Genomic DNA, 72,089 nt, shown 5'->3' with positions numbered 1-72,089 from the left:
GTGTTTCCTTCCCTAACTTATCTCACCCTTCCATCACCACTTCAGCTGCCCCAATGGTGAACTTTCTATTGAAGACCAGTTCTCCTGTTCTTGTTTCTATTGCATTTAGATTTTTGAAATTTCACTAGCAAGTTTCTTTATATCCCACACATGAGAGAGATCATTCTGAGTCTGGTTCTCTCCCTCTGACTGATTTCACTCAACATTATACTCTCCAGATCCACTTACATAGCAGCAAATTCTATCACTTCATTTTTCTTATATGAAGTGAGAGAGAAAATGAGACCCAAACTATAACAAACAAACTTTAAATGTTACATGTTGAGGCTAGAGCAATAATATAGCAGGTAGGACATTAGCCTTTCATGTTGCTGACCCAGGATCAATCCCTAGCACCCCAAATGCTCCCATCAGTCTGCCAGAAGTGATCCCTGAGAGCAGAACCAGGACTAAGCCCTGAGCGCTGTCAGGTGTAGCCCAGAAGTCAATAAAATAAAATAAAATTTGTCAAGGATCAGGCTGGGGCTGCAGTGCAACCAGGAGACACTGGTAAAGACAAATTGACACTGGTATTGAGATTTGTGTTAAAACATGTCTGAAACTCAAGTATGAATAACTTGCTAAATCATAGAGTCTTAAAAAATAAATTTGAAAAACTAGTATTCCACTTGATGGATGCCATTACAAAGCAGCTTTAAAAACTCAACAGATGGTATACAGCAATTGTGTTTTACTGAGAGTTATAACAAATGCTATTAAATTAAAAGTCCCACTTAGTAGATGCCTTCAGCAGTTGTTTCCTCTCAAAAGCTAATCTTTTAAAAAAGAGATTGTTTGTTTGTTTTGGTGTCTGTTATGTGTTTTGATCTTTAAGTTGGAAAATTTGTACAAAATATTATATTGGTATTTTGGTGGCAGTTTATTTCAGAAAAATGAAGGGAATAGGAGGATGTGGGGGGATGAAGAATATTTCCATCTCTGACAAACCCAGTGTAAAGTGGGTTATTAGTGAGCTAGTAAATATTTTAAATAAGACACTTGTGTCCAAGCTTCTCTATCCAATATCTGTTTTATTATAATATATTAATATATATTTAAATGAAAATTAAATACAAGTCTAAGGAAAGGTGAAATTAGATAAGATGCCTTTGCATCTTAGTGAGACAGGCATAACAGGAGTAATTCTACTTTCATAAACCTGCTGTTCAAGACCATGTTCTCCCTTTAATACACATTTTACTTGTTTGTCTTTACATTTCTTTGTTTGCCAATCTCTACTTGGAAGAATCCTGTGTTCTCTCTTGAAGGCATACTTCTTGCTTTCTCTCTCCTCACATCTTTTTAAATAACTTCCAAAAAAATGTCTTGCTTCACACACACACAAAAAGAAAACAATTAAAAGTTAAATATAAAATGTTCTTGACTTTATTAGGCCATAGCATCTCTGTTAGAACTACAGTCTCTGTTATTATTAAACAAAATAATCCTCAACAACTAAAGAGAAATAAACAGTGCTGTATTCCAATAATTCATAAACATCTGCAGTGGGGAAGATTGGTTTGCTGTGTCTCCTCTAGATTAAAAAGAATTATAGAGGTAAATGGTATGGGTGATCCTAATCATGAAGAAAACATGTAGTCAGAATCCTCACTTTGTACACATTTAGTAAGTCATTATTTCAGGTGTTGAGGGACTTTGGAAGGGACATGAGACTCAATTTTGGCGAGTAATAAGAATAAGAATTTTGGTAGTAATAAGAGAATAATGAAGGCCACCTGGGAACATCCCCCCACTCCTGCCATTCTGAATTTGTCTTAGTTCAGCTTTGGTCTTTTATATACTTTATCTGGGTATGTTAAGTATGCCTGATCCCCCCACAAAAATATTAATTTTGCTATATTGCAAGTATGGCAGTGACTTGTTTCCATTATTTTCTTTCTAATTGATTCATTTATTTTTTCTAGAATATTTTTAAAGTAACAAGTATAGTACTAAACATCAAGGTAGGGAATTTCTTATCTCTTAAAGAGAAAGTATTTTATCAGAGGTTGAGAAGCCATATCAAATTGGATGGGAAATGGGAAGGAGAGATTAGCATCATCTAATGCTTCATTAGCATTTATTCTCTTTCCTCCAGGCATTAGGGTTGCTTTCACAGCTGGTTCCCTTTAGGCTCTTCCCTTGACTTAATATAATACAAGATATTGCTGACCACCCACCTTGCAGCTAGCTTTTCCACTCACTTATCTTCCTGTGATCAGAACTTTGATTTTGTTCAAGTGCCAGGAGACTGTACCCTTTAGAAAAAGCTGGACCTTTCCCTAGCCCTTCTAAGGAAAATCACCATCTTAGAGGATCATGGAACTTCTATTTTCCTTGCCAATAAATGAATTAAGGATGGGCATGACTACAATTCTGAGCTGTGAGTGGGAATGTGTTTTTCAGCTTGAAAAGGCAATGCAAATGATCCTTTATGATGTGAAGAATATAAAGCTGCTGCAGCTATCTTACAAGCCTGGATTCAAAAGCCAAGTTTATAAGCAAAGAATCTGGGATGGCAATGAGCCATTGACTTAACCAGCCTGGAATCATGGTACCTCAAACTTTTTAAGTTGTTGATACCAGTAGACTTAATCTTTTGGAAGATGCTGCTGAAACAGTACCATTTGAAACACTCACTAAAAAGTTGATTGGACAGATTGTATCTGAGTACTTCCACTTGTCTAAACAGGTTAAGAAGAAATAGCACATTTCTTCAGCACTGATGTCTCTGTAAGATAGTATTATGACATGCTTGGCAATCTATTTGCAGAATCTAGGAAAACTGTATGACTACAGACTTGCTAAAAATATTAGACAACCTTGCATGTGATTTGAACCCTCAGGACCACATATGGTTCCTGAAGCATTATCAGGAGTGATTACTTAGGACAAAGCCAAAGTAAGCCCTGAGTACTACCATATGTGTTTTTCAAACAAAGCAAAATATAAAACATGTCATAATTTGAGTTTTTGTCATTCTTTTACACATATTTTCAGAAATTTTATTTTATTTAACTTAGCTTTATTTAATGATCAAAGCATAACATGAGAATTATTTGGCCCCTAAGACTCTATTATCATCACAGAAAACATTTGGTTTTAAAACAATATCTTCAGGGTGTAAGGTCCCATTGCACTACGAGATTTGTGTGTTCCAATCTCTAATAGATAAGAACTTACTTGTATGTATAGTATTTTCCCATTTTAATGTGCCTATGCAAACAAGGAACAATGCCACGTGGCGTTATTGGCGCATATGGGGGCCATAAGAACAAGTCCACCAATCCCCATGACATGGTTCAATCATAAGCATTAAACTGAGGAACTCTTCCACCAAAGTTCCTTATTGAAAATCTCACAAAGAGAACAAGATAAACAGTGGATAGAATCGTCACGGTAAAAGAATATTTAGAAAGAGTTATCCTCCAAATCTAGAAAATTCCATTTTTTTCCCAAAAACTGTCGAGAAATAAGAATATTTGGGTGTTGTTAAAAAGTATATATGTCGCGCCTGAACATTGATATAATGACCTGGCACAGGCCTCAGAAGAATGGACATCCTCCATTCACCCCTGAACCAGGGCAGGTATCTACAAAACATCCAATGTTTTTTATAACAACACCTGAAAGCAATCCTCTACCAGGAAGACACTACCGCGGCTCTGACATCGACCTTCTCAAAAGAGACTTCCCTTAACACTAAGACTTGACAACAGCAACGATCTGCTTACAGGACAAGGCTCTCTGCATTGCCCTTTAATTGTGAGGTGAAACAAGAGGACGCTCTGCACCATCCTGACTGCAATATAGGATATGCAGATTCCAGGATCTTTAATACAGAAACATGATACCAACAACAGAGACTGTAAAAAATAAAAGTGTATTGGCACTATAGACAATGACCTGAATTGGAGAAACTAGTTTTCCTGGAGTCTAGAGTTGGTCTTATGCCAGAAAACTTCAGGGATAGGGTCCCCTTGTATTTTAGCCAAAGCTTTTCCATTCCATGTCCCTCATATTTTGGTGGGCCTATGCAAACAATAATTGCCACTCTAACACCATTTTTGCTGTGCTCCTCTGACTCTAATTCTTAAGAGAAACAAACCACTAAAACTTTTGAGGTTAACTTAAACTAATATGCATGTGCATTGAAATGTAAAAAAGTACTTTGCCTTCAATGTTTAAGGAGTTACATAAGTGTTATGTCTTTAGATTGCTTTGTGTGCTGCGAAGAAACATTACAATCTGGGGACTTGAGGGACAAAGTAATTGTACGTAGGTTCTGTTTATTTTTCTTAATGTTCTTTGGCTGAAAAAGATATCAGCATTAGGACTACTGAGAATTCTGTTTATGGGTGATTGTCCTTCCACTGTAACTTTATCTTGTCCTCTTTCTTTGCATCTTTGTTCTCATAATTAAAAATAAAAATTAATAAAAAATAAATAAAACAATATCTTTTCAGAGCCAGAGTGATAGTTCAGTAGGTAAAGCTCTTGCCTTGCATATAATGGACCCAGGTTCAATTCCCAGCATCCCATATAGTTCCCTGAGCCCACCATCTGTGATTCATGAACGTAAGAGCCAGAAATAATCCCTGAACACTGCCAGGTGTGCCCCCACCAAACCCAAAATCAAAAGTATCTTTTCTAATACTAAAAAGTCTCAAATATTTGCTTTACTCTTTTATTTAGACACATTTTAGTGGGTCATGAGTACTATATATTTTATTGTCACAGACTAAATAAACATTACTAGTATAAAAATTACTGAAAATATGCATTGAATTCAATAAATGATAAATAAATTAGCACATTTCTTTTAGTGCTAATTAATAGAAAATTAACATATAGAAATTACATTTTAAATATTTATTTAGTTTAATTCCTAAGTAAAACTTTCAGTAGAATGAACAAATACAATTATATATTTGTAAATTAAATAAAATGATTTACTATAATCACAGAGATACAAATGTAGCAGTTTTCTTCCCCTTTTTAGTTTTTAGTTTCTTCATCTTTTTAGTTTTTTTAATGATCAGCATAATGAAAAGAGGAAGGACTTACCTATCATCTTCCTAATGAAGTTGATATTCAGTTTCAAATAAAAATAATAGCTATACTAATTTTCTTTGAAGTTCGTTGTCATTGCAACATGTGGGAGAAAGATGAATTTACCCTCATTCTTCCACTGGTTCCATTTATATAAGCATATAGTCTTTTGTCTATTGTGTTAGGAAAATTCACATCAAATTTTTAGATAGGAATGAAAAGAAATGAAAAGCCTTTCTCTAATATTTCATTTACCTCAAAACCCGCAAACTGAAAATAATGCAAAAGTGCCATAATGAGCTAGTTACCTCTTTTCTTCTAGTTCTTTGTCCATTCAAAACCCTAGAGGAAAAATAATACCCCTTAATAATACATAATCAACATTTATGTAACTGTCTTCAAGAACTTTTACATCATTAATCATTTGGATTCTCCTAATAGGTGTGTGGATGTGCCTGTATGCGTTCACACACAGGTGTATTTGGTGAGGGGCCCACATCTGGCTTTGCTCAGGGGTTACTTCTGGCTCTGAACTCAGGGTCCATTCCAGGAGGTGCTTTAGAGGACCATATTTGGTGCTAGAAATTGAACCCCAGTATGCAAGACAAATATCCTACCTGCTATACTATCAGTCGACTGCAGAACCCTCTTGACTTCCTTCTAACATCAACACTGGTGTGAGAGGGATGGATGGATGGATGGATGGATGGACGGACGGACGGACGGACGGACGGACGGATGGACGGACAGATGGTTGAGTGAGTGGTTAGGTGGTTGGATGTGTGGGTGGGTAGATGGATGGATGTATTGGTGGGTGGGTGGATGAATGGGTAGATGAATGGGTGGATGGGTGGGTGGGTGGATGGATGGATAACTCCATGAACAAAATTAACATAAGATTAAAAGGTTGATGAACTTTGTGGTGGGGGAAACTGCAGCAGTAATTGTGACCTTCCTGGAACCTGAGAGAGTTAGAGTAAGAGATGAGAATGGATTATAGAAGTTTAATTGGCAGGGACTTTTTATTTCCCATACTGCAAGAAATTAGGGAGGGAGGAGTTCAAAGAAATAAGATCAAGGCAAGAGCTTTCCTACAGAAATTTATTAGTCATACTGGTAGAAAGAATTTATTAAAGTATTTTTGTAACTCTAAATGATGATGCATTGTAAACTCTAAATGCAATGATCCCACAATACTCACAACAAAGTCAAAGTATAATTGAATATTGGTATTCAGATGGTCGTAACATAATTTGGAGATGGTGAAATAGAAAATGCCAAATTCTTGCTAAAGTTTTTAACTTGGGGTAATGGGTGGGTAGATTCAGAGGCTGACACTTAAATTTAGATTGAGAAAAAACAGCTTAGTCATATTTTGCAATAACTACTAGGCATTAAAACTTGAATCTGTAACTTTAAGACTATTAGAAAAGAATTTTAACTATCCAGTGGTAGTTAGAATTTTTTTTAAAAAGAACAGTACAACAAAAACAGCATGATCAAAGCAAAATAAAGCATGGCAAGGCAGAACCAAGAATCAAAATAAACAAGTCTCAATAGTATATTGTTTGCTATTTATAGCAAATGTAGGTTCTCATAAATAGCAAAAATTTTTAGCAGTAAATTAGTAAGCATATTAAAAATAAATACATTAAAGCAGCTAAAGATAAGAAAATGTAACAAAACAATAAAACAAAAAAGTAAATCTTTGTCTCAATCAACCAAAAATTGTATCAATCAACAACAAAAAAAAAAAGACTGGCATCAATCTTACCAAACAAGATGTAAATAATAGCCTAAATAATGTACTGGATAAAGGAACAGAGATCAAGGAGGTTTAGAATGTTCACATACTTTTAAAATTGAAGTGACATTTACACACATATCTTTGAGTATTTATAAAATGTAATTATACAATCGTACATAAAATATGCATCAATAAATTTAAAATAATCGAAATATTTGTGTTCAGTATAATTTATAACTCAATATCAATATTCCATCTGCTTCAACTGAATAAATCTACACCTCTCAATTTCAAGAATAAATCGTAAGGCAAGATAGATGAAATTTGGGAGTCACTCAAAAAGAATATGCAAAATGTAAAATAAAAATCAAAGAATAGGTTAAATTTTTCAAAATTGAATTGTCCTTTTAGAAATGAAATAATAAAAATATATTTTATCTTATAAATATAAATAAATAAAAATAAAGATGAGAACCCAAGGCTATAACTTAGGATAGTCTTCAAAAACACTTTTCTTATCTTTGTTCTATGTCTCCTAACCCGCTGCTCTCCCAAAGCATCATACCCATGACACATGTGTGTTAGGTCCTAAGTTTGAGTCCTGACATTTAAAAAAATTATAAATACAAGTAAGTATATCTCCATTTGGAAAGAAAAAATAAGCTAAGTTTTTAGTTCAAGAAAAGACATTATAGCAAAAAATCAAAAGAGACAAATATATGTAAGGGAAGAAACAATAATAATAAATAAGGTAAGTAGAATGACTTGTAAGTAAAACTAGTCTTGCTTCGTAAAAATGACTAATAAACTGTATAAACCTGTGCCAAAACAGAATAGCTTAAGTGCCTCACAGGAGGACTATGTTAGATAAAAGCCTATTATGAACAGAGTTATTTGGGTAAGTAGTAGCTGTCTGTATCCAGAGTTACAGGCTTAGGATGATAAGGATTTTGAACTGAGATAAATTGTCTTGTATGACCAAGAATTGTTGCTGAATATGTCAGTTGATCAAGAACAAATTAGTGACTTACTTAAAAGTTACTCTGCTTGGTTACTAGTCCAGACTTTCTCCATGATATTGCTAGTGTCCTGAAGGAAAATATTTTCTTTTTGTTTGTTTTTTTGGGTCACACCTGGCAGCTCTCAGAATTTACTCCTGGCTTCACGTTCAGAAATCACTCCTGACAGGCTCGGGGGACCATATGGGATGCCGGGATTTGAACTGCTGGCTTCTGCATGCAAGGCAAATGCATATGAGATGCTGGGATTCAAACTGCCGGCCTTCTGCATGCAAGGCAAATGCCTTACCGCCATGCTATCTCTCTGGCCCCAGGAAAATATTTTCATGGAAAACGGCTACTACCAGAATTTTAGCAAGATTAGAGAGGAAAAGAAACTTTCAGAGAAGCTATGGAGGTGGAGTCCTATATCTGAAATTTAGTATATAATATAATATGAGTGGACCTACTTATTTGTGGGCAATGTGAAAGTAGATCATGCCATATGTCTGATGAGTAATTTATTTATTTACTTATTGAGGAGGCTCACTTAGCTGACTCCTAGTTCTGCATTCCTGGTGGGCTCAGGGAACCAACCACATGGGATGCTGGGGATCAGACTTGGGTCGGATTTGTGCAACAAGTGTCCTACCTGCTGTACTATCACTCCTGCTCCCTAAACTATTTTTAAATGATAGTTTGAAAATATTCTATTTTTTTTTGTTTTGTTTTGGGGCTACATTTGGTGACACTCAGGGGTTATTCCTGGCTATGTGCTCAGAAATCACTCCTGGCATAGGGGACCATATGGGATGCGGGGAGATTGAACTTTGGTCCGTTCTAGGCTAGCTCGGGCAAGGTAGACACTTTACAGCTTGCGCCACCATTCTGGCCCCCCAAATATTCTATTTTTGACTTCTCCCTTTTCTTATCGTTTCAACGTCATCTTTGATACATATTCCAACAAGGGTCAGAAAAAGATAGAACTGAAAATGGACATATCATCAAAGTGGTAAACTTTCTCAGGAGAAACTAGAAGAGATAGAATTAAAGGGTGTTTGTGGGAAAATAATTCAAGTTTTTAATGCATTGGGAATGGGTCCAATGTTTTAGGAGAGCAATGGGTTAGGAGACATAGAACAAAAAAACAGGAAAAGTGTTTTAAGAGCTGAGTTTGAAGCCAGCTTTTACAGACTATACTATATAATGAATTTAAAGGTTGAACCATTTTTGCTTTCTTTGGCCTATTGGGTTGTGCTTATTTAGACATGAAAGTAAGATAGAGACTAATTTAGTCACAGGGCCCCTGAGGTAAATTTGGGGAACACTTATAAACTAATTTAATCCTTACAAAAATTCTAAGGATATAATTATTGTTCTCTACTTACAGTGAGGAAATAAAAATTCAGATTATAGGGTATTTTCTCCAAATAATGCTGATTTCAAATATCGAAGATTCTGGGACTGTATTTTAAAGGAACAAAAGCATTGACTCAAAAAGAGATTTACATATAACCACTCCTATTTTTGTCACAGCATTGTTTACAAATTCCAAGTTATCAAAACAACCTATGTGTCTATCTTAATGGGTAAAGAAATTGCAGTATATAAATATAATGGAATATTACTAAGTCATAAAGATAGGAAATTAAGACTCTGTGCTCATGTTTTCTGTGGGGATCAGACGACAAAGCAATCTTCCCCCATGGCATTAGGAGGAAGATGCTGGTGGGATCATGAGCTATTCAGGAGGAGATTAAGAAAGAACCAAAGAAGTGGATCCACTGGGGAGATATATGATTCTCTTCTATGTCTTCAACACTATAGGCTGCCATCACTGCATGGCCTAGTTGTCCTATCACCTGTAGGGATATGACACTTGAAAGGTTGCTTTAGAAGTTGACTAGTTTAGTAAAGGAAGTTTACCCAGAAGCTAGAAAGAAGGGTACACACTTTAACTGTGCAATCGTTTTTATGTATCTTAAAAGACCCTGACTATGGAGTAAAGGAGATAAAGAGCACCATGTCTGGGAGGAAGAGGACAGATGAGGCTATGACATTGCACATAGAGATTAGCTGAACATAGCCCTCACCTTGCCAAATCACCATCAGGCACATGAGACCATATTTTTGCTATTTCTTGGAATCGTTTTTGCTCCATATGTAAAAATAAATTCACTCTTTCCTACATTATTACCACTAAGCTTTTAAACTTTCAACAAATTGTAATTATCTTTTTAAGAATTAGTTTTGGTTGTGCTCTGGCATGGCTATCAATTGAAACTCCATGTTTTAAGTCTTTCTGTGCAATATGAAAATTGATATTAGCATTTGCTAATATTGTTAATATATGTGTGCAATTAAAAATAGAAAATTTTTCTGTTTGTTAAAACATGGCTATGTCTGGAAGGAATTATACTAAGTGAAGTAAACTAAAGAAAGATAAATGCTATATGCTCTTATCTGAATGTATAAATCTAATTTAAAACAAAAAGTCCTTCCTGGCAAAAGCTGGCTTCCTGTGTGTGACACCAGGCGGGGAAAATCCGCGAAAGTACACCGGCCCAGTGGGGCTCAGCTGTGAAAGACTGTGAGTGTGACCTGTCTATGTCTGTCTACTGTCCTCTTGCGTGAAACTCTTGCGAGTGGGGCAAAAAGAGCCTCCAGAAACCTCGCTCGCCCAGACGCCATTTTCAGGGAGGGACTTCAGAGCATAAAAACCGGCTAACCTTTGCAAAAGCTGGCTCCCTGTGTGTGACACCAGGCGGGGAAAATCCGCGAAAGTACACCGGCCCAGTGGGGCTCAGCTGTGAAAGACTGTGAGTGTGACCTGTCTATGTCTGTCTACTGTCCTCTTGCGTGAAACTCTTGCGAGTGGGGCAAAAAGAGCCTCCAGAAACCTCGCTCGCCCAGACGCCATTTTCAGGGAGGGACTTCAGAGCATAAAAACCGGCTATCCTTTGCAAAAGCTGGCTCCCTGTGTGTGACACCAGGCGGGGAAAATCCGCGAAAGTACACCGGCCCAGTGGGGCTCAGCTGTGAAAGACTGTGAGTGTGACCTGTCTATGTCTGTCTACTGTCCTCTTGCGTGAAACTCTTGCGAGTGGGGCAAAAAGAGCCTCCAGAAACCTCGCTCGCCCAGACGCCATTTTCAGGGAGGGACTTCAGAGCATAAAAACCGGCTAACCTTTGCAAAAGCTGGCTCCCTGTGTGTGACACCAGGCGGGGAAAATCCGCGAAAGTACACCGGCCCAGTGGGGCTCAGCTGTGAAAGACTGTGAGTGTGACCTGTCTATGTCTGTCTACTGTCCTCTTGCGTGAAACTCTTGCGAGTGGGGCAAAAAGAGGCTCAGAGGAGCACGGCCGCTCCACTTCGCTACGCGGCCGTGCACTCTTTCTAAGGAAAGAACTCCATTGCAACAAGAAGGAAAAATCACACTAAGAACGGCGCTATATCACAGAAGCAAACATTTCTCTCTGGACTGTCTTCTCTGTTGCATGCTCGGGCCTAAGATTTGACCCAGTGTGAGGCTTCATCCACGGAGGACTCCCCTCCCTTAGAGGCAAGTCAGCCCATCCAGAAAGGGAGGAGCCAGAGGAGTGTGCTGCCTACATCATATAGACAATGAATACCACTACAACACGTAGAAAAACCCACAATACAAGTGTGACAATGGGGAAACAACGCAGGCCAGCATCAGACATAGAGAATGAAGATGACAATTCTGAGGACCAGATAATGACTGAACAACTAATCAACCTCTCAGATAAGGACTTTAGACTAGCAATATGGAAGGTGCTCAACAGACTCCAAGAAACCATGGATCGAGTTGAACAGAACACTAATAAGAACCAAGAAAATATGAAGGCAGAAATGACAAAACTCCAAACTGAAATAACATGTCAACTAACAGGACTGAAAAAGTCAGTAAACGAAGTGAATGACAAAATGGATAAGCTCTGGGACAGGGTATCAGAAGCTGAGAATAGACTTGGTGCTGTGGAAGATGAGATACATAACAATTCCATACAGCAGGAGAGATTGGACAAAAAACTTAAAGCAAATGAGCAGACAATGGAAAAATTAGTCAAAGAATGGGAACAGACGAAAATAGAAGTCTATGATAAGATCAACAGAAACAACTTAAGAATCATTGGAGTCCCAGAGACCCAGGAAGAAAATTTCCAGGAAGAATCAATGGTCAAGAACATCATTAAAGAGAAACTCCCAGAGCTAAAGAATATATGTGATCAAATCCTGCATGCCCGAAGAGTACCAACCAAAAGAGACCCCAGAAAAACCACCCCAAGACACATCCTAGTCACAATGACAAATCCCACAGATAGAGACAGAATTCTGAAAACAGCAAGATCAAAAGGGGAAATCATGTTCAAGCAAGCTTCCCTGAGATTTACAGCAGACCTGTCACCAGAAACGCTCAATGCCAGAAAGCAATGGTGGGATATTGTGACAAGACTGAATGAAATGAATGCTTCACCCAGAATACTATACCCAGCAAAACTCACTTTCCGGTTTGATGGAAGAATACATGGTTTCACAGACAAAAAACAGCTCAGAAACTTCACAGACACAAAACCAGTCTTAAGAGAAAAACTGAAAGACCTAATCTAAGACAAGACTACCCAAAAGACACACCAAATTTTGAAATAAAGATGGCGTTAAATCCCAGGACAATTCTTTCTCTCAACGTCAATGGACTAAATGCACCAGTTAAGAGACACAGAGTGGCTAAATGGATCAAAAAACTCAATCCAACCTTCTGCTGCCTACAAGAAACGCACCTGAATAGTCAGAACAAACATAGACTCAAAATAAAAGGCTGGAGAAAAGTTATCCAAGCAAACAACACCCATAAAAAAGCTGGAGTGGCCATACTAATATCAGATAATGCAAACTTTATACTCAGGAAGGTGGTAAGGGACAAAGACGGACATTTTATATTAATCAAGGGGTACGTAGAGCAGGAAGAATTCACTCTCCTAAACATATATGCACCGAATGAGGGGCCAGCAAAATATTTAATACAACTGTTGACAAATCTGAAAAATAATATCAACAACAACACAATAATTGTGGGGGACCTTAACACGGCTTTGTCAACACTGGATAGGTCAACCAGACTGAAACCCAACAAGAATATACTAGACCTGAGGAGAGAAATGGAAGAAAGAGGCCTAGTGGATATATATAGGACACTCCATCCCCAGAAACCTGGATACACATTCTTCTCCAATGTACATGGGACATTCTCCAGGATAGACTACATGCTGGCACATAAAACATACCTCCATAAGATCAAGAGGATAGAAATTTTGCAGACTACCTTCGCTGACCACAAGGCTCTGAAATTATTTGTGAACTCCAAAGGGACTCAGAAGAAACACTTTAACACCTGGAAGTTAAACAGCCTCATGCTCAATAACCAGTGGGTCCGAGATGAAATCAAGGAGGAAATAAAAAGGTTCCTGGAAACAAATGACAATAAAGACACAAACTATCAGAACTTATGGGACACAGCAAAAGCAGTACTGAGAGGAAAATTTATAGCTTTGCAAGCACACATCAGGAAGGAAGAAGGAGCTTACCTGAGTAGCTTAATGACACAGCTAATAGAACTAGAAAATGCTCAACAAAAGGACCCAAGAATAGGAAGACAGAAGGAAATAACAAAGCTGAGAGCAGAAATCAACGAAGTGGAAACTCAAAAAACAATCCGAAAGATCAACGAAAGCAGAAGTTGGTTCTTTGAAAAAATAAACAAGATTGATAGACCACTGGCAAACCTAACAAAGAAAGAGAGAGAGAAACTTGATAACTCGTATCAGGAATGAAAAAGGAGAGATCACTACTGATATGACAGAGATTCAAAGGGTAATCAGAAACTACTTTGAAAAACTCTACGCCACTAAAAATGAGAACCTGGAAGAAATGGATAAATTCTTGGACTCTTATAATCTTCCACGGTTGAAGGAAGAGGATGTAGCATATCTAAACACCCCCATCACCATTGATGAAATTAAAACAGTAATCAAATGTCTGCCGAAAAACAAAAGCCCAGGTCCAGATGGATTCACTAATGAATTCTATCAAACTTTCCAAGAGAAACTACTGCCAATCTTGGCAAGACTCTTTCATGAAATTGAACAAACAGAAACACTTCCAAATAGCTTTTATGAAGCCAACATCACCTTGATACCTAAACCAGACAGAGACGCTACCAAAAAAGAAAATTACAGACCAATATCACTGATGAATGCAGATGCAAAGATCCTCAACAAAATCCTGGCAAATAGGATTCAATGCCTCGTTAAGAAGATCATCCACTACGATCAAGTAGGTTTCATCCCAGGAATGCAAGGCTGGTTTAACATCCGTAAATCTATCAACATAATACACAACATCAATAACAAGAAAAATAAAAACCACATGATCATATCAGTAGATGCAGAGAAAGCATTTGATAAGGTCCAACACCCATTCTTGATCAAAACTCTCAGCAAGATGGGAATGGAGGGAACCTTTCTCAATATAGTGAAGGCCATCTACCACAAGCCAGTGGCAAATATTATCCTCAATGGAGAAAAACTGAAAGCCTTCCCTCTAAATTCTGGCACAAGACAAGGCTGTCCTCTCTCACCACTCCTATTCAACATAGCACTGGAAGTACTTGCTATAGCAATTAGGCAGGAAAAGGATATCAAGGGAATCCAGATAGGAAAGGAAGAAGTCAAGCTCTCACTGTTTGCAGATGACATGATACTCTACTTAGAAAACCCTAAAGACTCTATCAAAAAGCTTCTAGAAACAATAGACTCATATAGCAAGGTGGCAGGCTACAAAATTAACACACAAAAATCAATGGCCTTTCTATATACCAATAGTAATAAGGATGAAATGGACATTAAGAAAACAACCCCATTCACAATAGTACCATACAAACTCAAATATCTTGGAATCAACTTGACTAAATATGTGAAGGACCTATACAAAGAAAACTATAAAACTCTGCTCCAAGAAATAAGAGAGGACACACGGAAATGGAAACACATACCCTGCTCATGGATTGGCAGGATTAACATCATCAAAATGTCAATACTCCCCAAGGCATTATACAGATTTAATGCCATCCCTCTAAAGATACCCATGACATTCTTCAAAGAAGTGGATCAGACACTTTTGAAATTCATTTGGAACAATAAACACCCTCGAATAGCTAAAGCAATCATTGGGAAAAAGAATATGGGAGGAATTACTTTTCCCAACTTTAAACTGTACTACAAAGCAACAGTTATCAAAACAGCATGGTATTGGAATAAGGATAGGTCCTCAGATCAGTGGAATAGGCTTGAATACTCAGAAAATGTTCCCCAGAGATACAACCATCTAATTTTTGATAAAGGAGCAGGAAATCCTAAATGGAGCAGGGAAAGCCTCTTCAACAAGTGGTGTTGGCACAATTGGATAGCCACTTGCAAAAAATTAAACTTAGACCCCCAGCTAACATCATGTACAAAGGTAAAATCCAAATGGATTAAAGACCTCGATATCAGCCCCAAAACCATAAGATATATAGAACAGCACATAGGCAAAACACTACAGGACATTACAGGCATCTTCAAGGAGGAAACTGCACTCTCCAAGCAAGTGAAAGCAGAGATTAACAGATGGGAATATATTAAGCTGAGAAGCTTCTGCACCTCAAAGGAAATAGTGCCCAGGATACAAGAGCCACCCACTGAGTGGGAGAAACTATTCACCCAATACCCATCAGATAAGGGGCTAATCTCCAAAATATACAAGGCACTGACAGAACTTTACAAGAAAAAAACATCTAACCCCATCAAAAAATGGGGAGAAGAAATGAACAGACACTTTGACAAAGAAGAAATACGCATGGCCAAAAGACACATGAAAAAATGTTCCACATCACTAATCATCAGGGAGATGCAAATCAAAACAACGATGAGATACCACCTCACACCCCAGAGAATGGCACACATCACAAAGAATGAGAATAAACAGTGTTGGCGGGGATGTGGAGAGAAAGGAACTCTTATCCACTGCTGGTGGGAATGCTGTCTAGTTCAACCTTTATGGAAAGCGATATGGAGATTCCTCCAAAAACTGGAAACTGAGCTCCCATACGATCCAGCTATACCACTCCTAGGAATATACCCTAGGAACACAAAAATACAATACAAAAACCCCTTCCTTACACCTATATTCATTGCAGCTCTATTTACCATAGCAAGACTCTGGAAACAACCAAGATGCCCTTCAACAGACGAATGGCTAAAGAAACTGTGGTACATATACACAATGGAATATTATGCAGCTGTCAGGAGAGATGAAGTCATGAAATTTTCCTATACATGGATGTACATGGAATCTATTATGCTGAGTGAAATAAGTCAGAGAGAGAGAGAAAAACGCAGAATGGTCTCACTCATCTATGGGTTTTAAGAAAAATGAAAGACACCCTTGCAATAATAATTTTCAGACACAAAAGAGAAAAGAGCTGGAAGTTCCAGCTCACCTCAGGAAGCTCACCACAAAGAGTGATGAGTTTAGTTAGAGAAATAACTACATTTTGAACTGTCCTAATATTGAGAATGTATGAGGGAAATGTAGAGCCTGTTTAGGGTACAGGCGGGGGTTGGGTGGGGAGGAGGGAGATTTGGGACTTGGGTGATGGGAATGTTGCACTGGTGATGGGTGGTGTTCCTTTTATGACTGAAACCCAAACACAATCATGTATGTAATCAAGGTGTTTAAATAAAAAAAAATTATGCATTAAAAAAAATAAATAAATAAAACAAAAAGTCTTAGATATACAAAAGATTTATGATTAGATAAATGGCAATGGGTGAGATTGAGCAGAAAATAGTCAAAATGGACAAAATTTCAGTCACACAAATAGTTTAGAGATACAATGCACAGTCATAATCATCACCAACATCAACATATGATATCTAGGAAAATTGTTATTAAATCTAACAGTTTTTATCACTTATTCTTTCAAGAAGTTTTTTTTTATTTCCTAGTATCTATATAAAATGGTGGATGTAATAATTCATAATATGTTTCAAGCTATTGTGCTGTCCCTCTATATATCACTATATACATATATATCACATATACATAGTAATATATGCCAATTGTACCTTCATAAATCTTAATCAGAGGGACCAGAAGGCTCCACTCTTCACCTATTGCTTTTACTCCTTTCACAGCCGAATACAGATCCTGATAAGCTGCAGGCAGATAGTCTAAGAAACTTGCAGGGAAGAGGAACACGTGCAGAGGGAAAAAGAGGAGGCAGTAGTCAAACTTTTGACTTCAGGTTTTAGCCTAAGGATACTTTAATCTCTCTTCAGAGCAGTCAGGAGCAGTTGAATTTAACAAGCTGTTCTTCTGATCCCCACAGGAAACATGAGCACAGAATCTTAATTTCCTAACTTTATGACTTGGTAATATTCCATTATATTTAATAAATAAAAAGATCATTTTATATGTAATCATTTATTAACATTTAATAAATATGATATTTAATAATATTATATTATTTATATTGTATAATATTTTATATGTATTTAATAAATAAAATATTTATTATTTAAGCAGAGACCTCCTCATCAATGTGATTCTGATGGCTCCTCACTCAGGCTGGGCATCGTATTGGTACTTAGCAATGCTGAACACCTCTGAAACTGTACCCAGTGCTGCTGAGATAGCAGGGCTCAAACTTGGGGCTTCCCACACACAAGGCATATAACTCACCTATCTGTCCCTTTCTCTGGTACTGAATTGAAATCTTGAAGCAAAAATAAAACTTCCTCTTCAGACGATCTGTAATGCAGCTTTTTTACTGTGTTTGTTTTGTTTTGGGGTCACGCTCGATGGTGCTCAAAGTTTACTAATGGCTTTGCATTGAGGAACTGTTCCTGTCAGAGCTTAGGATCATATATGATGCCGGAATTGAACTCAGGTCAGGAAAGTACCCTTCCCTCTGTACTATCACACTAATCCCAAAGGCATCTCTTTTAAAATAAAGATTCTTCTGGGCAAGAGTCATAGTCCAGTGGGTAGGATGCTTGCCTTGCACTCAGTTGACTCATATTTAATCCCTGGCTCTAACTACAGTTCCCCAACCATATCAGGAGTGATCCTTGTTCAGAGACAGTACTGAGCTGGAACACTTTGAACATTCTTAGGTGTGCTCTCTCCAAAACATTTTAAAAATAAAACTTTAAAAAGTTAAATAATAATAAAATATGCTTCTGCAAACTTCTTGAACATATCTATTTTGCAAACTAGAGGCTTTTGTAATAAGATTTTTTTTTCAAAATAGGAAGCGCTTGAATCTATTTTCTACTCATATATATCTATTTCCTTGTATCTTTTCTAGTTTAATAGAGGTATGCCCTTTCAGAGGATTTAAGAATCAGAAATCAGAAGTGGAACTCTGAATAAGAGCATTAAAATAAGATTGTAATATGGGGTGTTTTGTACTTTAAGTTTTTCTTTCCTTTATTCTCTGTCATTCCTCCCCTCTTTTTTTGGCTTTCTCTTTCTTCCTTCCACCCTCCCTCCATCCCTCTTTCACTTCTGCCCTTACTTGCTTTTCTTTCTTTCTCTCTTTCTTTCTTTCTTTTTCTTTCTTTCTTTCTTTCTTTCTTTCTTTCTTTCTTTCTTTCTTTCTTTCTTTCTTTCTTTCTTTCTTTCTTTCTTTCTTTCTTTCTTTCTTTCTTTCTTTCTTTCTTTCTTTCTTTCTTTCTTTCTTTCTTTCTTTCTTTCTTTTTCTTTTTCTTCCGTCCTTCCTTATTTCTTCCTTCTTTCTCCTTTTGTTTCTTTCTTTCTCTTTTTTCTTTCTTTCTTCTCTTCCCTCTCCTCTCCTCTCCTCTCCTCTCCTCCCTTCCCTCCTCCCTCCCTCCTCTCCTCTCCTCTCTCTCTTCTTTCTCTTCTCTTTCTCTCTTCTCTTCTCTTCTCTCTTTTATTGTCCTCAGATTATTCCAGGCAGTTCTCAGAGGACCAAATGTGGAGCCAGGAACTGGGGTCAGCTGCATGCAAGCACACCTATATGCTTTAATTTCTTTTGCCCTAACTTCATTTTTGTTCAATAAGAAGCTTATTAAAGTTTTTAGAATTTTTAAGTCTGTATCCTAGTCTTTGGCACATATTAAACATTTCCTCACACTCCTTGCAAAATGGTTGAATATCAGGAAACATTTCATTTTATACAAGGCTCTGGTCATCTTATATATTCACCCTTAGTTATTATGTTGCAGATACAAACTATTTTCCTCCAGTTTTTGTTTTGTCTAGATGAAGAATTCTAAATTATCAATTCTATTCTACCCTATAGCACTTTGGACTTGGGAGAAAAATAAAGGGAACTTCGCCACCTAGTGGTTTCTCATGGTGTCTGACAAATAGTTGGCCTCTGGAGTCTGCTGGGGAGTTAAGAATGACTGCTCTTGAACAACAGGTCATTCCTTAAGGGCCAACATTTACAAAAATTATTTGCTCTGCTCAGCTACACCCTAATAAAAACATAAATAGTTTTTTAATCCTTTATACAGACAAAGAAGCTCTATGTTATATGTTCAGCAGGAAATGGGGTAGAATACCCCTAATCTGATTCCATTAAAAAATATCACCAAATTTATTGGTCATTAAATTATCATTATAAAATAACCATGATTGGACAGAACTTATCCTGGGACCAATAAAAAAGACCCCAGTCTATGTCTTGGCCTATGATCTGTACAACAACCAAGATCTCTAATTCCAGAGGTCTGACTGAGACAACTGCAACAGAACAGATCTTCTGAAACGTAATGGAAAACTCTACCTACCCTATGCTTCATCGTAGGATTGGGGCAAAAACCAAGACCACCAACTACAGAAGACTGATTAAAACAACAGTGATGGAACAGAACTCTTAGTAAAGAAAGACTTCATCCTAGGCTCCATCTTTGACCTATGCAAATACCAAGATCTCTAGCTACAGAGGCATGATTTTATCATCCACAATGGAGTGGAAAGTTTCCAGACACCACGAAAGGACCTAGGGGAGAGTAAAAGAACATGTACGGAGCCTGTAGTTATTCCCACGACAGTATACTTCAAGGGCGGGGAAACCCTGTAACTCTTAGTTCAAGGGAATTCCCTTTCTAAACTCCCCAATACATACTGTGCCTAAGCAAGAAAAAAGAAATATAAAGAGAAGAAAAATAAAAAAATTTTTTGGTTTTGTTATTTTGTTGTTTGTTGTTTTTTCCCGTGTGTGTTTTTTTATTTTGTTTTGTTTTGTTTTTATTTGTTTGTTATTGTGTGGTTGGTATTTTTATTGCTGTGGTGCTTTTCCAGTTTTTTGTTTGATTTTTTTAAAAAAAATGTTTAGTTTCCCCTCAAATAGAGGGGAAACAAGGGAGGGTACCAGGACCAAACAGATATATGATCACTAATAGTAAGCTAGACAAAGAGGGGACCACCTACTCTAGCAGCCCGGGGGGTGATGGTGGGGGATATAGTTGCAGGAAGGGAACGGGGATGGGGGGAGGACAAATTTGGTGATGGGTATTCCCCTGATTCAATGTTAATATGTACCTAAAATACTACTGTGAAAGATATGTAAGCCAATATGATAAAAATAAAAATTAAAAAAAATTTAGTATTGTTGTTATGTTTTTCTTCCTTTTTCCCTTTCTTCTCTTAAATTGATATTTATAGCCTCTAGAAGGACTTCTCCCATTTTTTGCTTGTTTGATTTTTGCCCCATTTTATTTTTTTTTTTCTTTCCTTCAAACAGAACCACATAAATTGAACCATCTTGTTCTGCCTCACAAATTGAGGGGGGAAATAATGGAGGGTACCAAGACCAAATAGTCATATGAACATTAAGTAGAAATAGAAAATGATCAGACTTAAGCACCAAATCCAAAACCAACGACAACAGGATCGATACCCAATCTACAATAAGCTAGACACAGAGGGGACCACTTATATTAGCAGCCCAGGGGGGTAAATGAGGAGGATATGGGATGCATGCTGGGAACAGGGGTGGAGGGAGGACAACATTGGTGGTGGGAATGCCCCTGATTCAATGTCACTATGTACCTAAAATGTTACTGTGAAAGATTTGTAATCCACTTTGGTCAAAATAAAAATTAAAAAATAAATAAATAAAATGAAAAGAAAGAATAAACAAACCAAAACATATACTTATAAATGCCTCAAGGTTTTATAACCAAACCAAATGATGACTAACCACAGTCAACTAGGTTGTTACTAAATGTTCTGCTTTGTTTTTTTGTTTTTTTGTTTTTTTTGGGGGGGGTCACACCCAGTGGTGCTCAGGGCTTACTCCTGGCTGTCTGCTCAGAAATAGCTCCTGGCAGGCACGGGGGACCATATGGGACACCGGGATTCGAACCAACCACCTTTGGTCCTGGATTGGCTGCTTGCAAGGCAAACACCACTGTGCTATCTCTCCGGGCCCAATGTTCTGCTTTGTTTCAACTTTTCCTCCAAAGTGGTTAGCCTTACTAATCTCTTCTCACTTTGGTGCTATACTAAAGGTATTTTTGCTTAAATTTAAAAAATGATCATTATAAAATATCTACTTTATAGTTGCCTCCTGAATTTTCTTTATCGTTAATTCATAGAAAAGAACATACAGACATCTCTTGTTTTAAACTATTCATGAACTTAAAAGTTGCATGGAAGTTGGGACAGAGTGATAGCACAATGGGCAGGGAGTTTGCCTTGCACGCAGCTAACCAGGCATCCATATGGTTCTCTGAGCTTGTCAGGAGTAATTTCTGAGCACAGAGCCAGAAGTAATGCCTGAGCTCCCCCAGGTGTAGGCCAAAAAAAAAAAAAACCAAGCAAGCAACAAAACAAAACCATTGCATGTAACCCCCAAATTTTAACATTTAATTATAAGATGATCTTGGTACATTATAGTCTTAAATAATAAAATCACAACTTTTGGGGTCCCCTGTTTGTGACATCAGGCTGGGAAAATCCACGAAATTACGCCTGCCCAGTGGGGCCCAACTGTGAAAAACTGTGAGTGCTACCTGTGTATGTCTGTCTACTGTCCTCTTGGGAGTGGGGCGAAAAAAGGCTCCAGAAAACTCCCTCTCCCAGAGGCCATTTTCTTTCTAAGAAAAGAACACCATCGCAACAAGAAGAAAAAAATCACACTAAGAACTGTGCTATATCACAGAAGCAAGCATTTCTCTCGGAACTGTCTTCTCTGTTGCATGCTCGGGCCTAAGATTTGATCCAGTGTGAGGCTTCATCCACGGAGGACTCCCCTCCCTTAGAGGCAAGTCAGCCCATCCAGAAAGGGCGGAGCTGCCTGCATCATATAGCCAATGAATACCACCACAACAGGTAGAAAAACCCACAATACAAGTGTGACAATGGGGAAACAACGCAGGCCAGCATCAGACATAGAGAATGAAGATGACAATTCTGATGACCAGATAATGACCACCCAACTAATCAACCTCTCAGATAAAGACTTTACACTAGCAACAACAAAGGTAACCATACAGAAGCAGAAGAAAAGAAATAATAAAAACCAGAGCAGAGTGCTCACTTTGGCAGCACATATACTAAAAATGAAACAATACAGAGTTAAGATAACCCAATCTACCACAACTTTTACACAAAGGGGACCTGTTACACTAGCAGTCCAGGGGGCAAGAAAGGTGGTATGTGATGCATACTGGAAACAGGGGTGGAGGGAGAGCAACACTGGTGGTGGGAATGGCCCTAATTTACTGACACTATGTACCTTAAATATAGCTGTGAAAGACTTGTAATTCACATTAGTCACAATAAAAATTATTTTAAAAAAACAGCATAAATCAACAATATAGAAATAAGTAAAATACTACAAAGAATTAGAAACAAGGAGGTTGATTTTTAAAAGAATAAACAAGACAGAAAAACCATTGGCAAGACTCACAAAGAAAAAAAAGGAGAAATTCTTAAATAGGATCAGACATGAAAAGAGAGAAATTGCAACAGAATCCCCAGAAATATAACACATCATGAAAGCTTTTTATGAACAACTGTACTCCGTTAAGCTAGAAAACCTAGAAGAAAAATGGAGAGATTTCTAGAAACAAATTGCCTCCTCAGCACAGTAGGCAGCGTGTCAGTCTTGTAATCTAAAGGTCCTGAGTTCTGGAAACACAATCTCCAGAAACCGAATGAGGCCAATCACAAGTAAGGACATTAAATATAATTAAAAATAAAAGTATAGGGCCAACAGATTAACAGGTGAGTTTTTTCAAACTTTCATAGAAGAGTTACTACCATTGATCCTTATACTTTTCCAAAATATCAAAGAGATGAGAGTCCTCCTGCAATTCTAGAATGAAGCCTAGCATTATGCTCATTCCCAAAGCTGACAGAGATACTTCCATGAAAGAAAACTAGAGACCAATTTCACTGATGAACATTGATGCAAAAATCCTTTTAAAAATCTTAGCAAACCAAATCCAACAGGGATGGTTCAATTTATGCAAAAGAGTCCACATTAAGTACCACATCAGTAAAAGGAAGGATAAAAATCACATGATCATATCAGTCGATGCAGAGAAACCATTTGACAAGATTCAATACTCATTTATGATTAAAACCCTCACCAAATGGGTGTGGAAGGAACTTACCTCATGGGGGTGGGCAATGGTGGTGGTATAAAAAGCACTCTGAGAACATTGGTGGAGGGAGGTCGACACTGGTGTTGGTGTTGGCCCTGATTCATATGTCTAAAACCCAATTATGAAGGTCTCAACGATTACTAAGATTTATAAACACACTGTACAAAGAACATTTGCATAGATTTAAGCATTTTCTACTTAGTCTTACAGAATAATTACTACTCTCGAATCTAACTTTGCTGTTAGCCTACATGCAATCATTTCAGGGGTTAATATTTCAAGTCCCAATTCAGAGTGTATAAACTGGAATAAGGCCAAAACAATATTAGTCACTGGGAACTGACCTTGCTGGCTAGGAACCTGAGGTAACAAAAGCAGCTCAAAAGAGAAACTGTGCTGCATCAGAATATGCCTTGAACAATTTGACATTGTGCCTTTTTGGTAAATTAGTTTTGTCTAAAAATTACGACTTGTCAAGAAATTGAGTATAAATATTCTGTCTTTTGCTTTGAGTAAATGGAAAATAGCTTAAACCCAACTTGACTCCTTTGTCTCTCTATCTCCCTTAGCTGAATTCTGTGCACCCACCTTTCCAAGGGACCCCAGAAGATTCCTTAGTGTCAGGACTAATCAGTCCATGACAAAATACAAGAAAAGAAAGAAAGAAATACAGTACAAGGCACATTTGTAAAAATCATAATATTTTCAATGAAGTGATTAATATGGTGTCAAAGCGTGTAATAAGCTCTTGTTAGCTGTTCATTATGTTAAATTGGTTCCTATAGGGATTCAGCATCAAATAAATGAGGATGTTCAAACATTCAAAGGTTATTACTGATATTGTGGCTCTTATGGGTATTTTCTTAGCTGACAGGCCTCCTGGAAGAAGAAATATATGGAGAATGTGTGCCCGCACTTGCTCCAAAAAGCTCTGATGATATCAGCCAAATACCAGCATACCTGAAGATTGGTCAGATTGATGTCTCTGAAGAAAATTATAGAGAAGTGGTAAGCAAGAATCATTGGTGAGTGAGAGTGTAGTATCTTCTTCAGAATCTCTGGTTTGGTATCATTACTATAACACTCAGATAAAATTTGTTATAAAGTAGTAGTGATTATGTGTAGGGCATAAAAATGTTATTAAAGAAAACCAACACTGTGAACTCACCTCCTGGCTAATAAACAAAACATTATTACAAACTGTAATTCTCACTTGAGAACCTCAACAATCTTATTGTACTATGGGGTTTTTAGGAGGTAGAAGTCATAACTGGAGATGCTCAGGGTTTATTCCTGGCTCTATGCCCAGGAAACTCACCCAATGTCTGGGAGTTCATATCCAGTGCCCAGGACTCATCTGGAGTGTGCCATATAAAAGACAAGCAACTTACCACTGTACTTTTTATTCAGTTTCTATCCTATGGGTTTTATGAATACATACAAGCAAAATATATCTGACTGAATACTATTCTATTGTAGGCATTTAACACATGTTTTCCATTTATCTGGATAAAAGGATTTTTGCATTGTTCCTACCTCCTACCTAGTGTGAAGAGTGTATATACAGTATGTGTTGTTGACTATCTGGTATTCTCTGAGAAATGTGTCATTAGGTAATTTTTGTGTTCGTGTTGTATAAAAATAAATTTACATGAACCTAAATGAAACAGCCTACTACATACCTATGCTATTTAGAGGAACCACTGTTGTCTATATGATTTGCTTTGACTGAAACATTAATAGGTTGCCACCTAACTATATTTGTATAACTATGCAAGCATGTGTGTGAATATTTGTTGCTCAAATGTCCATTATCTTTTTGAATTAAGATTTATTCAAATCTTCATTATCTTGAAGATTCATTACACCTAGGAGTATAATTATTGGGTCATGGTGATTTTGTGCTTTCTTCTTTTAACTTAGTCATGGTGATTTTGTGCTTTCCTCTTTTAACTTAGCAAAGATTTCTTTTCAACATCCTTTTTTTTTTTAAATCTATAGTTTGCTTAAAATGAAGTTGGCTCTAAAAACACACAAAAACTAAACACAAAGGATGAGAAGAAATTCAGCAATTTAGTTCTAGCCCACAAGAAACTCAGACAAAAGACTACTTGTCAGGGTGCTTTCGCAGTTATGAGCTCAAAGTCATAAAGAAGCAAGTAGATTAGTGGCTGAACAGTTGGAGTTTGGAGTCTATTCATTTAGGAGGAACAACGAGCATTGATTAATATAATGTTTAGTAAAATACTCTGTGTCTACTTAAATGCAAAATGTTTTCTGCAGTTACATGGATGTAAAGTCACGGTATTTACATAGAATAAAACCCTTCTGTAGTCATTTATATCAAATAAGAGATAATAAAAACAATCCCATTTTGTTTATCTGAGTGTGTTAACTTGTCTTTCATTTTATTGCTTTCCTTTGTTTGGTGTTACTGTCATTATAATTTTATAATATCTATGGTTGCATGCTTAATTGTGATGCTTGCATATTACTTATGGTGTACATACTTTAGTAACCAGACTTATTATGGATATTACCACTTTCATGGCACAAGGAATCCCATTCAGCAATGTGGAGTGATACTGAGTACTGAATTTTCAGTCTAAAACCTTCAAGGCAAGCTCTTTACAAATGTGCCACATTCAAAAACTAGTTTCTTCATTTATAAGAATGGATGGATATATTTTTAAGCATTTACTGTTTTCTGGCCTCCCAAATTTCTGCTAACAAGTACCATGATAACGTTAATGAGTGAGAGAAGTAGAATGCCTGTTTCAATATAGGCAGGGAGTGTGAGTGGAGATTTATGGGGTGTATTGGTGATGGGAATGTTGCACTGGTGAAAGGGGGTGCTCTTTTTGTGATTAAAACCCAACTACAGTCATGTTTGTAATCACGATGTTTAAATAAAGATACAAAATATCTAAAAAAAGACTTCACTTAAAATGTTTTATTAGTAAAAATATAGATTTTTGTTAAATTTAGTAAATACATTAGCATTTATATTGAATTACATATCTTTAATATAAATATCAGTGCTTATTAAATGTTTAATCTATTTTCTAAAGTGATTGTGATTGCATATTTTTGCCTGTAGAAATTGAGAATTTTATTTTATCAACTTTTATTCTCTGTATTTTCATAATGAATGACAAGCCTATTTATTTTACATTTTTGCATAACAAATGAAACATGTAACATATCAACAATTTTAATTTGCATTTAATTAGTGACTAGTAATATGATGCATATTTCCACGTACTTATTTGTCCTGATATGTGGTGAAGAGTATATTAAAATATATTAACCATTTACAAAAAAAATATTAACCACTTACAAAAAAAAAAGAGTCTAGACTCTTGTCTTCTAGATTTTTTTGAATAGTCACTCTGTAGCTGCTTCACCCCATTTTTGCTGCTATTGTCATATACAATTCTCCTTATGTCTCTGTGTTAAAGGTTTTTTTTGTTTGTTTTTTGTTTTATTTTTGGGTCACACCCGGCAGCGCCCAGGGGTTACTCCTGGCTCTACGCTCAGAAATCGCTCCTGGCAGGCTCGGGGAACCATATGGGATGCAGGGATTTGAACCGACCTTCTGCATGAAAGGCAAATGCCTTACCTCCCTATCTCTCTGGCCCCTAAATTTCATTTTTTAATATGCACACTGATCATATTATTTAAAGAGCCTATACTATTCCATTATTTTAACTAACTATAAACTATATATACAATAGCACTAACTACAAGTAAGATTTGGAGGTACTGAGAGCACATTCTGAAGTGCTAGAGAGTAAGGACTCAACTTTTGTTTGTTTGTTTGTTTGCCACACCCAAAATTACTCCTTGTTCTATGCTCAGAAATTACTGCTGGTAGGCTTGGGGGACTATATGAGATACCAGGGATCAGACCCTGGGTCCGTCCTAGATCAGCCTCAAGCACGGCAATGCCTTACCATTATACTTTTGCTCTGGCTCCCTTAAACATATCTTTTAGGAGAATTTAAATCAACTGAATATAAAAAATTCACCATAAAGAAAAATAATAATATTTTTAGCATATTTAATAAAAATAAAGAAATTTTAGTCAGTTTAAAACTTATTACAAAAGCCATCTAAGGGTCTAAGAACAGTATAGAACAGTAAGAACTAGTATAAAAACTATGGTAATAAAATTATAATAATACAAATATATGCTATAATTTCATAATTATTTACAGAATATATTTGATCCCCAGGCATCCCATATGGTCCCCCCAAGCCAGGAGTGATTTCTAAACACATAGCCAAGAGTAACCACTGAGCTCACTGGGTGTGGCCCATAAAACCAAACAAACAAAAAACAAAACAAATTCTCTGATTTCTGATACTTCATTATAGTTTTTTTTTATCAGAAACACCTCCAATGCTTTAGTTAACTTAGTTTTCAATAGTAAAAACATCAGTCATTCAGAAATAAAATTATGTATGTTCCAATAGTTCAGTGAATATAATTTGTTTAATTGTTTTGTCTTGTTTTTTTTAATGATACTATTTTTACAGAAATTTTAAAAGTGGACTTTACTTTGTTGAATATATTATTTTCACACTATATCAACCTGAAAAGTAAAAGGTTATTTTGAAGTCATTGTTTGGGTTGGCTTGGTTTTGATCTTTGAACCACACCTAGTGGTATGTTGGGCTTACTCCCTGCACATTGGAGAGGTGAGGGGCGGGGGGGACAGACACTGGGGTATCACTATACTGGGGTATAATAAAATATCAGAAGTCAGAAATCAGAGAATTTGTTCTTAGTGAAACTCAGGGGACCATTAAATTGAATCTGGGCTTCCTGCATGCATTTTTGTCTTTTGTTTTGGTTGTTTTTGTTTTGTTTTGTTTTGTTTGGGGGTCAAACCTGTTGACGCTCAGGGTTACTCCTGGCTATGCACTCAGAAATCGCGCCTGGCTTTGGGGGGCCATATGGGACACCGGAAGATCGAACCCTGGTCTGTCCTAGGCTAGCACTTGCAAGGCAGACGCCTTACCTCTAGTGCCACCGCTCTGGCCCCCACTTTTGTCTTTTGAACGAAGTCCATAGTCCAAGGCATTTCCTCCCCGCGCCAAATCAGATCATCTAGCCAATTAAAAAGGCCCCAAAGAAACTGGCCTCTTGGTCCATATTAATCAAGTGTTCATTAGTCACAGAGACAAAAATTCTATCATTTTCCTTAAGCTCAAACATTCCACCTTGATAGATGGAATAGAGTCCATATTCTGTATCTTTAGACCAACAACTATTTCTTGCACTTTTTGTCAGCAGTATAGGAACAGAATAGCTGGTGTATTTGTAAATATATTGGACCAATTGTTTGCTTCTCCTTTGATTAGTTTCCTTAGTTTCCCCAAATCGAAAGTATATCTGGGAATAGATGTAATAAAGTCCCGTTTCATGGATGACCAATTCTCCATTCTTCAAGTGCAAATTGTTGAAGAATGAAAGTCCTGCTATTGATGACTCCCAGGAGTTTATCTTATGGCCTAATATATTTTCATCTGTGGAACCTGGATAAATTTTAAAGAGAAAGACATTTAATGAAAGGAACTCATAACAAAGAGTTTTCCCCAAACTGTAGCCAACCTCTTTTTCAGTTGAAATTGTAAAGACTGTGGATAAAAATGGAAAAAAAATTTGCTATACTAAATGATGTTTTAATGAACATTGGGGTAGACATGTTTTTTAAAATAAGTTTTTATTTAAATAATAAAAAGTCAGGGATTAAATACTGGATCAGATAGAAGCTCTATTTTTATTTTTTGAGGAAATAACATCCTGCTGCAACCATTATAGTTCCTACTTATATGTATTAGTTTCTCTCCAACATTTATAATCTTTTGCCCTTTTGATACGTCAGATTTGATAAATGTCTATTTTGAGTTTCTACCCATCTTAAAATCAGATTGATTCATTTTTTTGGCTACTATTAAATTGTATAAATTTGCTCTATAGCTTGGATATTAATTATTGCATTGCATATATATGATATGCAAATATATTCCCCCCATTTTGTGTAAAACCTTTTCGTTTTGTCTTTATTTGGGGGCAATAAAGAAAAAAAGAAAGAAAGAAAGATGTAGGTGCTCAGAGATATGGAGATTTCTTTATGATGACAACCTGTTGGGATAGTGACTTTTCTCTGCCTTGACCATCATTTAAAGCCACTTCTGTCACACTAATGTTTGAATGGCAGCACTGGGCATGATTCGCTCTGAAGGAATTCTTTACCTAGTCCAAACTTTTGTCCTAAACTGAGACTCCCTTCCTGTGCTTAATAAATTCAAATGAACAATGTGGAATTCAAATGAACAATGTAAATTGGGGAACAAAGCACGGGGGATCATATGGGACACCAGGATTCGAACCAACCACCTTTGGTCCTGGATCGGCTGCTTGCAAGGCAAATATCACTGTGCTATCTCTCCGGGCCCAGGAGGCTTCTTTATTCCACAACTAAGAGAGCTCTGGTTTCTTGACTAACAGGTACTAAAATCTGTAATTCCTAAAAGATTTCAAGTGTAAAAGTACTAAAGAAAATATAATATCCCTTTAAACTCTGAGATAATTCTCATGCTTGATATAAAATTAGCTTGAATTGTTTTCAGGAGCTTAAAATGATAATATTTGCTGTTGAATTATAAGCAGAATTATAATATTGATTCCAGTCAAATGCATGACAAATAGGTTAATTTATAAAACTTGGATTTAAGAATGCCTGGAAATCAACTGCCCCCAATAAAAAAATAAAAGATATTTTTGTCATGAAGGAATATGTGGTTGGAGTGGAAAACAGGGGGTTTGGTCCACATGTGACTTTATTTAGGGTTATTCTTTGGAGGTGCTTGTGGGATGTTCCCAGAAGTAATGGGAGACAAACTGGGGCCAGCCACACACAAAGCAAGTGCCTTGACCATTCTGCACTGTCTCTCTAGAAACCAAAAACATTTATATCCAACAACTGACACTTGAAATCTCTTTGAATTGAAATACTATATTTTCTAACAAAAAAAAAAAAGCAATTATTCCTATTTAAAATACACCAAATAGAGACCAGAGTGATAGCACAGCTGGTAGAGAGTTTGCCTTGTATGTGGTCGATCTGGGTTCAATCCCCAAAATTCTATATGGGCTCCTAAGCCTGCCAGGCATAAATTCTGAGTGCAGATCCAAGAATAACACCTGAGCTTCACGGAATGTGACCCCCCAAAAAACCCACCCCAAAATACAAACCAAAAAAACCCACCAACTATTTACATGTGCTCATCTTTACTATTTATGTGTTAAAGATGGTCTCTGTTTTAAGTAATTTTCTCAAAATATATTATCTAAGTAAGCAGAAGCTGGGCTTCTTAAATTAAAACTCTGATGCTTAATAAAACACTATGTTTTTATACATACAAGGCAAGTGACTTAACTATGTGAAAACCTGTTTTGCATTTTTAAATTAGACTTTACACATTTGTAAGTAATATGAAATAGACATATCTACAAGTGATAATAGTTATATATTGGCAACTTCATATAACCTAATCTAATACAAATGCTTCTTGGGTTGTGAGGACTTGTAGGAACCTGTGAAGACAAGGATGATTTTGATGAAAGTATGGTAGAAATAAATCACTTTAAAGAAAAAATGCAAAAATAAGCTTTTGGAAAATTCAAATTTTCCCACTTTGAAATTTGGCTGAGTCCAGTTCTAGCATGGCAGCAATTGAGTTATTTACTTATAATTTGCTTGTGAAAGGAGTCAGTCTGAGACTTGATTAGCACACTCTATAGATAGGCTTATAAATGTTTCAGGTACGACTTAAAAAAATCTATTTGGAATAAATTCTCCTATTGCCTTCCTTTAAACCAATAGCTGTTGTTTCTCTTACTTGGAGTTTTGACTGTGATTCTGGAACCGGCTCCAGTTACGTGAGCTGCTACTCTTTGAGAATATTTTTTAAGTGATAAACCAGTAATATTTGGTTGCTTTCCTAAAAGAGAAATGATAAAGAATCATCAGTACTTGTTAAACTGCCCCTCAAATACTTTTGCTATTCACTGTTGCTGTCAATCAGGCATTGTAAGCAAATACAACTTCTAAAGTTGACTCAATGTGTTCCCATAAAAAACAGCCTACATGCTAGTATTATAAACAATCAAACACAGTCAACATTTAATTAAAAAATCGCTAAGATTTAAAAAGTAAACAGTGAATTTAATTCTAAGTTATCAACATCTCAGAGGTAAGATCCAACCAAGTCAAATATAGCAGAGTGTAGATTCTGAATCCTTTTTTTTTTTTTTTGGTTTTTTTTGTTTGTTTTTGTTTTTGTTTGTTTGTTTTTGTTTTTTAATATAATTTTTATTTTGATCATAGTGGCTTACATATTGTTGACAATAATATTTTAGGTACATATTTACATAAAATCAGGGGGAATTCCCATCACCAAATTGTCCTCCCTACACTTCCGTTTTTGTCCTACCTCCCATATTCTCTTCCCTCACCCGCAGGGTTGCTAGAATATGTGGTCTCCTCTGTATCTAGCCTACTACTTAGTAGTCTTGCACCTGTTTGGTCCTGGTGCCTCCCTTATTTCCCCCTCTAACTGGGGGGGCAGGACTAGCTAGTCCAAGTTACGTGGTTTTGTTTGAAGGAGAGAAAAGTAATAAACTGGGGTAAAAGTCTAATACGCTGAAAATAAGCGGAATTCTTCTAGAGGCTTTCATCATCGGTTTGAGAGACGAAGGAGAGAAAAAAGATGAAACATTTCACCAGTACAAAAAGAAGTGTCAAATATCCAGGACTCCAACAATAACGATAAGCACCAAAAAAAAAAAAAAAAAAAACAGAGACCAAAAAAAAAAGAAAACACAAAACAAAACACAACAAAACAAAAAAACACCATGGTCTTGATATAAGAAACATGGCATAGCATATAAAGAAAGAACAGAAAGGAAGAGAAAGAATAAGTATAACTGGGGACAACAACTTCAATAATCACACCCAAACAGAGAAATTGACCAAAAATAGATAGGTAAATAAAAATAATAATAGATGAAGATAAAATAATATATAAAAAATAAACAATGTGGGCCCGGAGAGATAGCACAGCGGTGTTTGCCTTGCAAGCAGCCGATCCAGGACCAAAGGTGGTTGGTTCGAATCCCGGTGTCCTATATGGTCCCCCGTGCCTGCCAGGAGCTATTTCTGAGCAGACAGCCAGGAATAACCCCTGAGCACCGTCGGGTGTGGCCCAAACACCAAAAAAAAAAAAAAACAAAAAAAAAAACAATGTTTTGTACTTTTTTGTTTTTTCCCTCCTGCCCTGGCACAGTAAATATTGGGGTCATTCGAAAAGGAATTCACTTGGCCTAAGAGATATGGGGTTTCTCTGCCCTTGGAGTGTATTGTCATGGGATCAACTATAGACTCTGTTCAGGATCATTTACTCTCCCGGTGGTGCTTTTGTCGTGTTTGGGAGACCTCTGCTCTGTCCTGGGTAATACAATCAGGCCTCTGTGTCTAGGGATCTCAGTATCTGCACAGATCCAGGGGTGGGATTTATGATGAAGTCAGTCTTTGTGGTTCTAGAAGTTCTGTTCCGTCAGTGTCATTTTAATCCATCTTCTGTGGTTGGTGATCTTGGTCTTTGCACTGAACCTAGGATGGCACCTAGGATAGTGTCTTTCTTTGTGCTTCCAGAAGCCCCATTCCGTTACAATGGTCTCTGCCAGACCTTTGGAACTGGGGATCATGTTTATTGTGCAGGTCGTAGTTCAAACCCTAGGCTAGGGCTTTTTTATTGGTCCCAGGCTGTATACAGTCTGGTCGTGGTTCTAGCAACCAGTCATCTGTAACTCGCAATCTTGGCTTTTGGACCTACCAAAGGGTGACAAGTCTTCTGGTTTTGTCTTGTCGTTAGCTGGTAAGGTAGGATAACCTGCACTTAGGTCAAGTTGTTCCCATTTTCCTCGTTGTCAGAATGTCATATTAGAGCTGGCACTTGTTGGTGACCTCGCAGTATTAAGGCTGTCCCGGATGGGATTTGTTTCCTGTAGCAGTTGTGAAGAACTGTGCCGTTTCTATGTCTGGGATCCAGGGTTCAAGGCTGGACGGATGGTATCTAATCACCTGAGGTCTAAGTTGATTCCACATGACATATTTTCAAGGTAGGAGATATCCCTGTATTGTAAACAACTATGAGTTCCTATCTCTAGTAGATAAGAGCTCTTTTTTTATATGTAAGATTTCCCCTTTTTTTAGTGTACCTTTGCAGGGGGAAATGGTGCTATATTATATTGTCGGTGCATTTGGGGGTGGTCAAAGGGGAAAACAGAAACAGGTCACATACCCAAAAAAGATAAAAAAAAAATAGAAAAAAATAGAGAATAAAAATGTATGTGCTTACATATGTATATGTAGGTCAGACATTTTTTTTAAATGAGTTAGCAAAGTATTTAAAGGACCAAAGTGGTGCAAAAGACTATCTTACATTTGGGGAAAAGCAGGTAAAGAGGTGGTGTGATACAGGTCTTATGCTTATGTTGGAAGTACAGATTTTCCCATTGTTTTTTGGGTTTTTCTTGTGGTGTGTGGGTTCCCAGGCGTCTTTCTATCCCATCCCCTTGTTTTTGTTTTTTGGCCACACTCATTTGATACTCAGGGGTTACTCCTGGCTAAGTGCTCAGAAATTGCCCCTGGCTTGGGGGGACCATATGGGACACCCGGGGATTGAACCGAGGTCCTTCCTTGACTAGTGTTTTCAAGGCAGACACCTTACCTCAGCGCCACCTCACCGGCCCCTAGATTCTGAATCCTCAAGAGAGAGAGAGACAGAGACAGAGACAGAAACACAGAGACAGAGACAGGCAGAGACAGAGAGAAAGAAAGAGACAGAGAGATAGAGAAACAGAGATAGCAACAGAGACTGAGAAACATTACACTTGAAACAGTTCTACTAAATTCCTCAAAGTGCACAAATAAACAGTGATAAATTTCTACTTTGAGTTGCATATAGGTCCTATAGGACAATACCATAACAATACCAATTTTTGTCATCTCAATTATTTTAATACTTCCTACATATAATAAAAGAAGAATGGTGATAACAATTGTACATAGATGCAACAAACTGGTATTCAATTGTCATCCCATCCATGATCAAAATGAATACAAATGATATTCTGGTCATTTATAAAGACACATATTGCTAATTTCAACAGATCATAATAAACAAATGACTTTTTTTGTGGTTTTTGGGTCACACCCGGCAGTGCTCAGGGGTTACTCCTGACTCCATGCTCAGAAATTGCTCCTGGCAGGCACACAGGGGACCATATGGGACGCTGGGATTCGAACCGATGACCTTCTGCATGAAAGGCTAACGCCTTACCTCCATGCTATCTCTCCGGCCCCAGAAATGACATTTATTGATAACCATTTGAAGTGCATAGGACAGCCTTTAAAAGTACAAATGCAGTACAATGCATTAGTTTTCTCTTATAAACTCAGTCTAAATTTTCCGTGCTTGCATATATTAACATACATACATAATTTAAATATCAAATAATATTTTGGTTTATTTAATAATTTATTAATATTTTCAATTTAGTGGTATTTAAAAATAATATATTGATAATAGATAACTATTTTCAGAGACAAATCACTGCAATAAACTCTACAAGGATTGCAAAAATAAATTACTGATTATCCTCAATGAGCCTTTAAGGAACTTAAGAGTCTTTGGGTAGAAGCTGTGAGTTAGAAAGTAAAAAGTTACCTATTAGAAATAGAAATAAAGTGGGGCCAGAGTGATAGAAGAGCAGTAGGGTGTTTGCCTTGCACGTGGCCAACCTGAGATGGACCCTGGTTCAATTGCCAGCATCCCATATGGATGAAACTGAGCTTCTCTCTTGTTTATATCCTAGGAGTCTGCCTTACATCTGGGAATCTCTTCTCTTCTAACTGGGAGAGATAATAGATCAAGGTTGAAAGAGTGAGAGGATAGAAGGGGATTTGTAAGGTGGTAGGCAGGGGAGGGGAAAAAGGAGAGATTATATATAACAGGGACTATAAACAACATAGACAGGCAATGCAGATTAGACAGACATAGAGATGTATATCATATACACACACGTCCACATAGACAGACATTGGAGATCAATTTGTAGGTTGCAGTTGAAGAACTGACACTTTTGGAACGAATGGGTCAAAGCACTTAAAAAATATGAGACGAGGGCCGGAACAGTGGTTCAAGCGATAAGGCATCTGCCTTGCATGGCAGTAGCCTACGACGGACAGCAGTTCAATCCTCACCATCCCATATGGTTCCTCAAGGCAAGAGCGATTTCTGAGTACATAGCCAGGAGTAACCCCTGAGCATCACCAGGTTTGGCCCCAAAACAAAACAAAACAAAAATGAGGCCAACAGATCAGTGTGAAAGGTTTTCCAGTTTGTAGGCAAATTATCATTGGTAAGGGTAAACTTTGCTAAACAAAAGCTTCCGCAATTAGACTGTGCATGGAACATTCTTAGAATAATCATAATTTTCATGTCTAAGTAGTAAGTTATAGTAGTGAGCACTATAAGAAGGGTCTACCCCCATGAAGTATCATCTACCGGGTCTCAGGTATCCATGTTCCTTTCCTGAAAGCAAACTGACCACAAGGGTATTATAATATATTAGTAAACTAACTTGAATTAAAAAAACATTGTAGGGCCTGGAGAGAAAGCATAGTGGTGTTTGCCTTGCAAGCAGCCGATCCAGGACCAAAAGTGGTTGGTTCAAATCCTGGTGTCCCATACGGTCCCCCGTGCCTTCCACAAGCTATTTCTGAGCAGACAGCCAGGAGTGACCCCTGAGCACTGCCGGGTGTGACCCAAAAAACAAAAAACAAAACAAAAAAAAATTGTAAAAACATACACAATGAATGGAAACTGTAACAAAAATCTAAGGTATGCAGTTGCCTATTTCTTTTTTTTTTAAATATTTTTTTATTTAAGTAACATGATCATAGTTGGGTTACAGTCACAAGCAGAACACCCCCTTCACCAGTGTAACATTCCCCCTTCCCCCCTTCCCATCCCCTGCCTGTATTTGAGACAGGCATTCCACTACAGTTACTTGTTTTCAATTTCAGTAAATTTTATTTTTTTTCCTTAAAGGATAAGAGTAAAAAAAAAATATATAGTAAAGGTGTGATAGTGGCAATTGCCATTGTTTGCATTGGTCCAGAAAAATATGGGGAAAACGGAAAAAAATCCCTTGCCTGATTACAACAAGGCTTCACCCCAGACGTTTATTGGCATAAGACCGATCCTGGGTTCCAGGCATACCAGTCTATCCAACCCAAGTCATTCTCCGTGGTCCCGGTGAAACTTTTTAACATTTTAGCTATTGTTGGTATCAGGATCTTATATTTAAAGGTTCTGGGTGCTGTGCATTTCTTTCCATCGATGTCAGGCTGACGTGAAGCATCCTCTAGTTTCAGCATATCATTAAATGCGGAGCGATCTTCCCTGCAAGCAGGCTGTTACTGAGTCGCCTGGGTGTTGAGAGCACTCTTTGGAGTAAGTCAATGCTAAAGCAGTGGTAGCAGTGGTAGGTCTTCTCTGGTAGAGGCTTGGATCCTGGTAATGTTATAGACAATTGTGGTTGTTTCCATAGATGGTATCCATTGTTTAGGTGTGTGTGGGCGATGCCCATTCTTCTGAGTCCTAAGCCAAATCATTATGCCAATGTTCAGGGTATAAGGCCTAATTGCATTACCAAATTTGTGTTCCCATCTCTATTAGGTAAGAACTTGTTTGCATATGTATTATTTTTTCATTTTAATGTGCCTATGCGAAAGAGAAGCAATGCCACAAGATATTGTTGGTGCATCTGGGGGCCGACAAATAAAGTCCAACATTCCCCGTAACTTGGTTCAAACATGAACTCTATACAGAGATACTCTTCTACCAGTATTGCTTATAAAACAGATCTCAAAGGGGGAAAATCGAACAATCAAATAACAAAACCAGTGGGCAAAATTGTCACTATATGAGGATGTTTGAAAAGAGTTATAGATGTTAAGGAAATACAAAGGAGATATACAAAGGAGATACACATGTCCCTTTTATGTTTTGGAAATAGTCAAGAGGGAAGGTGTTGTATCTGAGACACCACTTTGGAGCCATGTCCTCCCCATGTTGCCTGCTGAAGCTTCCAATTCCCAGAGAGGCATTTGCTTCCTAATTGCTAGAAGTCAGAAGTTCACCAGTCCCCTCCCAACCCCTTGCAGGAATGAGGAAGCCTGAGGTCTCCTTTAAATTGCTCCTCGCCAGAACCCACTTGCTGCACCCTGAGCAGGTATCTAGGAATAACCCAGGGGACTGGGAGGAAAGAGAGAGGAGGCTGTGGGGGTATTCGAGGCTGCATCTTCCCCTTAGCTTGGCCAAAAAGCCTACAGCATGGAGGCAAGCTGTCCACGTGTTGCCTGCTGAAGCTTCAGACTCAACCCAAAATATTACTGTGAAACATATGTAATCCACCTTGGCCAAAACAAAAATCATGAGTACAGAAAAATGCTTAAATGTAGGGTAATAGAAGGTGGGAGTGAGGAGTAAAGTAATAAAACGAGCTCCTGAGAGGCTTTCAGATTATGACAAACAAATTAAACGCAATGATATCCAAGTATTTGTCACAATGGACAGGTTTAGTAAGGAAACTTCCCTGGGACTTCCTGAAGCCAGAACCTATTATGCTGCTATTCCTACCTCGCTGGCTTGCCCAGGCATGTGACCCAGGGGAAGCCCTGGAGTTCTGGAGGAAGGAAGTAGAGGGGTGCTGAGGTGACCCATGTTCTGCACCCCTTCCTAGGCCTGGTTAAAGAGGCCTTTGGCAGTTGCCTATTTCAATGGTCTCTGTGAACATGAACATTAGATAGTAATAGCAGATGTAATCAAATGAAAATGGATAAATTAGAGTATTTTGTCAGAACTTTACCATTTTGAGCACTGTATTTGAAGTCTAATATGATATGTGACACTAGGGTGAACAACCTATAGTTCCAAGAACCCTGTGGACAAAGAATTTAAAGAGTTATTATAGACATATTTAAATTAAGACATTAAAACGTTCTAATAGCACTGTAGTGGGAGTCCCTGTCTTCCAAACACATTCTGCACCTGTTTAGGTGGATAACAGCATTAGAACATTATTATAGACTTCTATAATAAACACCTGTTAAATCTAAACAGCTGTATCCATTGCTGCAAGTTTATTTGAAGTATAAAAGAGAGTAAAGGATTTAGTGTGTCTCTTCTTCCACTCAATTTGTTTTCTTCTCCTTGTATACCCTAGCATCTACAATGTTCAAGATATCTACTATTTAGACCACTGTGTTTCTTCATGCAGTTATTCTAAATACCACATATTAGGGATATGGTTCTGTATATATCCTTCTTTTTTACTTACTTCATTTAACATAGTTTTGTTACTTCATTTAACATTCTTGTTCTACCCATGTTGCAGAAAATTGCATGATTGCATCATTACTTAGTATATATATATCACATCTTCGTGATCCACTCATCAGTTGTTGGACACCTAGGTTGATTATAAATCTTAGCTATTGTATTCAATGCAGCAATGAATTGTGGTGAGCACATATCCTTATGGACAAATGTTTTTATATCCTGGAGGTAGATACGCAAAAGAAGGATTGCTTGGTTGTATTTCACCTCAATTTTGAGTTTACTGAGAACCCTCCAAACTGTTTTTCATAGGGGTTGGAGCTGGCAGCATTCCTATCAGCAATAGAGGAGAATTCCTTTCTAACCACAACCCTGTCAATAGATGTTGCTTCCTGTATTTTTGATATGTGCCATCCTCACTAATGTAAGATGATATCTCATTGTCTGATTTGAATTTCCCTAATGATAAGCGACGATGAGCATTTTTCATGTGCCTGTTGGTTATCTGTTGTCTTCCTCGGAGATGTTTCTATTTATTTCTTCTCCCCATTTTTTTTTTTACTAGGTAAAGAATTTTATTAACCTTTGTTTCAAACTTTATTCCCAGGCTTCCTCAGCTTAATTAACTGCAAATAATAAGTTGTATATAAGCAAAAACTGAAAAGAGCTGCAGTGTCCAAGGAGTTTGAGCTTAAAAATATTAGATCTAGATCTTATTAGATCCTTGAACAAAATTTTAAAAAGCAGTCCTAATATAAAATTGCAGCTCCCAGTAACTTTTTCAAGTTCTCTTTAGAAGCTGACATGATTCAGTTTTGCTCCATTCTTGGAAGCCTCATCAAAATTCTCCACGAGATCTGGTGTTGCATTAAATAACGATAGTGCTGGATGGCGATGGATGGAGGAATCTTTCTCTGCCATCCCAGGCCACGTGGCTCCGCAACCCCCATTCAGTTGGCGGGTCCCAGGTTTAGGTGAACGGTGGAATCAGACTCATCCAGATACAGGCATCAGGAAGCATCAACTTTATTCATGCCCTATTCACCACATGTGTGTGGCCTATATCATAACCTTTCAAGCATTCAGCCATTCTTAGCTACCCTGCATCTTAATTCCGTTCAGCCATCTTCCCTTTCACCTCCATGCTGGCCAAAGACCAGAAGCTCCCGAGAGCCAGCCAAAAGCCTAATCCCCTCTGGTCCATACCTTATCTACCTTTTCCAAGACCCCTCCCAGGAATGGGCAGGGTCTTGCAGGTAAGGTCAAGTTACCTAGGGAGAAAGGGTGGGGGATGAGGCTTCAATCTGGAACTTCATCATCATCACCCTCCTCTTCAGTAGCAAGTGGTACTTTCCATCCACAGATTGTTTGGGTAGAGCTTCAGCCAGTCTTCATAAACTAGTCAGACTGTCTGCACCAAGCTGGTTTAAGATGCTGGGAAACATTTCTGTCAGTTTCTTTGTCTCAGCATGGCCTGTAATGATGAAAATGTTTGCTGCCAGGGATGCATGAACTTTAGGATTGTTAAAGTGGATCACTGTTCCTTGGTTTGTGAACATATTCACCTTCTCAATGCCAGAGATATTGTTTACTCCTAACTTCTTCAGGGAGAACTGAAGTTTTTTATCATCTGCTGTAGCTGTCCTATGAACCACCTTCTTTCTGCGAGCAGTTTCTTTCCCACCAGTGCACACTTGAGCCTGCAGTTTGGCGAGCTTCTCTTGGTTCATTTTTTTCATTTTGTTGTAGCAGAAATGAGGCCACTCAGGGGACTAGAGTTGGCACTCAGGGGGCCTTGGCCGACCAGCTGAGATAAGGTGCACACACGTGGGGATGCCTCTTCTCCCCATTTTTAATGGGGTTTTAGTTTTTTAGGGTTAGAGTTTGTGAGTACTTTGTTTATGCTAGATATCACAAAATTTGACCACAAAATTTTTCTCCCAATCAGTTAGCTATCTTTTAGTTTTAGACCATGTTTTTGTTTTTGTTTGTTTGTTTGTTTGTTTTTGCCATATGGAAACTTTCTAGTTTGATGCGGACTCATTTATTTAGGTTTGATGCTGTAGCTCTTGCCTTTGGTGCACTATCAAAGACTTCTTTAAGGTGTAAATCTTGGAGTGTTCTGCCTATACTTTCCTCAATGAACTTATGGCTTTGTGCCTGATCTCAAAATTGTTAGTCTACTTTGAAATGATTTTTGTGTAAGGTATGAAATATAAATCAAACTTTAATTTCTTACAAGTGGTCATCCAATTCTTACAACACCATTTATTGAAGAGACTGTCTTGGTTTCATTTCAAGTTCTTGGCTCCTTTATCAAAAATTAGTTGAGGGTTTGTTGGGTTTAGTTGAGGTGTCAAAAATTAGTTGAGGGTTTCCTTGATGATTTGTTACTGGATATTCTGTTCTGACCCATTGGTCTGAAAAATCTGTCTTTGTTTCAATACCATGCTGTTTTGATCGCTATGACTTTGTAGTAGAGTTTCAAGTTAGGTGATGAAATGCCTTCCAGTTTCTTGCTCTTCAATATAGATTTGGCTAGCCTAGGTCTTTCTGTGTTCCACACAAATATTATAATTGATTATTCTACGTCCTTGAAGAATAAAATCTAAATTTGAATAGAGATTGCATTGAATCGATATAGTAGTTTAGGTAAAATGGTCATTTTGATAATATTGATTCTTCCAACCAATAAGCATGGAATATTCTTCCATTTCCTTAGTCCTCTTCAATTTCATTCTGAGGTGTTTTGAAGTTTTCATGATATTAGTCTCGCACTTCTCTTGTTAGGTTATTCCTAGGAATTTGATAGGTTTAAACATTATTTTAAATGGGATAGATTCTTTGATCTCTTTCTCCTCTGAGTTGTTATATTTTATAAAGGAACCCAACTATGTTTTGTGTATTGACTTTGTAGCCACCCACTTTGCTGTGTTGCTTTATTGTTTCTAAAAGCTTTTCTGTGAGATCTTTAAGACTTTTGATGTAGTTTGACTTCCTCTTTTTCTATTTGAATTCCTTTGATTTCCTCCTCCTGTCTGATTGTTATTGCTAGAATTTTTAATGCTATGTTGATTAAGAATGGGGACAGTGCAGGTCCTTGCCTAGCACCTGGGGTCCAGAAGGCAAACTCCTTTCTGGGAGTCAGAGCTTCAGCAGGCAACATGGGGAACAGCATGGCTTCAGGCTGTAGGCTTTTTGGCCAAGCTTAGGGGAAGATGCAGCCTCAGCTGCCCCCTCAAAGACTCCTCTCTCATGCCTCCCAGACCCCGGGGTTACCCCTGGCCGCCTGTGCAGGAAGACAGCAAGGTGGGTTCCAGCGAGCAGTTTAGAAAGGACCCAGGCCTTCCCCATCCTGCACCTGGGCAGGGAGGGGACTGGTGAACTTACAACTCCCAGCATAATTAAGGATTCAAACTCCTCTCTGGGAGCCAGAACTTCAGCAAACAACACGGGGAACAAGCATGGCCCCATGCTGTAGGCTTTTTGGTCAAGCTTAGGAATAGAAATACTTTCAATTATTTTGCCATTAATAATAATGTTGGGGAGGTGGAGAGATAGCATGGAGATAAGGTGTTTGACCTTGCATGCAGAAGGACGGTGGTTCGAATCCTGGCATCCCATATGGTCCCCCAAGCCTGCTGGGGGCAATTTCTGAGCATAGAGCCAGGAGTAGCCCCTGAATGCTGCTGGGTGTGACCCAAAAACCAGTAGTAGTAGTAATAATAATAATAATAATAATAATAATAATAATAATAATAATAATAATAATAATAATGTAGGGGCTGCTCTATGCTGTGTGGCCTGAAACATGGTAAACATCACAGGCCTCCTCTCTGCTGTTCTGCAACCTGGATTTTAGTTCCTCTCCACCATTGTTCCCTAAGAGTTTATCTTCATCAGAGGTGAGTGTCCTATCCACAAACAGTGAGGCTGCTATCTGATGTGTGGTCTGAAACATGGCAGACATCTCAGGCCCCCTCTCTGCTGTTCTGTTCCTGGGATTTAGTTCCTCTCTGCCATTGCTCCCTGAGGGCTCATCTTCTTCAGAGGGGAGCATCCCAAACACAAAGGGTGGAGCCAGAGGAGCGTGGCAACTCCACTTCCCTTTGTGGTCACGTGCATCTTTTAGGCAGTGAATACCACCACAACACAAAGAAAAATCCACTATACAAGTGTGACAATGGGAAAACAATGCAGGCCAACACTAGACATTGAGAATGAAGATGGCAACTCTCATGACCTGAAAACTGCCACTCAACTAGTGAGTCTCTCAGGTATGGAATTTAGAGAAAAAATATGGAGGATTTTCATAGAACTCAAAGAAAGCATAGATTGAGTTGAACAGAACACAAACAAGAATGAAGAGGATATGAAGACAGAAATCAGAAAAGGGCCGGAGAGATAGCACAGCGGTAAGGCGGTTGCCTTACATGCGGAAGGTCGCTGGTTCAAACCCCGGCATCCCATATGGTCCCCCGAGCCTGCCGGGGGTGATTTCTGAGCGTAGAGCCAGGAATAACCCCTGAGCATTGCTGGGTGTGACCCAAAAAAAAACAAAAAAAAAAAAAAAAGAAATCAGAAAAATCCAAACTGAAATAACATGTCTGAAAAACTTAGTATATGAGTTGAAAACCTCAATGGAAAGCCTCTCCAACAGGGTAACAGAGGACAGAATCAATAAGCTGAAAGATGAGGTGTATAACAACTACATACAGCAGAAGAGATTAGGAAAAAAGCCTTAAAGCAAATGATCAGACAATGAAAAAAACTACTCAAATAATGTGAACAATAAAAATAGAGATCTTTGATAAGCTCAACAGAAATAACATAAGAATCATTGGAGTTTCAGAGACCCAGAAAACATTCCCAGGAAGAATCAGCAGTCAAGGATATCATTACAGAGAAACTCCCAGAGATAAAGACTGCATGCAACCAAATCGTGTGCCAGAAGAGTACCAGCTAAAAGAGATCCAAAAATAGCATCCCAAGACGCATCATAGTCACAATGATGAATCCCACATATAGGGATAAAATACTAAAAGCAGCAAGATCATAAAGGGAAATTACATTCAAAGTAGCATTCTTAAGATTTACAGCAGACCTGTCACAAGAAACCCTCAAGGTCAGAAGGCAGTGGTAGAACATAGTGATAAAACTCAATGAAATGAATGCTTTTCCTAGAATACTGGACCCAGCCAGACTCATTTTCAGGTTTGAAGAAAGTATGCATAGCTTTATGAATAAACAACAGCACAGAAACTTTGCAGACTCAAAACCAGCCTAAAAAAACCCTGAAAGGTCTACTTTAAGATAAGACTGACCGACACACCAAACTTATACACAAAGATGGCACTAAATCTTACAACAATTCTCTCTCTCAATGTCAATGGACTAAATTCATCAGCTAAGAGACATAGAGTGGCAAAATGGATCAAAAACTGAATCCAACCTTCTGGTGCCTACAAGAAACAAGCCTGAATAGTCAGAACAAACATAGATTCAAAATCAAAGGCTGGAGGAAAATCAGCTAAGCAAACAACACCCTTGAAAAAACTGGAGTTGCCATACTAATATCAGATAACACAAACTTTAGACAGAAAAGTCATAAGAGACAAAGATGGACATTTCATACTAATCAAGGGATATGTACAACAGGAAGAAATCACTCCTAAACATATACGCACCCAATGAAGGACCAGAAAATTATTTAATACAATTGTTGACAAATATGAAAGAAGATTCAATAACAGTACAATAATTGTAGGAGGCTTCAACACTGCCATGTCACTCCTTGATAGGTCAATCAGACTGAAACCCAACAAAAATAGACTAGCTCTAAAAGAGAAATGGAAGAAATTGGACTAGTATAGATGATATAGATATAGATATAGATAGATAGATAGATAGATAGATAGATAGATAGATAGATAGATAGATAGATAGATAGATAGATAGATAGATAGATAGATAGATAGATAGATAGATAGATAGATAGATAGATAGATGATAGATAGATAAATATAGGGCACTCCATCCACAGAAACCTGGATACACATTTTATTCCAATGCATATAGGTCATTCTCCAGGATAGACCACATGCTGACCCATAAAACATACCATAAAATGAAGAGGATAGAAATCATGCAAACTACTATCACTAATTACAAGGCACTGAAATTAGGTGTAAATTACAAAGGGACACAGATGGAAAACCTTAACACCTGGAAATTAAACAACTTACTACTGAACAGCCAGTGGGTAAGAGATAAAATCAAAGAGGAAATCAAGACATTCCTGGACATGGGGGTGGGGCAAAAAATTCCTGGACACAAATGACAATGAAGACACAAATAATCAGAATTTATGGGACACAGCAAAAATGGTACCGAAAGGTAAATGTATAGCTTTGCAAGCACACATCAGGAAGGAAGAAGGGGCCTACATGAATAGCTTAATGATACAGCTTATAAAATTAGAAAATGATCAACAAAAGGAACCAAAAATAGGTAGGCAGAAGGAAATAAAGCTAGAGCAGAAATCAGTGAAGTGAAAATCCAAAAAACAATCCAAAAGATCAACAAAAGCAGAAGTTGGTTTTTTGAAGAAAAATAAAACAAGAAAACTTGATAAACCATATTAGAAATTAAAAGGGGGAAATAACTACAGATATTGCAGATTCAAAGGGTAATCAGGGACTACTTTTCTTCTTTCCTAACATAGGCCTGTTTAGTTATGAGTTTCCTCCTAATTACTGCTTTTGTTGTGTCCCATAGATTTTGATAATTTGTTTCTTCATTGTCATTCATCTCAAGAAATCTCTTTATTTCTTCCTTGATTTCCTCTTTGATCCAGCTGTTGTTGAGCAGCATGCTATTTAGTCTTCAGTTTTTAAATTTTCTCTACATTTTTTTACAGTCAATCTTGTTCTCTACTGCATTGTGATCTGATAGGTTGCTTGTTATAATTCTTATACTTGTGACTTCATGTAAGTTAGACTTGTGTCCTAAAACGTGGTCTATCCTAGAGAAGGCTTCATATGCACTTGAGAAGAATGTGTACCCAGCTTTTTGAGGATGAAAGGCCCCGTATAGATCCATTAGTCCTAGTTCTTCTAGTTTCTCATTGAGGGCTCTTATATCTTTGCTAGTCTGGTGGATTTGTCTAGTGGCAATATGGTGTGTTGGAATCTCCCATATTTTTGCTGGCTCTGCATTTGGAGTATAAATCTTTATCAGAGTTAGTACTTGTTGGCCTAATGTTCCCCTGATTAGTAAATTAGTGTCCATCATTGTCTCTGAGTACTTTCTTGAAGTTGAATGCAATTTGGTATGATATTAGTATGGCTGTTTTAGCTTCTCCCCACCCCACTCCAGCGGCTTGTATGATTGTTTTCAAACTTTTACTCTGAACCTGCATCTATCCTGAATTTTTAAATGTGTTTTCTGCAGGCAGAAGATATCTGGATTTTGTTTCCTTGTTCAACCTACTACTTTGTCCCTTTTTATGGGAGAGTTTAGTCTATTGACATTTAAGAAAATTATTGACAGAGAAAAATGCTGTTGAGCTTTTTTATTGTTGTTAGAATTGGGTGTTTTTCTGGCCCTCAGCCTCCTGGTCTCCCCAACAGCTGCACTGGCCTCTATCTGTGTTTGATTAGGAACTAGAGCATTTTTATAGAACACTTACAAAATTTTATTTTTAAAGAGAAAGAGCCACACTGAGCATTGGGGTGACTGGCTCATACCCAGGGAACTGCACCCCAACCCACTGCCACCCCTTGGGATGAATGGGGGGCCCTAACAGGAAATAAAACCTTTCTGAGCAAAAAAAAAAATAATTGGGTGGGTTTTTTTTTGTGTGTGTAATTGATCTCTAAGTAGTTAATTTAGAATTAGTTTGTTTAGTGCAAATATTGTGAGCTCTTTTTTGTCCAAGAATATTTTTAACCCTCCCTCCCATGTAAATGAGAGTTTTGCTGGGTAGTGGGCTCAAGGTTGAAAGTTTCTTTCATTCAGTAGTTTAAATATGTCATTCCACTCTTTTCTTGCTGGATTGTTTTAAATGGAAGATCTGATTTGATTCTTTTTTTTCTTTACACTTGAGGTTTTCTTCACTCTTACTGCTTTAAAGAGTTCTTCTCACTGTTTTTTGTCATTTAGATTACTATATGGCTTGGTATTGTTCTGGTGAGGTCTATTTTGTTTGGCATTTTTTGTCTCTTAGATTTGTACAGGAGTCTCTTTCCAGAGAGTCAGAAAGTTCTCTGCTATTATCCCCCTCACTACTTATTCTTCCCCTTTCCCCTTATACTCCTAGTATTCCTATAAATTGTAGATTATTTCTTTTTTCTCTGTTCATTAAGTACCTTACATTTTCTTGTAATGTTTTGTCATTTTTGGCTTTGACTTTATCTATGCTTGCTAACATGTTTTTTCAGTTTCCTTAGTTCCATTTGTATGGATTCTCTCATCTTCTGATAAAGTTCTTTTTTTTTTTTTTGAGTTGATTGAATTGTTGATCTAAGATCTCTTAATTTTGCAGGCTAATGATTCCTTGATTTCTATTGCTAAGACATTAAATGCTGATTTTAGGTCCTCATCTCTAATGCTCATGTGTTTTGGTGAACTTGGAAATTTGCTAGGATTTCTCGCCATATCCCCAAATGCCGGTGTTTTTTAGTTTCCCCATTGTTCTTTGCATTTGTTGGGTTGGAATGCTGTAGTTTCAGGGTGTTTAAAAAAGTGATCTATTGAACTGTTTGTATAAGCTGGTTAAATGGATATCTGTTTTAAAGGTTATTTATTGTAGATAAGTGAGATGATCTAAGTATTACAGAAATATTGCAAACTAGTTCATTGGTTTTTTCCTTCTGGTTTTTGGGCTGTACATTTTCTAAGGGAAAGAAATGCTAGGTCCTCTCTGCCTAGAACTATATGGTTTGGAAGACCATATAGTGGATGGGCAGGGTCAGTGGGCAGGGTGTATGGACAGGGCCCACAAACCTCTCCTAGGAGTGAGAAGTTCGTACTCTGACGGCAACTGCTGAGGAATCCAGGAAAGAAGGTTGGGGGAGGGGATCCTCGGGATGCATTTAGGTGTGTTTAAAGGAAGTTCCAGGGATCTTTCTACCCACCCCCGCGGAGCTAGGGATCACATGGTTTGGTAGACAGCGGGTAGATCTTTAACCTTCATTTTAAGTAATTCTTCCTATCCCTTAACACTTTAAAAACATAATTAGTAACTGAATTCAATTATAAACTCATATTTGAGATCATTATAAAGATATGGGAACATCTATATTTATAAATAAGTTCAAGAGAGAGCAACTTCCTATAGGCTATAGCAAATGGCTCCCAAAAAAAGAAACCTGAGAATATGTGTATTTGGTGTCTTGGTACATTGGAAAGAATATAATTTGTACACCGTATTGGGATGAAAGAAAAAGAACAACCTCTTGCTGCACCAAAAAGTGCATCTACTCTAGGCTGTACTGTTAGTTTGGATTGTGAGAAGAGGTGGGGTGCTCAATTTGTTAACTACTGCTTTTGTCTTTGGTGAAATGATCAAAAAGAATGCTTAGGCCATGGGATCAGACCTTGATCTTAATTTTTGAAAAAGGAAAGTGGTAGCTGTTAAGTGAGAGAAAAGCTTATTGGAATAGATAGCTTAAAAGTAGAAAGAAATCACTCACAATTTTTATATTTTAAAATCTTTTTTTCTGAAAGGGATACTAGTGTATTCCTGTGCATAAGTCTCTGCCAATGTTATCAGAACTTCATAAGCTAATAGCATGGAATGATGATGAGCAACAGGCAAAATAGTAGTAAATTTAAGTCATTTAAATTTAAGGGTTTTTTTAATTAATTACTACTGTTTAAGAGCTACTTTTAATTACTACTGTTTAATCTAAGGTAGTGAAAATTCAACAGCATGGATTTTTAATTGCCAATGGACTATGCCTTAACATATTCAATTGTATATTAGCACATTTCACTTCAGTAGCCACCTACCCACATATATACATACACATGAGGGTAACATTGGGACCCCTATTCTTAATTTCACTTGTGTTCTAGAAAGAACTTAAGCAGTTTATTTCAAACAATTAGAAGGTAAATGGATAAATAACTAAAGAAATAAAAGTGAAAGAAAAATCCACATTGGAAACATAGATTAAGCTGAGATTAAATTATGGCAACAGGTGGGTCAAAGTTGACTAAAAGCTTTATAACTGTCATTGCAATGAGAGAAAAATTCAAACAGAAAAGGAGAGATCTATAGATGAGAACAGAGAGAAAGAAGATAGAAACTATTCATCCAGTCATGAAGTTGAGAGAAAAGAACAATAAAAATACTACCTTGATGTGTAGTAAAGTAGTCCTCATAAGTTCTCAAAAGCACCTGCAAGATATAATGAATAAAGCTTGTTCATTTTGGGGCCAGAGAGATGGCATGGAGGTAAGGCGTTTGCCTTTCATGAAGAAGGTTGGTGGTTCGAATCCCGGCATCCCATATGGTCCCCTGAGCCTGCCAGGAGCGATTTCTGAGCATGGAGCCAGGAGTTACCCCTGGGCATTGCCAGGTGTGACCCCCCCAAAAAAAAACATTGTTCATTTTAACTTAATATTAAAAATAGATTATCCCAAGTTATGTCTCTTCTTTTTTATTCTAAGAGGACATTGTAACCTAAAAGCTTCACATTGTTCAAGCACAATGTTTTTCTTTTTGTTTGTTTGTTTGTTTGTCTATTTTTTCAGGTGATTTCTGAAGCAGCTGTCCCTACATGGTGAGGAAGGATCCTCTTCTGTCCCAGATAGTTCTGTTTCTACATAAGGTCTCTTGAAAATTTATCTTGGGACAGCACAAGAGAAAGAAGTCAGCTGGTTAGCAAAGCTATCCAGGCCACTGGGGAGAACGGATGTGGCAACCATGTCACTTTGTTGGAGGCTGATAGAGCTAGAGAGCAAAGTCGAGTCTCTGATGCCTGAAATATAAGGCCTGTATACGTGACAGGTGGCCACTGTGGCATTTCCCCCATGGACCTAAAGGAAAGAACAGCCATATAGTTCAGTTAGCAAAGGTCACAAGATATTCCAGTAAACCGCCCGAGTTGCTAAGATAAGATCACACATTCTGTTAAGCTACCATTGTGAAAGAATGTTTGTGCCCCATAAAGATAATGTAAAACTGGAAAGTCCATCCTGCACGATCCCCCTACTTTTCTATAGATGCCATGGAAAAGTACTAACTGTTACTTCCGTATTTTGCTCATGCTATAAAAGCTAGCCCCCTTTCAATAAACTTTGGCTCTTGATCAGCAAGCTTGACTAGAGCCCATTTCTTTCCCAGCCTCTTTCCTCCTTTTTAGGTCAGATCCGGCTCGTGACCCATGAATTACTTCGCGATCCTCAGTCCACCCTGCGGGCAGGGTCCCAGGGGTCGCATCACTTCACTTAGTGGAGAGGGGTTACTGTTCTGATCACATGTTGTATATAAGCAAACTTTTTAACAGAGAATGGGTGCTTTACATTAGCTCCAAAATGTAAGGTTCACTTCCTTTTTCTCATGATGGCCACAGATACCTACACAGCAGCCTGTTTACTGATTCTGACTTGGCTAACCCAAGGCTCTCCACTTCATCCAGTCATTTAAATCTGTCACCTCTCCCATTCCCAGGGTTTTGCCATCAAGTTCTTTGTTATGTCATTTTTTGCAACTGCCTGGAACTCTAGTTCCACCCCAAGTCAGAGTTCTGTTTTTCTCTCTGCCTTAAGCCTCAGACCTTAGATAATTGAGGACCTGTGAAGTGATCTGGCCAAAGATCCCTAAAAACTATACCTACCTTAAACCCCCAATTTAAAGGACTGGCAGACTGAGACATTCCTTTTTAAGATTATCAGCTGTGTCCTAACGGTTCTATAGGTCCCACTACTGCTCCAGTGTACCCCACAGTTTCTGGAACTGTCCTAGGCACCCCTGTTTTACCAATATGGCCCAGCAAAATATTCATCCTGTGTATCTGCCACTCAGATTCCTAGAATTACCCACAATACTCTTCCTGGAATATGCTTAAATTATGTACATTTGATCATTTCTACATGACTGGCTCAGAAAATTTTATAGTTCATCCAAAGTATATGCATTTCTACTATTTTATGAATAGCTTAGAATATTGTATGTATCATTTACTTTCTCTCCCAAATTTGGTATACTGCTTGCTCCCTCTCAGGAATAAGTACAGAAAGCAGAATGTTTCCACCAAAGCAGACCCAGTATATGCTATAAAAGGTATTCCCTTAGAATGTTGGACCAATTTCATTCTTTGGATGCTTCCACTATTCATCAAAACAGTATAGTAACTCTTCAATAAATTTGCTTTGCTCTTGCTTAAACTATCTTGGTCTTGGCAAATTCTTTTCCCATCACATGGTTTAGATCCAGAGAGTTTGAATAACAAGATGTCGGTCATTCAGTGGTCATTGTATATGAGAAAGAAGAGAATATTGGACACTCAATACTCTTTCTTCCTCCTTCCCACCCACATCCCCCACTGAACCTCCCTCTTCACCCCACCTCAACTTTGACCTATTTGGATCTGAAATGGGGGGAAAAAAGGAGGAAAATCAATAGCGACTGAGCAAGATGATTCATAAAGTGTAGGAAGCAAAATAAAAGACATTACATATGGACAGATAAATTTCATTCCAATCTGTCAATTACTATGCCTGGGACAATTTACTCACATTACTTAATTTCCTATCTATTTAAAAATGAAATTCCTCCCCAACAGTTTTTATGAGGTAATATCAGCAATAGACATTAGATGTTTACTGGTATTATCTACTCAGTTAATGGTGGCACCCCAACTAAAATTCACTCCTTCCTACATTGTCACTATTTCTCCATATTCTCTGCCCATTTCTGTGAGAGACAGGATGTAGAATGTAAAAGAGAGGGAGAATGGCAGGAAAAGAGAGCACAAAATCCACACCCAATACTTCTCCCACACCCTAGCATTTAGTTGAAGAGTTCTGAAGTTCTTATTTTTTCTCACCTGGCACCCATGTCCAAAGAAATATAGTATCCCATATCTCAGCTTCTTGTCCTTTAAGATAATGGAGTCATAATTGCTACAGTTCGGCTTGTGGGCAACCTCCTCACACTCCCTGCCCCAGGCCAAACTTTCAAGACACCCAAATACAAAGAGAGGTGCTTTTTTCGTTTTTAAAAATAATATCTTTATTTAAACACCATGATTACAACATGATTGTAGTCATGTCATAAAAGGAACACCCTCCTTCATCAGTGCAACATTCTCATCATCAGTACCCCCATCTTTTTCCCACCCCCACCTGTATTGGAGATAGACTTTCTACTTCCCTCTTCCTTCATTCATTGGCATTGTTATGTTAGTTCTCAGTGTAGTTATTTCTCTAATTATACTCACTACTCTTTGTGGTGAGCTTCATATCGTGAGCTGGTCCTTCTGGCCCTCATCTCTGGAAATTATTTCAATAATGTCTTTTATTTTTTCTTAAAACCCATAGATGAGTGAGACTATTCTGTGTGTGTGTGTGTGTGTGTGTGTGTGTGTGTGTGTGTCTGACTTATTTCACTCAGCATAATAGATTCCATATACATCCATGTATAGAAAAATTTCATGACTTCATCTCACCTGATGGCTGAATAATGTTCCATTGTGTATATATATACCACAGTTTCTTTTTTTTTTTTAATTTTTTTTTATTTTAATTATGAGAACAAGGATGCAAAGAAAGAGGACAAGGTAAAGTTACAATGGAAGGACAATACATAACATAATTCTCAGAAGTCCCCTTGCTGATATCCCAACTTTGAAATTTCATCCAAAGAACATTAAGATTGTAACACACTGTAATATTTCTTAACAGCACACAAGGCAATCTAAAGCCATAAAACTTACATAACTCCTTAGACATTATAGGCATAGCATTTTTTTTACATTTCCATATTCATGCATATTAGCTTAAGTTAACCTCAAATCTTAAGTGGGTTCTTTTTAAAGATTAGAGTCAAAGGAGCACCGCAAAAATGGTGTTAGAGTGGCAATTGTTGTTTGCATAGGCCCACCAAAATATGAGGGACATGGAAAGAAATAACCTTGGTCTAAATACAAAAAGACCCGACCCCTGAAGGTTCCTGGCACAAGACCAACTCTAGGCTCCAGGCATCTTCAAAGAGGAAACAGTACTCTCCAAACAAGTTGAAGAAGAGATAAAATAAGAGGTGTTTCTAGGACTCCCTGAATTCTGAATTCATTCCTCAGAGAAATAACTTTAACAGCAATAACTGGGGTTGGCTGAGAGAAAACTTAGGGTTATAAATGAGTATCCTAATGATGAGGAGACAGACTAACTATAGACTTACAATCACAACTAAAACCTGTCTTTTTCCCATTCTGAGAATGTCTTCACTTGTTTACTTTAGTGTGCTTCATTAAAGTAATGATGGGCTTCATAGAGTGTATAGTCTTTTTATATTCATTATCTTATCTGACCTGTGCCAGAAAGGTGTAGGTAAATATTATTAAAGATGTGTCACAATGAAGAAGCAGCCTGAGTGGAAAAACAAAGCTCTACTTGGTTTGACATAAAAATCACCAGTAAAATTTAATGACAAAATATTGCTGACATGTTTTTGCTAGAGATTCTATTTAAGCAAGTTCTATCAGTAGATAATATTTTATCTAACAGAGAGAATGACAGGTATATCTGTCATTTACGAATTGTAAATTGAGGTTTTTGTTATCTTCAATTTCTCAAAAAAATTCTTTTATCCCTCTTCCTTTTCTCTTCATCTTTTTTTTTTTTTTTTGGGTTTTTGGGTTTTTGGGCCACACCCAGCGGTGCTCAGGGATTACTCTTGGCTGTCTGCTCAGAAATAGCTCCTGACAGGCACGGGGGACCATATGGGACACCGGGATTCGAACCAATCACCTTTGGTCCTGGATTGGCTGCTTGCAAGGCAAACGCCTCTGTGCTATCTCTCCAGGCCCTTTCTCTTCATCTTTATAAGCATATGGAAATAAATTAATTAATTCTGGAGAAAAACAATGTGAGAAGAATATAAAATGCTATTATTTCACCTCTTTTGTCTTCAGAACTTAAAAAAAAGAACAATACTACACATCTTTTATTGCTGTGGAGTCGTGAACACATTGCTCTTTTTGTGTCTTATTTTCCACAATGTAAGATAAAAAGGTTGGACTTCTGAGGGAATGTTAAGAGAAAGGCATGGACTACAGGTGACACTATTTTGGGGTGTTCAACTTTTTCCTGGTTCTATAAATTTAGGGTGAATCACTTAAATACTCTGGACCTATTTATTCTTTTGCTAAAGGAGGAGTTAAATACTTTTTAAACATTCTTTTAAAATTCTTTTAAACATTCCTTTCCCTTTGAACTTCCATGAAGCTGTAGAAGTTACCTGGCAGTCCACTTACTTTTTTAATGTGCTGATCAAGTTGCCACTTAACTTCCCAGCAGGGATTGCTCTTACTCTTTTCATCATTTGGATCCCAAAAGTTGTCATCTTCTGTGAGCAAACAGGCAATGCTACTTCTGGAGTACTTTTCCTTTATCTGGGTTGAGGGAAATCACACAATATCAGTTACATGCAATTCTTCTTCTTTTATTATCAGTATCATCATTATTATTATTATTGCTTTTGGGGGCCACACCCAGCTGTCCTCAGGGGTTACTCCTGACTCTGCACTCAGAAATCGCTCCTGGCAGGCTCCGGGAACCATATGGGATGCCAGGGTTTGAACCCAGTCCATCCTGGGTCAGCTGTATGCAAGGCAAATGTCCTACCACTGTGCTATCACTCTGGCCCTAAAGGTGTTTTGAGTTTTGTTTGTTTTTGTTTGTTTGTTTTTGTTTCTTTGGGGTCTAACCCAGCAGCACTCAGGAATTACTCCTGGCTCTGAGCTCAGAAATCGCTCTTGGCAGGCACAGGATTTGAACAATAGTCTGTCTATCCTGGATCAATTCTTATTTTTATCCATTTAGAAGTTAAAACAACAGAGCTAATGAAAGATCATTGAGTCATGGCTCTTTGGTTGAGTTTATGCTATGAAAGAAACTTAAGAATGCTGTCTTTTGTCCTTTGCATAAATGTAAGAAGTTGGATAAGGTGAAAGGATACTGGTGGATCCCATATCCTGAGTCACACTGCCCCTGCCATTAGTGTGTGCACTTCAACTTATGGCTTCTTTTTGTTTGAGTCTGTCCTTCATTTGAATTACAGAGAAGGTTCTGTTGTTCTTTGAGGTGCCTTCCAACTCTGACAAAGAGGGGATGCCACTCTAAAGGTGGGCAATTACTATGTAAGAACAAAGAAAATAGAGAATTATTTGTGTATTACAGGATTCTAAATTTAAAAAAAACAGCCAATTTGGGAAGGGGAGCATAAATTCTTTTTCTTAATTTGAATTTCATTGAGATAATTCTATTATTGTGATTTCTGCTCCTCTACTTAGCAAAATAGAACTCCTTGAAACCATTGCTACTTGGAACCAGAAGTTGCTCATTAAATGTTTACACTAGCAAGGAATTTATAGGTAGAGGCTTGACATATCCTTAGAAAGTGTGATCCACCTTCTGAATGACAGTAAACATGATCAATGACCACATTGTAACAGGCCTTGTTTAGTTTTATTTTGCTATGTTTTGTTTGGGACCATGTTCAACACTGCTCTGCTCCTGGCTCTGCACTCAGGAGTTATTTTAGGGAACCATATGAGATGCCAGCAATAGAACTTGGGTCAACTGCTTGCAAGGCAAGTACCTTACCTGCTGTACTCTGGCTCCAACCTCAGATTAATGTCACACACACACACACACACACACACACACACACGAACCAAATCATCCACAATAACTTCAGGCTAGTAATTGTTTAATCTTACAAAGAAAAACAGGAAAAGCACACGTGGTCAGAAGCATTGTTTGGTTTTTTGCTTTCTGTTTCAGTTACTGTTTTTATTTGTAACAACTGGGTTCAATGACCTGCTATTTCCTGGTTAAAATATATATCTGAATTGCCTTTCTTTGGGGAAATAAATGGGGAATGACTATTCTAAGAAATCTATTACTTAAGGTTATAGAGAACTGAAGCTTAAAGGAGGGATTAAACTTAATGGTGCCCTGCTCCTCTATATAAAGGGACAACTACATTCCAAATCAGCTAAATGGTCCTGAGAGGTCTCAGGCAGAATTACAGGCTACTTCATCAGGTATTCTTTGGGCATCAGGTCAAAGTTTCTCAAGTGCAAAAGTACTGAAGTGAGACAATTTTTTTCATATATATTGGCATAAAGCAATATTTTATTTTTAAATAAATGTTTAACTTTTTCCAATTTAAAATTTTTTAAGAATAAATTATTCTCTTAGTAGAAATAGTGAGGATCAGTGCAGTTATAGTAGAGGATTCATTATAGCAATGTTAGTTGGAACTGATCACTCTGGACAAAAACTTGGTGCTGAGAGAGGATAAAGTGACATGTATGATACCCCTTTATTAACAATAGTGCAACCGGGGAGATAGCACAGCGGTGTTTGCCTTGCAAGCAGCCGACTCAGGACCTAAGGTGGTTGGTTCAAATCCTGGTGTCCCATATGGTCCCCCGTGCCTGCCAGGAGCTATTTCTGAGCAGACAGCCAGGAGTAACCCCTGAGCACTGCCGGGTGTGGCCCAAAACAAAACAAACAAACAAACAAAACAACAATAGTGCAAACTCCAGTGTCAAAAAGGAAATAAAGGAGGGGAGAAAGGGCAGGCAAGAGGGTGTAAAATGCCTACCCTAGAGGTAGGCAGGGGAGAGACTGGGAGGAAAACTGGGGACAGTGGTGGTGGGAACTGTGTAAGAGTGAAGGGTGGTGTACATTGTAAGACTGAAGCTCAATCATAAACAACTTTGTAAACATGGTGTTTAAATAAAAAGAAAAAATTAAAAATAAACATTATAATAGGTTGAAAAAATAATCAGGCTAAGAACAGAGTTTAGGGCTCCTGAGGGTAGATATGACCTACAATGAAATTAGCATTTATTTAACACTACTTACAACTGTCAATCTCTTCTATAGCATATGTTTGCCCTTATAATTTTCTTGAAAATTAAAGAGTTTTTCCAAGGAAGGAAATTAATCATTTATGGTTTCTTTATTTATTTTGTTTGTTTATTTGAGGGCCCACACCCAGAAGTGCTCAGGGCTTATTCCGAATTTGGAGCTCAGGAGTCACTCTTGGCTGGACTGGGAGGGCATCATATGGGGTTGTGGGAATTGAAAGAGGGTCAGTCACATGCAAGGCAAGCATTCTATCCATTGTACTATTTATCCAGTCCCAAGCTTTATTTTTTTGTTATTGAACTAACAGTGCATTATAATGTCATATAATTTTCAGGTAAGAGTCATTAAAAATCAACAGGTAAGAGCAGGAGGGAAACCAGTAGGGAGTGGCAGTGGCAGGAAAGCAGCAGGATCTGCACTAAAGAATGAATTTCAGCCCACCCACTAGGTTAGAAACCATGCACAGGGAAATAGCCTCCCTAGAAATTAGACACTCACAAGGTCATAAGATTCTCTCTCACTGATATACAAGCTCCTCTGAGACCTGAAGGGAGCTTGTATATCAGAAGCCCATACAAGCTTCTGAGACCTCCCTGGCAGTGGGGGAAGGCTGACATTGATTTAGGAAAGAAGCACCCTGACCTGAGTCTTCAAAAGAAACCATGTCAAAACAGTGCAAAAACCCACTACAATTTTTGGGTAAAGATTGCAATTCTGCAGATTCAATCATTAGTAACCCCCTATATAACCTCTCTGAAATGGAGTTCAGAGTGAAAATACTTAGGATATTCAACAAGACCCCCCCAAAAAAAAATAAACAAAAAAAACCCAACAATGAAATGTACTGCCAATAAAACACAAGAAGGGGGAGAGAGCGGTAGCGCAGCGTTAGAGCATTTGCCTTGCACGCATTGACCTAGGACGGACTGAGGTTCGATCCTCCAGCATCCTATATGGTCCCCCAACCCAGGAGAGATTTTTGAGTGCAGGGCCAGGAGTAACCTCTGAGCATCACTGAGTGTGGCCCAAAAACCAAACTCCCCCAAACAAAAACAAAAACAAACAAAAAAACAACCCACAGAGGACATGAAAGCAGAAACAAGAAATTTCTGAACTGAAAAGCTTGGTAGGTGAAACGAAAAATTCATTAGAAGGATCTAGCAGCAGAATAACAACTGCTGGAGATTGAATCACTGGATTCAAAGATGAAGAGCAGAAAAACTCCAGACAACACAACATGAAAAAAAGCCTCAAAATAAGTGAACAAGTGACAATAGAACTTTGGGATAAATTCAACAGAAACAACATAAGAATCATTGGGGTCCCAGAGAGCTATGAAGAAAACTCCTATTAAGAAACAACAGTAGGGCCCGGAGAGATAGCACAGCAGCGTTTGCCTTGCAAGGAGCCAATCTAGGACCAAAGGTGGTTGGTTCGAATCCCGGTGTCCCATATGGTTCCCCGTGCCTGCCAGGAGCTATTTCTGAGCATTTGCTCAGGAGTAACCCCTGAGCACCGCCGGGTGTGGCCCAAAAACTAAAAACCAAAAAAAAAAAAAAAAAAAGAAACAACAGTAAATGTCATCATTGTTGAGAAATTCCCAGTGTATATACCCACATCCTGGATGTCTGAAGAGTATTAGCTAAAAGAGACCCAAATAAAAATACCCTAAACCACATCCCAATCAGAATGATGAAAATCATAAAGATTGAATACTCAAAGTGACAAAAATCAAAACAGGTACTTATATACAAAGGAATATGTCACACCCCACTTGGAAGGGCACACATCAGAAGTGTTTTTTAGCCTTCTTAGGTGTAGTGCACTCCTGAAAAAGAATCGTTTGCCAAAAAGGCCCGCTTAGAGTAGTCAAATCAGTTGACCCTTTGCGTGGATTGTTTGGCTATAATTCTAAACGTGGCTGTAACTATCTCTCTCTTTATTTTTGACCATTATTAGAAATCAGGCCTCAGTATTTCTAACAAAGAAAATACAGTTACCAAAGCCCACCAAAAGTCTCCTGTTGAGCTCTTTTGTGATCTCTCTCTCTCCCCCCATTTCCTTAAAGGTATCTGGTTTCTCCTTACCTGTTTCTTCATATGCTAATTCTAGCTTTGATCTCATTGGTTCATCCCCTTTTCCTTTCTCCCTGGCTACGCCCAAAAATCCATCTATATATATAGGCCCGATAAAGCCTCTGGCCTCTACCTCTTGTTTTCACCATGTAATTCTGTGTGGTCTCATTTATTTCATACTTCATAATTCATATTTCATATTCAGCCGCTTCGTGCTTCCGCTTGATTCCCAGTGGGAAAAAGAATCCACTAAGTTTTGTTTAGGGAATCTTTATCTTATCAGGATAAAAAGTCCGCAGCAGGAATATACTTAAGGTTTACAGCAAATTTACCAAAAGCAACTCTTCTGGCCCAAATGTAGTGGTGGAATATAGTGGGAAAATACTCAACAAAATGAGTGCCTCTATAAGAATACTTTACCCAGACAGAATCTAATTCAGATTTGAAGGAATACAAAGCCTCACAGGTAAACAACAGCTCAGGAAATTTATAGAGTCAAAATCAACCTTAAAATGAAGAAACTGAATAGGGTACATTCAGATAAGACAAATCCAAAAGCACACAAATTCCATGACAATAATCTGTCTCAAAATCAATATACTATATGCACCAATGAGGAAACTCAGAATGGAAAAGTGGATCAAAAAATTGAGTCCAACATTCTGCTGCCTGTTAAAACACATTTATTTAAATAAGAGCAAATACAGACTCAAAGTCAAGGTGGGAAGAAAATCCTTCAAGCAAACAACTCCTTCAAAAAAGGCTGTAGTGGGGGCCAGAGAGATAGCATGGAGATAGGGTGTTTGCCTTTCATGCAGAAGGTCGGTGGTTCAAATCCCAGCATCCCAAATAGTCCCCTGTGCCTGCCAGGGGTGATTTCTGAGCATAGAGCCAGAAGTAACCCCTGAGCACTGCCAGGTGTAACCCAAAAATCAAAAAAAAAAAAAAAAAAAAAAACACTGTAGTGGCCATACTAACATCAGATGGCATACACTTGAGGCTCAAAAGGTTATAAGAGATGAAGAGGGTCATTTCTTAATAATCAAGGAATATGTATATCAGGAAGAAATCACACGTCTGAACATTATATGTACCCAAAGGAGGACCAGAAAAATACTTAAAGCCATTGCTAAAGACATCAAGAGCAACAGAATAGTAGTTGGAGACTTCAACACTTATCTGTCAACTCTTCATAAATCAACCAGGCTAAAAATCAACAAGATATAATGGCTTTGAAGGAAAAAATAAAAGAAAGGGACTTTACATATAGCTTTTCATCTCCCAAAAGACAAATGCACATAAAAAAAAAAAAGCAGGGGGCTGGGCATTTGCCTTGCTCGTGGCTGACCAGGATTCAAACACTGGCATGCCATATGATCCTCTGAGCACACTGTCAGGAGTAATTTCTGAGTGCAGAGCCAGGAGTAACCCCTGAGCATCGCTAGATATGCACCTCCCCCCCCCCAAAAAAAAACAAAACAATCAGTAGTGCAGATGAGGGGAGAAAGGGGCTTTCATCTACCATTAGTGATAATGTAGTCTGGTCCATCATTTTTAGAAAACAATATGGACATTCCTCAAAAATCAGAAATTGAGCTCCCATCTGACCCAGAAATACTGCTAGTGACCCAAAAATACAATGCAAAAAGCCCTTTCTACTCATGTTCATTGCAACACTATTCCCAATAGCCAGAAACAACCCATGTGTCTGAGAAAACATGAGGAAATAAAGAAACAGTGGTAAATTTACACAATGAAATACTAAACAGCTTTTAGGAAAAATGAATTCATAAAAGTTCCTTATATATAGATGGATATGGAGGGTATGATGCTAAGCAAAATGAGTCAAAGAAATAGGGATAAACATAGGATGGTCACACTCATTTGTAGGATATAAAAATAATAATTCAGTAATAATATGCTAAAGACAGTAAGGACAAGAGCCAAGAAGAGTGGTCCGTGGTAGGGAGCTTACCACAAAGAAGAGAATGCAGTTAGAGCAGAGAAGAAACCACTATGACAATGATAGTTGAAAATGATCACTCTGGACAAGAAGTGGGTGATGAAAGGAGATCTAGTGATATGTATAATACCCTTTCAGTAACAATATTATAGAGCACAATGCCTAAAAGAAAAAAACTAATTGGTGGGGAGAAAATGTCTGCCATAGAGAAGAGGAAAGGGCAGAAAACTGAAGAAAAATGTCTGCCATAGAGGAGAGAAAGGGGAGGGAAACTGAAGACTTTGGTGGCAGGAAATGTGCATTGGTGAAAGGAAGGTGTTGAACATTGTATGACTGAAACTCAATCATGAACAACTTTTTAGCAGTGTATCTCATGGTGATTCAATTAAATTTTACTAAAAATAAATAAAAATAAAAACTTAGGGACTGGAGAAATAGCATAGTGGTGGGTTGTTTGCCTTGCATGACACTGACCTGGGAGAGACCTGGTTCGATTCCCAGCATCCATATGGTTCCTCCAGCCTGCCAGGGATGATTTCTAAGTGCAGAGCTAGGAGTGACCCCCTGAGCACCGCTGGGTGTGGCCCAACAGCCAATCAATAAATAAAGTTTAAAAATAAAGAAAATAAAAACTTAAAGCATGTCAAAAATCAACATGTATAAATACTATAATTAAGTTTATCACTGAGATTTCTATTCTAACCTTCATTATACAATCAATCAGATAAACAGCCTTACCTCTTCCCTTCTGGTAACCATTTATTAGTTAGTCTTAGAGTCTAAAGTTTTGTTTTATTTTATTTGATTCATTTGTTGTTTTGCTCTCTATATTCATATTACATGTGGTTTAGAAACAAACTGGTTGGGGGTTGGGTGAAAGAATGGCAGAGGAAGATCTGGCCACAAGGGTCAAGAAATGTGTGTGTGTGTGTGTGGGTGAGTAGGGGAGTTCCAGGAAGGCAAGTAGTTTTTATTGGATACAGTCCAGCTTTAACAGGAAGAGGCACATCAAGTTGTTAGATCAAAAATATACACATTTTGGGGCCGGAGAGATATAATGGAAGTAGGGCGTTTGCCTTCCAGGCAGAAGGACAGTGGTTCGAATCCCGGCATCCCATATTGGTCCTCTGAGCCTGCCAGGAGCGATTTTTAAGCACAGAGTCAGAAGTAACCCCTGAGCGCTGCCAGGTGTGACCCAAAAACCAAAAAATATATATGTATATATACACACATTTTTATATACACATAATATATATACATAAATATACAAATATAAATATAAATATATACATAATTCAAAAGGTGAAAGAATGTGTTTTCTTTTCCCCCCAACAGGTGGAACCTGTCTCAGCATGGATTATACAGGTGACATGGAAAACATAGAAAAATAAAGTAAACTCTTTTTTTAACCTGGTGAATGTTTATTTCTTTTAATTTTTATTAAAAGCATTATGATTTACAAGTTCTTCATAGTTGGGCTTCAGACATACAATGTTTCTGGGCCAATATGATATTATTATTATTATTATTATTATTATTATTATTGACTCTGGCTTAGATATTTAGTTCTGTCCTTTTTAACACCACCAAAGCACCTGAGACCTCTTGGCCTTTGTCCTAAAGTGAACTTTTCTTAAACAAACTGAAAACTCCACCAAAACCACTCAATACTACTTCCTGATCAACCTTAGGATGAGGGGCTCTGGATTCAGGGTTGAAAATAGGCTACTATGTTTAGGCAGTTTTGTGTATATTCACTTTCTTTTGAGACTCCATAAAAATATTGCAAACTTTATATCTGCTATGAAAATCTTAAATTGCATATCACAAATACCTTGTGATATGTGCTCCAGGTAGTATATAATTTTTTTTAAAAAAAGGAGGGACCAGGGACTTAGTGCTAAGTACGTTGCATGTGCTCCATCCCTTCTAATTTATGGTCCTTTGGGAACTGCCAAGATTGGTTCCTCAGCACCAAGCCTGGAATAGACATTGATCAGTACTAGGAATGTCCCTAAACTAAAATACAAAAAAAAAAAAAAAAAAAGGAATATCCTACCATTTCGAAATTAGAATTGTGGACATTAAGTGGTTTTCTTCTAGAAAATTTTATGCCTAAATTTAGATTTCTGAACAGTATAGACCCAGTGAGAAATCCCCCATCCACTCTTCCTCTCTTGCAGGTTACTTGCATGATCATATTTGGTAGTCTCACCTCCATTCCTCAGCCAATGATGATGACTAATGACTACTCACATACATGGGTAGAGAGTTCTGTGTTCCTTCCAAGAATGGTTGGTGATGCTTACTCAGCATCTCACTCCCTTCTTCCTTTCTGCATCCTTCCCTCATTAAAATGTAAATCTCCTTCAGAACATTTCAGGTAGGGTATTCTTTTGCTAACTACATCTGGGTGTGGAGCAGAGGGATATGTGTGCTATTTGCATGTTCAGCTTTTGAAAGAAGAGACAGGTTTTGCACCTGGTGCCTACTCTTCTGTTTGAGAGTCTTTGAATTTGTAAATGGAGCCCCACTGCTATTAATAGGTGTGACTGAGATCAGAGCCATGCAGACCTTGGTAGACTTGAGATCTGCAGAGTGGACACCTTTGCTGACAACTAGGAAATTTTTAGTTGAAAATGTTGCTCCTCTTTCCTGCCCAGACTTTAGTTACTGACAATCATTTTCTATAAACTACAAAAAGCTTAAATTCTCATTTGTGGAGATTGGTAGAGAAGGTACTACTACTTTTTTTCTCATCAGCTATGATTCCATAGTAAGAGATTATAAAACTTGTTAAAAAAAAAAAACTTGTCATAAAACTTCTCCAGACACCCAGAGTCTTCAGAAGCCACACCCATGTTTATTGTTCCTGTTTGCAAGGCTTCTGTGAAGGTGCCATTCAACTTTAACCAGTTCTCTATGATCCTCACCATAACAACTCACTTTTTCTTCTGCAAATGTTTGTTATCCCATTTAGAACCTGTGTCCTGTATCAGGCAATTAACCCTAATGTGAAAATCCTTTTCCAAATTTATAAAGATTTCTTAGGAGAATCAAATTTCATTTGCCTTGCAAATTTTCTTCATCAAGAGAGTTATCTTCTAGAGATTTCTCAATAAGAATTATAATGTCTGTAATATATTGAGAACCTACTTAATACTTGGATTCAAAAGCTTTACCTTGCCAGCAGCACTCAGGGTTTACTCCTGGCTCTGTGCTTAGAAATCGCTCCTGGCAGACATGGGGGATCACATGGGATGCCAGGATTTGAACCAATGTTGGTCCTGGCTCAACCACTTGCAAGGCAAAATGCCCTACCGCTGTGCTATCTCTCTGGCCCCTGATTGCATTTCTGAAGAGTAGAAAAAACAAACCTGAAAGCATTTCAAGTCTTGGTTCTGACTTGCTAAATTTGGGGGGGGCACACCCAAAAACACTCAGGGGTTACTCCTTGCTCTGCACTCAGATATTGCTCCTGGCAGGGTCAGGGGATTATATGGGATACTGGGATTCGAACCACGGTCTGTTCTGGATCAGCTGCATACAAGGCAAACGCCCTACTGCTGTGCTATGCATTTCTGGCCCCACTTGCTAACTTTCTAAAGTATGATTATTTATGCAATGATGTTCCAGAAAATAACTAAAGATATATCAAATAATAATAGGAGGAAGATCCTGGCATTAATAAACATTTCTGAAGTGTGAATGATCAACCAAGAGCACATTTTTGGCTAGTGCCTAAATCCAGTTTTCTGTAGTCTCTAAAGTATACTGTGATTCATCCCAGCTAGGCTACAACATTTGTTTTGGGTTGATTGCTGCTCTCTGTAGATTAGATTCCATTAGATTTATATGGTCTATTTACTCATCCAACACATATTTAAGGAGCCTGTTTACCTCTACTATAAAGAAACTGCAAAAATTTCCAGAGGTCTAAGGATGGAAAAAGGCAGGCACAGTTCTACCCTGCAGCAGCTGCTGCTGCTAAGAATAAAGATTTAAGAGCTCTAAAGCATTTAGTAGAAAGCACTCAATAATAGCAAATGCTAATGTTACAAACAAATATTTGGAAAGACAAAACTACCCCAGGAGTTTTGTTGCTTGCTCTCCTGGTAATTGGTAGAATCAGTTCAATTCACTGCATTTGGTTCACACAATCCCAGAAGAAAGAAAAAGGAACAGTCTCTCCAATAAGTCTTCAAAGAGGAGTAAACATGAGTTAATAAGAGGGACATAGAAATCCTAGGTTGCTCAGGATCCAATGCTTTGAACTCACCTGCTTCAGCTCATTGGTGAAGTACACGTAAGTCACTGACACACAAAAGGATTGCAGGAGCACGGTGAAAATGAAGATCAGCACACAGGTTTGCACAGGACTGGGGGTCTCTGAGACCTGCATGAAGGCCATGGTCTGTACTGTCAGCCTAGCTTCTACTGAGTGGAGTAGCTGACTGCTCTGGTATTCAGAGATGGGGTGGGTAGTTTTAAGTTTCATTGCTTAATCACAAGTGAAACTGAAACAACTGGTGCAGAGGAAGGCCAGTTTGGGGCAAGCTTAATTTTCTATTTCTTAAAATGTCAGGCATTTCAAGGAACTGAACTTACCTTGGCAAAGTCACCTTGAAGCTGAAAACTCCAGCATCACCTTCCCTAAAGTTCAGAGACCTGTGGACCTTATGGGTGTACTGTTTCCACTACTGGTTCTGGCTCTGAGCTTCCTCTTTCTCTGGATCTGACCTGAAATCTGACCAGGCTCTGAGTTCAGGTGGGAATTGGAAAGAGTTTTCCTCAAGTGGCCTCACCCCACGCTACTTGACAGCTTGTTGATGCTATTGGTGTAGCCTTAGAAAAACACAGAACAACTGCCTGGATCCAATAACCCAGTACTCCCTGATGTGTCAGTCTGTCTGATTCCTTAGAAGCCTCTTAGCTCATTAAAGAGGCGATAGCTTTTCTAGTTACTGGAATAAAAAGTGGGCTAGTAATAATCAAAATTATCATAATTTGATAATAAGCAGAATTTTCATTCACTTAAAATAAAGTCCTGTTTACTCCTAGCAAGTTTATTGACAGCATTAGATTATAGCAGTGACACTGAAGAAGAGGTGATGAAGAAGCCAGAAATGAAAATAATGAAAAAGTGAAATTTCGGGCCCGGAGAGATAGCACAGCGGCGTTTGCCTTGCAAGCAGCCGACTCAGGACCTAAGGTGGTTGGTTCAAATCCTGGTGTCCCATATGGTCCCCCGTGCATGCCAGGAGCTATTTCTGAGCAGACAGTCAGGAGTAACCCCTGAGCACCGCTGGGTGTGGCCCAAAAACCAAAAGAAAAAAAAAGAAAAAAAAGAAAAAGTGAAATTTACTTCCCTGACCATCTGTCATTAGAACTTCAACCTAGAAAGCTGCTCAGCTCAATATTCCATACTAAGGAATTTATAAACAAGGACAGGAAAATTCACTTTAACAGGAAATGGGAGAAAGTGATTCAAGAAGAATTTTAGTGAGGAAACTTCATTCTCCCACACAAATAAACTTGCTGTTTTCTCTGTTCTACACCTTTGAACCTTGTGTCGATTTGTTTTCCAGAAACCAGTAACACTTTATTGCATTTACAAATCTCCACACAGAGTATCCCAAGAGCAGAGAGAGATCTTTCCATTAATCTTGGATTCTCAAGAGTAAGCTAACTAAAGCACAAAATATGAATTCCTAGCATTTAGGAATGAGAGGTATTTGGAAAGCAAGGAGTAAAAGGAGGGAGGGAGAGAGAGAAACAGAGAGACACCGAGAGAAACAGAGACAGAGACAGAGGAGAGAGATAGGGAGATAGAGAGAGAGGGGTGGGGGAACCAATCAACAGGAGTCCCATGCAGTAATTTGGGTACAGAAAAAAAGTAAATTTGATTGGATACTGAAAACATTCATGGAGGAGGTGATATCTGTTTGAAACCTCTCAGCATTGCAGATAAATCTCTGGTTTTGAAATGGGAATGGTGATGGAAAGGATGTGGAACTTTGCTATATGAGGAAGGTTGGTTCTGTGTGAGTTCAGTTCATACCAGGTCTTAAAACTCAGGACAGGGTCCTCAATTCTGAGGGATAATCTAAGACCAAGAAATTTGTTTTTAAATTGGTGATAAGTATGTTTGTTTGGGACGAAGCCAGGGAGATTAGTCAGATTGTGCAATAACTTCATTCTTTGTTTTCTTTTTTTTTTTTAGAGGAAGTAGGTGGGGGGCGCACACGGTGACACTCGGGTTACTCCTGTATTTGCACTCAGAAATCGCTCCTGGCAGGCTTGAAGGACCAATGGGGATGCTGGTAGTGCTGGTACATTTTAAATTTAGGGTGCTTGTCCAGATTTTGGTGCTTGCACACTCCTGGTGCTCACTAAAAATTGCACTCCCTTAGCTGCAATATTGCACAGTGCTCCTTTCAGGGTCATAATCTTAGTTGCAGTGAAAAAATTATAGTTGTGATGCTTGCTGGGGTCATGATAGTGTTCACATATGTATTTGCTTGAGGTTAAAATTCTGGCTGCGATGTTTGCATAGCTTAGTCTCAGTACATGCTGGGGATTGTACCTTTTTCTCTGATACTCACACATACCTGGCTGCTGTGTAGCCAGAAACTACATGGATGGCAACTGGCAGAACTTCCAGACACCAGGGATTTGAGCTCATGATCACACACTGGTAAGGCAGCCTTACTTGAACGTTTTGAATCCTAAATCTGTTTCAATTTTAAAAAGGCTTATTTATGTTTAATTATTTCCCCTTTCCTGTTCTATAACAGGAAGAGCAAAGTCAATCCTTAAACACCTGCCAAAGAAGAAGTGAAATGTTTGGGGACAGAGTCCACAAAGTTAAGTACACAATTTGACTTTTGTCTCAGTGTAAAGCTGAAACTAAGCTAACGCTTATAAAATCTCTGAGATTTCTGAGTGCTTCTCCTGTATTTCTGTGGGGTTTGTAACCTCTTTTACTTTAGGAACAGGCACTCTGGACTTCCTTTGAAGAAATGACTTTGTCTTGGTATCTTCTTGTCATTATGAGAAACATAGGTGAATTTTACTGGGAAGAAATTCATTAAATAAAATCCAGATTATAAATTCTGTTTGACTCTCAAACTCATAACATATGAAAAGTAAATTGTAGATAAATTCCACCCACATTTGGATTGTGCCTCATTTTCAGACAATAGCTTAAATTAATGGTTTGAAAGAGAAAGATACAACTGGAAATGCCAATAGACAGGATATTTTTTATTTCTTCTCCTCCTTTAACATACAGCTGAATAATCTTTGCTTGTGAGCAAAACACAGCCCCTCTGGTTACAGGATATTTTCCCTTCAAATAAACATAAGAACAGAATAATTTTTAAAGTGTTGTTGCATGTGGACCCCTTGTTGCCTGCTGCCTCAAAAGCTTTTAGGTCACTTCTGTTGAACAAAGAGGAAAACAAGGCACAAGAGTGATCATTTACACTACTGTTATCTGACTAATGGAGATCACCATGTTTCACTGCAACTAAGGTTAATCACGCTACAGTAGTTCTTTAAACTCAGGATTTTAATTTATTTTGCTTATGCTTTGATGGAACTGGATTACTGACCTTTATCTTTTGGGTTATGGTAAACAGTTTATTATTTTCCAATGTTTTTCTTTCCTTTCTTGATCTCATCCTGACATTTTCTGTAAGAAAACTTGACCTAAAACATTTTTCTTGTTTACCAGACTCCTTCAGAAATAAACTATGCAGAGAATGGGAGGACACAGAAGGCCACATCTGGACTATAAAGATTACACACTTAAAATGTAGTGGTTAGTCTCCAAAGTGACTTTACCTAAAAAAGTCTATAAGAAATAGTTAGCTCTTTGTAAAATAGTAAAAGTTCTAAAACTTACAAAAACACAAAAATAAAAAAATTATGGCAACTTTAGATAGTATTTTTTAAGAAAGACATTTGGTATGGATTATATCCACTTTATACATTTCTTTTTGTTTTGTTTTTATTTTTACTGGGGATTGAACCCAAGTCTCACCTTTAAAACAAGTCCTCTAATATTGATCTACTCCCAGTAAATTTCTGTTTTAATCAAAGTTTGATATCATAGGACTAGGGTGATAGCTCAAAATTTTCAGCACTTACCTGGCTTGTAGAGGAGATTATAAGGTTGATTCATTACTGTATGTAATCCTGAACACTGACAGAGACCCTGTTTCCCAAAATAATGCTGGTCCTGCGCAAGCACCATATCAGATAACCCAATCATGGAAAACCCAGGTCTGCGTTTTGGAAGGTACCAATAAATAAATACATACATACATACATACATACATACATACATACATACATACATACATACATAATAAATAAATAAATAAAATTGCTATGAATATATTGGTATAAATATTTTCAAATGAAAGACTGGGAGACACACCAGAGACAGGGAAGGACTGCATAAATAAAGGTGCCATCTGTTGCTCGTGGTCTTCTCCCTAATAAGGAGGGCTTCTTCTTTGCATATGTTTGTCCTACCCGGGTAGGAAAAACCTCTGGATTGACCTCTGACCCCTACCTGTTCTCTACCCATGGGGTGGTCCTACTCTTCCAAATAAAGACCACCGTCAGAGAGGTTTCCATGGCTTGTCCCACAACTTGCCTATTTGCCAGCTCGTTCTGCTTGCCCTAACTGCTGTGCTGTCTCTCCAGCCAATAAAAATAAATAAATAAATAAAAATAAAACAGTTTTACAGTAAAGCTGTCTTCTCTTATTCTCACAGTTCAAGTCACTTATTTTATTTGTTTTTACTTGTTATAATATATTAAATTAAAATATCACTATTTGCCTGTCACTTTGCTAGGTGTTTTTAAATATGTTTATCGATACCTAATTTACAACATACTAGACACAGAGAGGACCACTTATACTAGCACTATACTGGGTGGTAAAAGAGGGGGATATGGGATGCATGCTGGGAACAGGGGTGGAGTAAGGACAACATTGGTGGTGGGAACGACCCTAATTCAATGTCACTATGTGCCTAAAATATTACTATGAAAGATTTGTGATTCACTTTGATTAAAAAAAATTCCACACTGGTGAAGGGAGGTGTTCTTTACATGTCTGAAACCCAACCACAATCATGTTTGTAATCAAGGTGTTTAAATAAAGATATTAATTTAAAAAATTCCAGAGGCAAAGAATGTAAAAATTGAGTGACTTCAAACAAATCGGTATTGTTCATTTTTTTGCAATTACAATTACTTTTTTTGCAATTTACAGCAACATGGATGAAACTAGAATATATCATGCTGAGTGAAGTCAGTCAGAAAGAAAGAATAGATGCAGAATGATCTTTCTCATATATGGTACTTAAAGATACACAGTAAGATAGCAACAAAGATCCAAAGGCAACATAATGGGAAAACTGATTCATACAATTGAGTTTGGCAGAGGGGAAAAAATGGGAGGGGGTACATTGATGATGTGGTGTTGGAATTCTATTCATTAAAAACTATTACTAATAGCATTGTAAAACACAGTGGCCATGTATGCATTGAGCAAGCTACATAGACTCATTATGTTCTTGAAAGAGATATAAACCGGGGCCAGAGAGATAGCATGGAGGTAAGGCGTTTGCCTTTCATGCAGGAGGTCATCAGTTCGAATCCCGGTGTCCCATATGGTCCCCGGTGCCTGCCAGGAGCAATTCCTGAGCCTGGAGCCAGGAATAACTCCTGAGCACTGCCCAGTGTGACCCAAAAACCACACAAAAAAAAAAAAAGAAATATAAACCAATCCATAAAAAATATAGGTACATTGGCCCACACAACTGGAAGTTGATAATCTTGGGAGGAGAGGGTGACCCTTATCTGCAGAAGCAATGCCTGCTATAACCATCACCCATAATTGACACTTCAAAATGGCTATTTTACCACTCATTTATGGCTCACTGCAGACACATCAATCTCCAGACATACCAGTATTTGGACTGACATCACCAGAAAATTTTCAGAGTGACTATGGGCACACCCCACCACACCACTCCCACCTTCTCTTACTTCTGGAAGCCCTGGCATTCAAAACCATGCCCCACAAAAGCTGCAGTATTAGGAATAGAGCTTGGAACTCCTGGACAGCTTTCATTTTTTTTTTTAAAATACTGTTTCCTGGGATCAGAGCAATAACGCAGTGGTAGCACATTTGCCTTGCATGTGACTGACCCAGGACAGGCCTGGGTTGGATCCCTGGCATCCCATATGGTCCCCCAAGCCAGGAGCGATTTCTGAGCACTTAGCCAGGACTAACCCCTGAGCATCACCGGGTGTGGCCCAAAAACCAAAAAATAAAAAAATACTGTTTCCTGTAGGAACACATCAACTTAGATATCAATGTGTGTCTGAAGCCATCTAATGTTCAGAAACTGAAGAAGTAATGGAATAACAAACAAGAGCATACTAAATCTTCTGACAATGACTTAAAGACCTCATTGCTATATACATCATTTTCACAAATTTTCTTGCTGCTGTTCTCTTTTATTTTCTTTTTTCTATTTTTTTTTTTACTTTCTTAATAATTTTGCTTTCACTTACTTGGAAACAAATGTACTATGATCAACTATGGACACATAGACTTTCAGTAAAGTATTTTATATTAAAAACTACAGAATCAAAAAAAATACCTACAGAATCTCAGTTAAAAACTTTTAAGTAGAAAAATTAAAAGACATTATTTATCTGCTATATTTAGACCAGTATTTCTCAACTTTTTACCAACCAAGACCTTTGTCTGACCTTGCTTGCTTCTTGTATTTGGAAGGATTATCTATTGGTCCTTTAGTCTCATGCCATGGGCATCCAGCTATGCAATTTCATCTGTGCTGCTGTCACCTCCCAGAATA

The 72,089-nt window shown here is 37.9% G+C and overlaps 2 protein-coding genes across 2 annotated transcripts; both read right to left on the bottom strand.

Annotated features, from left to right (window-relative positions):
- Positions 1-28,460: 28,460 nt before the first annotated feature.
- TNFSF10 (TNF superfamily member 10) lies at positions 28,461-65,596 on the bottom strand. The gene is made up of 5 exons (XM_049775207.1): positions 65,459-65,596; positions 54,513-54,650; positions 49,390-49,432; positions 31,459-31,560; positions 28,461-29,088 (listed from the first exon to the last, which is right to left on the bottom strand). Exons 1-5 carry the CDS (start codon positions 65,588-65,590, stop codon positions 28,661-28,663), a joined length of 843 nt encoding a protein of 280 aa, XP_049631164.1. The 5' UTR covers positions 65,591-65,596; the 3' UTR covers positions 28,461-28,660.
- On the bottom strand, positions 40,419-40,766 carry LOC126011356 (transcription factor BTF3-like). Its single transcript, XM_049775122.1, has one exon. The coding sequence runs from the start codon at positions 40,764-40,766 to the stop codon at positions 40,419-40,421; it is 348 nt and encodes a 115-aa protein (XP_049631079.1).
- Positions 65,597-72,089: the final 6,493 nt, after the last annotated feature.

The sequence above is a fragment of the Suncus etruscus genome, chromosome 6 (genome assembly GCF_024139225.1).
Source record: "Suncus etruscus isolate mSunEtr1 chromosome 6, mSunEtr1.pri.cur, whole genome shotgun sequence".
NCBI lineage: Eukaryota > Metazoa > Chordata > Mammalia > Eulipotyphla > Soricidae > Suncus > Suncus etruscus.
The sequence above is the reverse complement of the archived record's forward strand: the minus strand, read 5'-3'. Positions and strand labels throughout refer to the sequence as shown.

What these genes read in the sequence shown, in the direction of transcription:
- LOC126011356 (XM_049775122.1), bottom strand. Translation starts at nt 40,766, where the DNA reads ATGAAAAAAATGAACCAAGAGAAGCTCGCCAAACTGCAGGCTCAAGTG.
- TNFSF10 (XM_049775207.1), bottom strand. Translation starts at nt 65,590, where the DNA reads ATGGCCTTCATGCAGGTCTCAGAGACCCCCAGTCCTGTGCAAACCTGT. An exon ending in TCACCAATGAGCTGAAGCAG is followed by an intron (nt 54,651 to 65,458) that starts GTGAGTTCAAAG and finishes CCCTCAACCCAG; the next exon opens with ATAAAGGAAAAGTACTCCAG. An exon ending in TTGATCAGCACATTAAAAAA is followed by an intron (nt 49,433 to 54,512) that starts GTAAGTGGACTG and finishes TATATCTTGCAG; the next exon opens with GTGCTTTTGAGAACTTATGA.